Source organism: Phyllobates terribilis, unplaced genomic scaffold (genome assembly GCF_046119375.1).
Source record: "Phyllobates terribilis strain yellow unplaced genomic scaffold, ASM4611937v1 Scaffold_24__1_contigs__length_18792416, whole genome shotgun sequence".
In the NCBI taxonomy this organism is placed as follows: domain Eukaryota; kingdom Metazoa; phylum Chordata; class Amphibia; order Anura; family Dendrobatidae; genus Phyllobates; species Phyllobates terribilis.
This window is the reverse complement of record NW_027362784.1, coordinates 17,964,406-18,036,494: the sequence shown is the minus strand read 5'-3', so window position 1 is coordinate 18,036,494 and position 72,089 is coordinate 17,964,406.

The window sequence follows — 72,089 nt, the reverse complement described above, 5'->3', positions numbered from 1 at the left end:
ACTGTGCTCTCTTTTTAAATCTTAATGACAACCAAAAACATCCAAATGACCCTGATCAAAAGTTCACATAACCCAGTTCTTAATACCGTGTATTGCCCCCCCCTACCATCAATGACAGCTTGAAGTCTTTTGTGGTAGTTGTGGATGAGATTCTTTATGTTCTCACATGGTAAAGCTGCCCATTCTTCTTGGCAAAAAGCCTCCAGTTCCTGTAAATTCCTGGGTTATCTAGCATGAACTGTGCGTTTCAGATCTCCCCAGAGAGGCTTAATGATATTGAGGTCAGGAGACTGAGATGGCCACTCCAGAATCTTCACTTTGTTCTGCAGTAGCCAATGACAGGTCGACTTGGCCTTGTGTTTTGGATCATTGTCATGTTGGAACGTCCAAGTACCTCCCATGCGCAGCTTCCGGGCTGATGAGTGCAAATTTGCCTCTAGTATTTTATGATAAGGTGCTGCATTCAACTTTCCTTCAACTTTTACCAAGTTTCCTGTGCCTTTGTAGCTCTCACATCCCCAAAACATCAGCTAGCTACCTCCATGCGTTACAGTAGGAATGGTGTTCCTTTCATCATAGGCCTTGTTGACCTATCTCCAAATGTAACGTTTATGGTTGTGGTCAAAGAGTTCAATTTTGGTCTCATCACTTCAAATTACCTTGGTCCAGAAGTTTTGAGGTTTGTCTCTTTGCTGTTTGGCGTATTGTAGGCGAGATACTTTATGGCATTTGCGCAGTAATGGATTTCTTCTGGTGACTCAACCCGGCAGTCCACTTTTCTTCAAGTGCCTCCTTATTGTACATCTTGAAACAGCCAAACCGCTAGTTTTCAGAGAGTGCTGAATTTCAGCTATTATTTGTGGGTTTTTCTTTGCATCCCGAACAATTTTCCTAGCAGTTGTGGCCGAAATTTTTGTTGGTCTACCTGACCGTGGCTTGGTTTTTACAAAGCCCCTGATTATCCATTTGTTAATCACAGTTTGAATGCTGCTGACTGGCATTATCAATTCCCTGGATATCTCTTTGTGTTCCTTTCCTGTGTTATACAGTTAACTACCGTTTCCCATAGATGCATTGACAATTCTTTTGCTTTCCCCATAACTCACAATCCACAAACGTCAGTGGCTGAATGAAAGATGCAAGAGTCTGTCTGGATCCCAGAAACTCACTCAGCTTTTATGCACACATACTGATTACAAGCAAACAGGTCACAGGTGAGGATGTTACCTTTAGTAGCCATTCAAACCCATTTGTGACAAATTCTGTGCATGTTAAAAGACCAAAATCACCAGGGTATGTGAACTTTTGATCAGGGTCATTTGGATGTTTTTGGTTGTTATTAAGATTTAAAAAGAGAAAACACAGTAGTTTGACAATAAATGGCTTCACCCAAACAATAACCATGAGTGGAGAAAAAGTTTTTTTGTTATCATTCATATTGTCTGAAACAAGGCCAAGAAAGCAAAAATTCTGCCGAGGTATGTAAACTTTTGAGCACAACTGTACATGGTAATGCCGATGCCCTCTCGAGAATCCCTTGTCAAGTAGTAGAAGGTGCCAAGCCCCACTGAAATAGGCAGAGGGGGGGGTATGTAAGGTAGCTAATGAACACATAGTTGATGGGAGGTATGTATCAAAGAGATGTCTGTCCTCTGTGACATAACCCAGAATGTTGCTCTAGTGCACATAAGCACTAATAAGACTGTTTGGCCCGGGTTACGGGTAGTTGGAGAGATGGGCGGGTCTAGCTAGCCACATACCTCACCTCTGGGTGTGGTTAAGCTATAAAATGGAGACCGTTGTTTGGCACATGGTCTGTGTGTTTGGAGGGAGTAGGCCTCTTGTGTATTGTGGTCTCCTGACTGAGCCAGAGAACGGGATGCTATCCAGCCTGTGTGCCCACACGACTGGCTAAGCAGAAACTTTGCCTTAAGGACTCTTTACTTTGTTTTTGCCTGAACTAAAGGATGTTTGTATTCCTTTGCTTTTGCCTGGTTTATGAAGTAATAAACTGACACGAACATTTAAAGGAAAATGCTTCCTGTTTGCCTCCTGACACACCCAAGTGAGTAAAAACCCCACACTCTATTTATGCATGTACATAAAGTTCTGTGAAAAAAGAACCCCATTCTATTTTGCCATCAAAACCGCTGAAAAAACGTTACCTGCGTTTTTTCAGCATTTTTTTCCCCACCCATTACTTCCTATGGGTGGAAAAACGCTAAAAGAAGTGACATGCTCTATTTTCCAAAACCCAACCAAGGCCCAAATTACGCAAAAAAAAGATGTGTGAATAGAGAATTCTGGTTTCTTATAGACTTTGCTGGTACTGCAAAATGCAGCTGAAAATTTGCATAAAAATCTGCAGCAAAAAACACTGAAAAACCCAACATGTGTCAACCTAGCCATACAGTACAGAGAAAAAAAGTAATAGAACTGCTTTTTCACACCTAAAAATGCAGCAAAAAGCCATCAAAATGTTCTCTGCACTCTGAATTGATTTCAATAAATATTTCAACTTACAAAGCAAGAAACAGCCCTCACATTGCTCTATGAACAGAAGAATAAAAATATAACAGGTCTTCAAAAATGGCATCACAAACCAAATCTTCATTTTTTTTTTACAAAAAGTAAAAATCTATGATAGTTTGGTACTGCTGTAATTGCAATGACCTGCAGAATCATGTTCACATGTCACTTTTACCACACAATCAATATCTTAAAAGCAAAACTCCAAAAAAAACAATGATGGAATTGTGTCTATTCATTACAGGTTTATATTGAACTGCTGGGAGCAGTGACACTTGAATATTCACGTCTGGCAACAAAAAAGCTACAATCAGCCCTGCCCCCACAGACATTAGATAGTCAACCGATTCAAGACCAAATTATAGGTTTAGCCAACTTCTATATGAGAATTAGAATTAAGTGACAACATACTGATTGCTGGGGATCCAACTGCTGAGCCCCCAAGCAATCAAGTCACAATATGATGTTGCTTTTCAGTTACAGTATGGTGGTGCTAAAGTCATGTTAGAAAAGTATTATTTTATAATTTACTAGCTATATGGCAGTATTCGTTACAGTTACATATTTAGTAATGTTATGGTGGCATATAATGGTACTGTTCAGTCAATACAGTTAAAGGGGTTGTCCACTACTTTGGCATTGATATACTGTCTTGGGTTTGCTGTGGGGTATTTTTGCATTCTGCGATATTTTAATTATAATATGAATTGAGGATTGACCATGAGAGTATAATGTTGTGGTCTTGTACAGTGCATTTCTTGTGTTTTTAATTGTTGATGCCCTACGGATGGGGCATCAATGTGAAAGTAGAGGACGACTTCTTTAAGGATTTCTGTCCTTGAATAAAAATTAAAATGTTGATTTTTTGGAGCAAAACAATAACTAAGCAGTGACTTGACGGGACTCTGTGTAACAAATCATATACTACATAGTTACAAGTCATATTTATGTATGAGCTAGCCAAGATGACCGTCTATAAAATGATGGTAATAATAGAGGATAAGGCTGTGTTCAACCGATAATATTCTGGTGCTCAGGAAAAAGATGTCCAATATATAATATACTATCCTGGAAGACAAGGAGATAATATGCAAAAAGAAGATCCTTTTATTCATTTGATCCAAAAGAAAAAATCCGACGATGGTTTCAATCATAACATGATTTTCATCAGGGATGAGGATCTATACAGAAACAATGTCATATTTTATAACATATAAACACATCATTTCATGATACAACGAGTAAACAGTAGCTTTCCTGAACACAATATATCTGAGGTATACGTTGTATATTTTTTCACTTAAACTCTTCTTATATACTATTTTCTTTTGCTTTATAAAACATATACATGTATGACAGCACTACAGTGTCTTTTCCTAACTGATTACTCGTTGTATCATCTTTGATATAATGTCCTTAAAACAAGTCAAAATGAGGCTCAGTATTGTGTGTGGCCTCCACGTGCCTGTATGACCTCCCTACAACGCCTAGGCATGGTCCGGATGAGGTTGCGGATGGTCTCCTGTGGGATCTCCTCCCAGACCTGGACTACAGCATCTGCCAACTCCTGGACAGTCTGTGGTGCAACGTGACATTGGTGGATGGAGCGAGACATGATGTTCCAGATGTGCTCAATCAGATTCAGGTCTGGGGAATGGGCGGGCCAGTCCATAGCTTCAATGCCTTCATCTTGCAGGAACTGCTGACACACTCAAGCCACATGAGGTCTGGCATTGTCCTGCATTAGATGGAACCCAGGGCCAACTGAACTAGCATATGGTCTCACAAGGGGTCTGAGGATCTCATCTTGGTACCTAATGGCAGTCAGGCTACTTCTGGCGAGCACATGGAGGGCTGTGCGGCCCTCAAAAGAAATGCCACCCCACATCATTACTGACCCACAGCCAAACCAGTCATGCTGAAGGATGTTGCAGGCAACAGATCTCTCTCCATGGCGTCTCCAGAATCTGTCACGTCTGTCACATGTGCTCAGTGTGAACCTGCTTTCATCTGTGAAGAGCACAGAGTGCCAGTGGCGACTTTGCCAATCCTGGTGTTCTCTGGCAAATGCAAAGCGTCCTGCACGGTGTTGGGCTGTGAGCACAACCCCCATCTGTGGACGTCGGGCCCTCATACCACCCTCATGGAGTCGGTTTCTAACCGTTTGTGCAGACACATGGACATCTGTGAACTGCTGGAGGTCATTTTGCAGAGCTCCTCCTGTGCCTCCTTGCACAAAGGAGGAGGTAACGGTCCTGCTGCTGGGTTGTTGCAATCCTATGGCTCCCTCCACATCTCCTGGTATCTGCTCCATGCTCTGGACACTGTGCTGACACACACAGCTACCCTTCTTGCCACAGCTCGCATTGATGTGCCATCCTGGATGAACTGCACTACCTGAGCAACTTCTGTGGGTTGTACTGTAGATACCGCCTCATGCTACGGTACCTCTAGGGATGAGAGCAATGGCAAAATGAAAAAGTGACCAAAACAACAGCCAAAAAGGATGAGAACAGAGAAATGGTCTGTGGTCACCACCTGCAGAACCACTCTTTTATAGGGAGTATCTTGCTAATTGCCTATTTCTACCAGTTGTCTGTTCCATTTGCACAACAGCAGGAGAAATTGATTCACAATCAGATCAGTGTTGCTTCATTACTGGACAGGTAGATTTCACAGAAGATTTATTGATTTGGAGTTACATTGTGTTGTTTAAGTGTTCCCTTTATTTTTTTGAGCAGTGTATATATACACATACATGTGCATCTCACTAAATTAGAATATCAAAAAGTAAATTTATTTCAGTTCTTCAATCCAAAAAGTGAAACTCATATTATGTAGAGTCATTACAAACAGAGTGACTTATTTGTGTTTATTTCTGTTAATGTTGATTATTATGGGTTAAAGCCAATGAAAACACGTAAGTAATTATCTCAGTAAATTAAAAGAATTAACAAAAAACACCTGCAAAGGCTTCCTAAGCGTTTAGGTCCCTTAAGGCCCCGTCACACTAAGCGATATCGCTAGCGAGATCGCTGCTGTGTCACGGTTTTGGTGACTCACCAGCGACCTCACCAGCGATGTCGCTATGTGTGACACTTTGCAACGATCAGGCCCCTGCTGTGAGGTCGCTGATCGTTGCAAAGTGTCCTGGACCATTTTTTGGTCGTTGGCCTCCCGCTGGCCAGCACACATCGCTGTGTGTGACCAGCGGGACCAACGATCTGGCTGGTAACCATGGTAAATATCGGGTTACTAGGGGCACGCGCGCACTCAGTAACCCGCTGTTTACCATAGATACCACTCTGCTACGTTGAGCGGAGGCTCCAGCGCACCGTAGCACAGTGGTATCCATGGTAAACAGCGGGTTACTAGGGGCACACGCGCACTTAGTAACCCGATATTTACCATAGTTACCAGCCTGCTCCTGCTTAAGCAGCAGGCTGGTAACGGGAGCAGGACATCGTGGAACGATTCTTTCCACGATATCGCTGCTCCCCTCATCGCTGGTGAGCCTGCCTGTTTGACAGCTCACCAGCGATGTATTAGCGATGCAGCAACGATCCCTGACAGGTCGTATCGTTGTCGGGATCGCTGCTGCATCGCTTAGTGTGACGGGGCCTTTAGTCTGTTTAAGTAGGCTCCACAATCATAGGGAAGACTGCTGACTTGAACGCAGAAGGCAGTCATTGACACACAGCAGAGGGTCCCAGCGTTCCAATTTTCATTTGGAAATCAAGGTCCCAGAGTCTGGAAGAAAAGTGAAGAGGCACACAATCCAAGCTGCTTGAGGTCTAGTGTGAAGTTTCCACAATCAGTGATGGTTTGGGGAGCCATGTCATCTGCTGGTGTAGGTCTACTGTGTTTTATCCAGACTGAAGTCAGCACAGCCATCTACCAGGAAATTAAGAGCACTTCATGCTTCACTTTTCTAACAAAATTTGGTAGAAGGAAATTTCATTCTCCAGCAGGACTTGGCACCTGTCCACACTGCCAAAAGTACCAATACCTGGTTTAAAAACAACAGTATCACTGTGCTTGATTGGCCAGTAAACTCGTCAGACCTTGTCAAGAGGAAGATGAGAGACACCAGAACCAACAATGCAGACGAGCTGAAGGCTGCTATCAAAGCATAGTGGGCTTCCATAACACCTCAGCAGTGCCACAGGCTGATCGCCTCCATGCCACGCCACAGTGATGCAGTAATTGATGCAAAAGGAGCCCCGACCAAGTATTGAGTGCATTTAGTGAACACACATTTCAGTAGGGAAACATTTCAGATTTTAAAAACATTTATCAAGCTGTTGTTATAAAGTATTCTAATTTACTGAGATAATGACTTTTGTGCTTTCATTGGCTGTAAGCCATAATCATCAGCATTAACAGAAATAAACACTTGAAATAGATCACTCTGTTCGTAATGACTCCATATAATATAGGAGTTTCACTTTTTGTATTGAAAGACTGAAATAAATTAATATTTTGATAATATTCTTATTTAGTGAGATGCACCTGTATATGCAGTATGGACCAAAAATTTGGACACACCTTCTCATTTAAAGATTTTTCTGTATTTTCTTGACTATGGAAATTGTACATTCACACTGAAGGCATCAAAACTATGAATTAACACATGTGGAATTATATACTTAACAAAAAAGTGTGAAACTACTGAAAATATGTCTTATATTCTAGGTTCTTCAAAGTAGCCACCTTTTGCTTTGATGACTGCTTTGCACAATCTTGGCATTCTCTTGATGAGCTTCAAGAGGTAGTCACCGGAAATGGTCTTCCAACAATCTTGAAGGAGTTCCCAGAGATGCTTAGCACTTGTTGGCCCTTTTGCCTTCACTCTGCGGTCCAGCTCACCCCAAACAATCTCGATTGGGTTCAGGTCTGGAGACTGTGGAGGCCAGGTCATCTGGCGTAGCACCCCATCACTCTCCTTCTTGGTCAAATAGCCCTTACACAGCCTGGAGGTGTGTTTGGGGTCATTGTCCTGTTGAAAAATAAATGATGGTCCAACTAAACGCAAACCGGATGGAATGGCATGCCGCTGCAAGATGCTGTGGTAGCCATGCTGGTTCAGTATGCCTTCAATTTTGAATAAATCCCCAACATTGTCACCAGCAAAGCACCCCTACACCATCACACCTCCTCCTCCATGCTTCACGGTGGGAACCAGGCATGTAGAGTCCATCTGTTCATCTTTTCTGCGTCACACAAAGACATGGTGGTTGGAACCAAAGATCTCAAATTTGGACTCATCAGACCAAAGCACAGATTTCCACTGGTCTAATGTCCATTCCTTGTGTTCTTTAGCCCAAACAAGTCTCTTCTGCTTGTGGCCTGTCCTTAGCAGTGGTTCCCTAGCAGCTATTTTACCATGAAGGCCTGCTGCACAAAGTCTCCTCTTAACAGTTGTTGAAGAGATGTGTCTGCTGGTAGAACTCTGTGTGGCATTGACCTGGTCTCTAATCTGAGCTGCTGTTAACCTGCGATTTCTGAGGCTGGTGACTCGGATAAACTTATCCTCAGAAGCAGAGGTGACTCTTGGTCTTCCTTTCCTGGGGCGGTCCTCATGTGAGCCAGTTTCTTTGTACCGCTTGATGGTTTTTGCAATTGCACTTGGGGACACTTTCAAAGTTTTCCCAATTTTTCGGACTGACTGACTTTCAATTCTTAAAGTAATGATGGCCACTCGTTTTTCTTTACTTAGAATTTGTATTATGGCAAGAAAAAAGCAGCTAACAGTCTACTCAGTAGGACTATCAGCTGTGTATCCACCAGACTTCTGCACAACACAACTGATGGTGCCAACCCCATTTATAAAGCAAGAAATCTCACATATTTTCAGTTGTTTCACACTTTTTTGTTAAGTATATAATTCCACATGTGTTAACTCATAGTTTTGATGCCTTCAGTGTAAATGTACAATTTTCATAGTCAAGAAAATACAGAAAAATCTTTAAATGAGAAGGTGTGTCCAAACTTTTGGTCTGTACTGTATATATACATATATATTATACATCCTCTTCTCCTTTTCTTCCCAGGCGTATTCAGGCACGAATGTCTGGGAAAACATGTAGCACAAAACATTTACAGCTTGCTACAAATTTACTACAAGTGTCTCTGAACACCTCCAGTGTTCTGGGCATTCACAGTTCTAAAAAACAATTAGTTAACAGGTGGCACGGCAGATGACATCCATTAAGATCCATGTACCACTGACTTTTATCATGCTAAAAAAATGGACTGCAGTAAAAAAAGAAGACAATTTAAGACATTATTGTCCCCATTTAAATGACATAATTTTGCATTCCAAGTAAATGGCCAAAATACAGTTCTCTCAGTCCTTAAGTTCTCAACCTGGGATCAGTTGATAACTGAGCTCCAACACTCCACAAGCCATCCATCCATCATCTCTTCTGCCACAGCCATAGGTCCTATCTCTCCAGTGTCCTTCCATCAACTCTCCCACTAAAACATGTCTTTTTCTCTACATCTCTGGGGTCAGCCACCTCCCAGCACAGAAGTGATCACCCTCCCACTCAAGCATTCACTGTAAGCCAAAAGCAATGAAGAATATTCTAGAAGCCTTCATTTGAGAAAAGATGTAAGACCCCCTGTGATGACGGCTCCACTGTGTCTCAATCCACTAATGAGACCATTGGCTGTTGAAACAATGGACTCCTGTGATAAAGATGTCCTGAGATACAGATTAGTGGAATGCTGGACATTTTACAAGTGAATCTAGTGTACACACCGACAAGTTAGCAGAACTATATAAAACATGACAAGTAAATCACTAATAAAACACAATAATAATATTAACAAAAATGGTGGTCCGTTGCTGGAAAAGTATCATAGTCTTTAGAAAATGGGCAGCTCCTCACATTTATCATGCTAAAAAAATGGACTGCAGTAAAAAAAGAAGACAATTTAAGACATTCTCGTCCCTATTTAAATGACATAATTTTGCATTGAATATTTCCATTTTTATCATATCAAATGGATCCAAAAATGGAAATAACTACTGGACATGTGAACAGAGCCTTATACTACAATGTAACAATACCGGAATGATAGCCATATTTCTTGCTTACCTTGGCTGCACCTCCTCATCTTCATTATCTGTTACCGGCGTCTTCCAATGGACTGTTTTTTTTGCTTTTTCTTTTTGTTTATAGTTTCCTACAATTTATACAAAAACTGATTATAATTCTCATTCACCTTAAGATTTACACATGCAGAACCTATTACACACTATTGGGATAAAACAATTGGGACACATACACATTAATCCCAAAGGAGCTTTTATGATATTCCATTCTAAATGCATGGTCATTAATATGGAGTTGATCTCGTTTTGCAAATATTACAGCTCCCACGCATTTGGAAGGCATTTTAAAAAAACCTTTTTTTTTGTGTGTGCAATTTTTTATCTATTCATCCAGAAGAGAATTTATCAGGTTAGCGACTGATGTTGGACAAGAGGACCTGGCTTGTAATCTCTAGTTCAACCAAAATGTATCTGATAGAGTTGAGGTCAGTCAAGTTCTTCCACTCCAAACTCACCCAACCATGTCTGTTTTGGACTTTCATGAACTGACTTGTGACAACATGTTATTAGGGCTCACTTGCGAGAAAAACGGAAGAGTGCAATCCGATAAAAAATCGGATTGCACTCTGACCAATGTTAATCAATGGGTTACATCTAATTTGCGATTTTTTTTCTCAGCTGAAATCGAACTGAGAAAAAAAATCGCAGCATGCTGCATATTGCCGCGTATCTCGGACGAGACTCGCCAATGCAAGTCAATAGGTGCGAGAAAAAAAAACGGACGGCATGAGGACCATCTGTATGCCATCTGATTTTTACGGATACATTACCATTCTGTAGCACAGAACACTGTAAATGATCCTGTAAGTGATTGCAGAATAATAGCTGCAGAGAAAAAAAACGCATTGTATATAGATGCCATACGGATGCTAGGTGTGAAAAATCGCATAGCAGTCGCATGACACTCGCATGGCACTCGTCCGTTTCTTCGGTCTAGAATACGGACCTTTTTTTTCTCACATATGGGTATGAGGCCTTACAGAAACATGCTGAATTCAGGATGCTCTTTAAAATGAGTCAATCTTTCACAAATGTTTGAAGGGGCAGGCTGCATATTTAGGTGCTGGATTTTATATACCTGTGGCAATGGGACAAAAAGAAAAAACCCGAATTCAATGATTAAATTGTGAGTTTCAATCCTTGGCCTTAGGCCATAGCCCCACTATCCGTATTTGGCCACGGCCCCACTATCAGTATTTGGTCAGTATTCGGTCAGTATATTTTTTCAGGAGTGGGTGTCAAAACCAGGTGAAGAACAATCAAAGAAAAGGTATAATAGAAACAAAAGCACAAATTCTTCATTTATCACCCACTCCTGGTTTTGGCTCCAACTCCTGAGAAAAAATACTTATGATACCAAACACTACACTTCTGGGTATACTTCGGTGCACAAGTAGGACCTGGCACTGGCTTCTTCACATAGACTGAAATATTTTATTGTTCATAGAAATTCCAGATTCAAGACTTGTCGGTCATAAAGACCCTACCCTTCAGACAGGCAGAGTAGGGAGAGGTGCTGCTGAGCTAGGGAGAGAAATGATGGTTTATTTAGTTAGGAATTCCAAAGCAATATACGATGGAATCGTGGAGTCGGAGTTGGAGTGGGTGTCATGGAAATTGAGGAGTCGGAGTTGGAGTCGAAGGTTTGGTTTACCGACTCCACAGCCCTGCATTTTATACCGACTACAATTCCGACTCCACCAAAATGATCACCGACCTCGACTTTACAGCTCTGGACTTCCCCCTCTCTGATTCTAACCAGATTGGAGGCTCCCCTTGAATCCGACTTGGAGACTACCTTAGCTCCCACAACCTGGATGAACAAATCAGGAATCAGAGGAAGAGGGTATGGACCACGGATAGTAATTTGATTTAATGCCCGTAAATCTAAACAGGGATGTAGACAGTCATCTTTTTTCTTCACAAAGAAGAACCCTGCCGCCACGGACGAAGATGGGGGTCTGATATGTCCCTTCTCCAGACTTGCCGCAATGAAATCCTTCATGTTTGCCAAGTGAACAGACACAAGGTTTAACTAGCCTGGCAAAGTCAGCAACCACACTATGTGCTCTTGGTTATCCAACTTCAGACTACCAAGAGTTAATCGAGTCTCCTTTTGCTTAGGAATTGAAGGACAGGTCCCAACAAAATGTCCCTTTTTCCCACAAAAAAAATACGCCTTTTTTCTTGCAAATCTTCAGGGAGATGTATGATGCAGAGATACGCCCTAACTGCATGGGTTCCTCCACCTAGCCCAGTACTGGTACACCCCTAGACTGCTCCCCCTGCAGAGGTACACAACCCCGACCAGAAGGCCTCGGAGAAGGTGGTATCACTCGTCTATCCCAAAGGCATCTCTGAAGACGTATGGCCAACGGCATGGCAGCCTCCAAGGACTGAGGGGTTTCAGGTATCTTTCAACCTTTCAGAAAGCCCCTCACAAAATTGACTTCTAAGGGCTGAGTCATTCCATTTGGAATCCGTTGCCCATATACAGAATTCCGAATTGTACATTTACACTAACCGACTCAGCCAAGGCGACTCGGTCAGGGTCATCATAGATGAGGGACAGAGCCTCAAAAAAAACCTCCAAAGACTGGAGACAAACCAAGTCCTGGGGTAAAGAAAACGCCCACGACTGAGGATCTCCCTGCAGTAGAGAGATCACAATTCCAATCCGTTGCTCCTCATTTCAGGAGGAATAAGGACGAAGTTCAAAATACAATTTGCATGCCTCCTTGAATACAAAAAACTTGTCCCTACCTCCAGAATACCTGTCCGGGAGGGCAACCTTGGGTTCAGGCTGGGCAGGCCTACATGCAGAGACCCAACATTGGCAACCTGAAGCCACCTATGCTGCTGTTTAACATTACAGCGGAGGTCATTCACCTCCAGAAACAGAGAGCGTAACTGCTCTGCGAGCTCTGCAACTGAACCCAAACCAGGGGAGAAAGGAAAAAAAAAAGGCCCACGCCCAAAAACACACAGAGAAAAAAAGTGTCTTTTTTTTTTGTTTTTTTTTTCCTTTTCAAAATGTGCTTGGCCAGCGATAATGTCATGCAAAGTGTGGAAAGACTTAGTGCAACACAAAGGGAAGAGAAAAAGAGAGCCCAGACTCTAGGGAAAGGGGGGAGTGGAAACCTCCTAGTCTGGTCTAATGTCATCCCATCTCCCCTATCGACCCTATATTGGCTCTTCACCAATCGCCGCACGCGTACCTCGCTCTGTCCTTCCCTGGCGTTAGACTCAGGCTAGGGAAGGGAGGAGATGAGCAGTAGTCGATCCCCACAGAACACTAAAGGCAACAAGGGATGACAAACAGGGGAAATTGTTTAGCTTTAGACAACTCCAGACAAATGCGCACACGTACTCAGGCACCAGAGAGGAAGCAGTACTGCTCTTGCAAAAGCCTTCACAAGAAGTAAATGAATATTGCCAGTACCTCCCTATGATACACAGCAGGTATTTATACACCCAGAGCAGGGAGTTATTTAACAAGAGGAAGTTAGCCGCTAGGTCCTAGAGAGGCTGGGTGCCCACGTAGTGTTTTTCAAGCGTTTATGCTGCGGAATTTCCGCAGCATAAACGCTTGTTAAACGCTAGGTAATCCGCACCCCATGGTCCCCAATGGGATTCCGCATGTTCTATGCACATGATGCGGATTTTTCCGCAGCGTTTATGCTGCGTACAAAAATCCGCAGCATGTCATTTAATTTTGCGGAAGCGCAGCGGAACTCCCGCCATTGACTTGCATTGAGATGCATAGAAACCGCGACTGTACATTTGTACAAGCGGCTTCTATGCGTCTCTATGTGCGGATGGTACCCAGTTCTGGAGGAGAGAAGACTCTCCTCCAGACCTGGGTACCATTTTACCTGTAAAAAAAAGAATAAAATAACAAATAAAGTTATGTTCACCTGTCCGGCGTCTTCTCTCTGAATGCCGGCATCGCTTGAGGACCTGCGGTGACGTCACAGTCATGTGACCGCAGGCCCTTCACCGCTCTGTCTCGCGATATGCCGGCAGCCGGGAACCAGACATGAACGAGCGCTGCAGCCACGCCGGGGCCTCGGGGGTGAGTATAGCTTTATTTGTTTTAATTTTTACGGTTCACACTGTATAAATCCATGCTGGTTGCAAGGATTTATACAGTGTGACCTAGTTGTCAAGCACTTTCCAAGTGATGCTATCGCCTGGAAAGCGCTTGTCAATCTGCATGCGGAAACGCATGTGAATCCGCATGTATTCTGCAGGAAAAACGCATGCACAATCTGCATGCGTTTTTTCTGCCAGGGAGATGCAGAAATGCTGCAGAAATTTTCTGCTTCATTTCTGCATCGTGGGCACATAGCCAGACAGTCTGTAAGATGTCTGTAATGCCAAAAGTAGAGATCTCCTGCAGCCAACTGCAGGGCGACTGTCTGCCACTTCTGACACACCCGTGACAATAAGAGACCCACTCCTTAATAATGGGAACAACAAAGCATAGCCGGCTGACGGCTGTCTAACAATAGTAAGGGCAAAGTGAAGGCCTTGTAAAAATAGGCTTTGCGACTTTCAGAGTACCTCCTTCATAAATGAAACAGGATTTGTCTTATCATGTCTTAAACACCATATGGCCAGATAAGGTAGTAAAATGTTAAAATCACATTTACTGATGTATGTATTTTTCATTGTTGAAAGCAATGCAAAAGTGCAAAAATGCATTAAAAACGCTATGTGTGAACATAGGCCAACGTTTGGTGGAGCATTTGTGTTTTTGCTTTACATACAAGTCATTACCCTGGAAAGAATGTTCCTTACCATTTTTTCAAGGAAAGTCCATTTTGGCTTAGTTTTTGTATGTTTTATTCTCAGTCAGTAAAAGTGGAGTAAAAATGTTAACAGCAGTGACCAGGGAGTCAATGCTTCCAGAGGTCTTCCCCATGCTGTTTCCATAACAATTCAGCACTGTTTCCACCGATTTGGCCAATTTTTCGGCCCCCTTCAGAACTCCGGGGGAACCGCCGGAAAAATGCTCGAGTTTCCCACTGAATAACATTGGGCTGCTTGTGTTGACCATCCGAGCATTACGATTTGCCTGACCTTAGCAACGAGCACCTGAGCATTTTAGTGTTCTCTCATCACTGATTAACGCCGTTCACTTAATGGTAATCTGTTGGTGATATGTTGACTCTGCTCTACAGGCCAGTTTACTTATGAGATTCCAAATTTACATAGATTTTTCATTTACTACTTAAAAATAAAACAAAAAACTTTACAATAACCCTTCAGAAACCTGTGGTTGTACTACATGGAGGGCCGATGGTCAACAGAACTGAGGACCACTATGTAGTAGTCAGTTAAATGTCACTGTCACACTTGACATTGGCACTAAAGAAGTTCAAACTAATGTGATCAACTGTGAAGCTAGGTATACACAGCATTTGTGTTCACTGGTAGGTGCATGCCCTCAAGAGGTATATGTCTGACATTGGCCACGGTCAGGATGAGTGTCAAGGCATCTATCCGCTATAGAAGCTGACTAAGGAAAACCTATATTACATAGTAAACCCTCCTTTGCTGTGGCATTCTGTGTAGGAAGGCACATCCCACTGCGCTTCCTTTACAATAAACAAATGGTATGCAGAAACTTTCTCCTCCATAATGAGCCTGAAAGAAGCCTTTTTTAGTCTCTTTCTTTTGAATAGGGGACTCTGGGAATGTTACAGCATGTCACGGAATGCAACAAGCCAAGTGAACAGACACAAGGTTTAACTAGCCTGGCAAAGTCAGCAACCACACTATGTGCTCTGCTAATGGTTCAAAGTAGGCCATCGCTGTCGAGATGTCCATCTGTTCTCAAAGCTAAAGGTTCCTCAGCATGAGGAAAAACTGAAAGTCAGAAAAATTGTTTTCCGTTCCATAAGGTTGATCCAGAGTCGGTATTCTGACCGAGACCAGAAACCATAAATGGTGTAAAAGCTGAACACCACATCCAGTTGTCAAAACCTGCCAGGACGGTTTGAAAGGATCACTGGCAATGTAAGTAGGGGGGAGATATGCATCACGCAGATTGCTATCTCCCGTAATGTGAAAACCATTTGACTCCAGCATGTTATTTGCTCAGAGGGGTTAATCGGCCATGACAGGGATGGATCTTTTTTGTGAGTGGCTGTTAGGCTATGTGCCCATGATGCAGAAATGCTCCGGATTTTTCCTGAGCGTTTCTGCATCTACCTGGCAGAAAAAAAAACATGCGGGTTTACATGCGTTTTTTCAGTCATGGACAAGCGTTTGTGAAGGGTTTTGATCATGCGATTTCGCATGCGGGTTGTCAAGAGCTTTCCAAGCGATTTTAGCATCACTTGGAAAGTGCTTGACAACTTTGTCACACTATATAAATCCAAGCAAACGGCATGGATTTTATAAAGAGTGACCAAGTTTGTTAAAATAAAGAATAAAAATGGTAAAAAAAAACAACAAAAAAACATATACTCACCTTCCGATGGTCCGGTCTCTACGGTGTCTCGTGGTGGTGTAAAAGGACCTTCCATGACGTAATTTAGTTATGCGACGGGTCACGCGACCACCGACGTCAGCGGTTATGTGACCCGTCACATGAATAAATGACGTCATGGAAGGTCCTTTTAGACCAACGTGAGCTGCCGGGGAGCCAGGACGCTATGGAGACCGGGGACAAATCAAAAGGTAAGTATAATGTATTTTTTTATTTTAAATTCTTTTTTTTTTTTTACAGGTACTATTGTACCCGAGTCTGGTGGAGAGTCTCCTCTTCGCCAGACCTGGGTGCCATCCGCACATTGAATCGTTTAATATCCACATGTGCACATGTAGTCATGCGGATATTAAGCGATTCAACGCAAGTCAATGGTGGTGAAATCGCCGCGATTCCGCAAAATAATTGGTAGTGCTGCGGACTTTTCCGCAATGATAACCGCAGCGGAAATTTCCGCAGCATGTGCACAGCACATGCGGATTATCATTTGGGAACATAGCAGATCTCCTACCAGGACCGGCTCCAGGTTTTTGTGGGCCCCGGGCGAAACAGTCTCAGTAGACGCCTTTAGCACATACCACGATTCATGAAGCACAGATACGGCGGAGAAATATAGGTACACAACACAGGTCCCAGGCTGCCCCCTCATCCTTAACAAATGGAAACATGCATGCACACACACAGTACGCAGACATGCACGCACACACACACAGTACGCAGACACGCACACACACAGTATGCAGACACGCACACATAGTACGCAGACACTCACGCACACACATAGTACGCAGACATGCAGGCACACACACAGTATGTAGACACGCACACAGACACACAGTACGCAGACATGCACGCACACACAGTACGCAGACATGCACGCACACACAGTACGCAGACACGCACACACAGTACGCAGACACGCACACACACACAGTACGCAGACACGCAGGCCCACACACAGTACGCAGACACGCACACACACAGTATGCAGACACGCACACATAGTACGCAGACACGCACACATAGTACGCAGACACGCACACACACACAGTACGCAGACACGCACACACACACAGTACGCAGACATGCACACACACAGTACGCAGACACGCACACACACACAGTACGCAAACACACACAGTACGCAGACACGCACACACACACAGTATGCAGACACGCACACACACAGTACACAGACACGCACTCACACACACAGTATGCAGACACGCACACACACAGTATGCAGACACGCACACATAGTACGCAGACACTTACGCACACACATAGTACGTAGACACGCACACAGTACGCAGACATGCACGCACACACAGTACGCAGACATGCACGCACACACAGTACGCAGACATGCACGCACACACAGTACGCAGACACGCACACACACACAGTACGCAGACACGCAGGCCCACACACAGTACGCAGACACGCAGGCCCACACACAGTACGCAGACACGCACACACACAGTATGCAGACACGCACACATAGTACGCAGACATGCACACATAGTACGCAGACACGCACACACACACAGTACGCAGACACGCACACACACACAGTACGCAGACATGCACACACACAGTACGCAGACACGCACACACACACAGTACGCAAACACACACAGTACGCAGACACGCACACACACACAGTATGCAGACACGCACACACACAGTACACAGACACGCACACACACAGTACGCAGACATGCACACACACACAATACGCAGACACGCACACACACAATACGCAGACACGCACACACACAATACGCAGACACGCACACACACACAATACGCAGAGACGCACACACACACAATACGCAGACACGCACACACACAATACGCAGACACGCACACACACAATACGCAGACACGCACACACACAGTACGCAGACATGCACACACACAAAAAGCAGACACGCACACACACACAATACGCAGACATGCACACAATACGCAGACATGCACACACAGTACACAGACATGCGCATGCACACGGTACACAGGCATGCACACACATACACACATGAACATGTAACAGATATACACACACAATATACAGACACGCACAGATACACACACATACATATTTGAACACATTCTTAAAGACACATATAAAACAGACATAAATATATATACACAGTCATACACACTGACATACACAGACATTCACATCATACATGCGCACACACATTAAAAATATTTTTTATATGGGGATTGGGGAAGCTCGCTTACCTGCCCCCTGGCCTGTGTCCCGTCCAGCTCCTCAGTCATGTGGCAGTGCAGGGCCTCAGGCATGTCACATGGCCCTGGGCCATCAGGGGGGCCCACTCGTTATCGGGGCCCGGGCTGCTTCCCCGGCATCTGTGCAGGGCCGCTTCCCCGGCATCTGTGCTGTTCAAGCCCTGCTCTGTTACATGCAGCAGCGTCTACTCACCACATCTCCACCCCAAGGGTTTGGTTCAGGAAATTTAATGCCCAGCCACTGATGTTTTTTTTCTCTCTCTGTGTGTGTAGAGGCCAGAGACCTCCAGGGAAGAGGTTATGTGCAACTGTGCAGGACTGTTGATTGTACCCTGAGGGGACAGATCCCAACAGGTATATGGACAGTGCTATAAGTTATGTTTTGTTTTCTCATATTGCCAGAAAGGCCACGTTTATGTTGATCTCTGCACTGGTTTATGTCGTGTTTGAATAAACCTGCAGAAGAAATGCTCCTTGGAGGGATGAAATTACAATAAATTGCAGGAAGGCCGAAGACCATTGCAATAATCTATCTGTAGCAGGACATAAAACTTGGTTTTTGTTTAAGTAATAGTAAAATGAAAGTGATAGTAAAATGTGGTGAGAATATAATTATGATAGAGAGGGTCCGTAGTGAACACATCACACCATAGATATTTTTCTTTGACTCTGTACTACAATATGTTTACCCACATGCTCACCTTCAAGTTACAAGTATGTCTTCAAGTTACAAGTACAAGTGCATCTCACTAAATTAGAATATCATCAAAAAGTTAATTCATTTCAGTTCTTCAATACAAAAAGTGAAACTGATATATTATATAGAGTCATTAAAAACAGAGTGATCTACTTCAAGTGTTTATTTCTGTTAATGTTGATGATTATGGCTTACAGCCAATGAAAACACAAAACTAATTTTCTCAGTAAAGTAAAATAATTAACAAAAAACACCTGCAAAGGCTTCCTAAGCGTTTAAAAAGATCAATTAATCTTTTTCAGTAGGCTCCACAATCATGGGAAAGACTGCTGACTTGACAGATGTCCAGAAGGCAGTCATTGACACAGTTCAGAAGGTTTTCATTTGGAAATCAAGGTTCCATAGTATGCTTCAATAGCCTGCAAATCAGGCCGCACTCCAAATATTTCTGGATCTACTGTATTTTTCAGACTATAAGACGCAATTTTTTCCTCCAAAATATTGGAGCAAAGTGGGGGTATGTCTTATAGTCCGATATACATAAATACTGTGGCTGTGGGTGGTGGGGGAAGCGACAGTGGCGGAATAGCGGTGCATAGGAGGCAGCAGCCACCTGCTGCAGCCTACACTGTGCCCACTACTAAAGAAAATGAATATTCACTGCTCCCCACGTCCATGGGCGTGGGGAGTAGTGAATATTAATTTTCCTTAATAACTGGCACACTGTGCCTGCAGCCCGGCTCCTGGTAAGTATGGCACCCTGTATGTATTGCCCCCCTCATCCCTGTATCTATGGCCCCTTTCATCCCTGTATTTATGTCCCCCTCATTCAGGTATGCTTGGCACCCCCTAATACCCGTCACGCTGCACAGAAAAAAAAAATAAACACTCATACTCACTTCCTCTCTCCTCCAGCGCTGTGTCACACTCTGTAATGGAATAGTCACTGCTCACCATGCCGGGACTGCGTGTATGGGGAGCAGTGACCATTCATTCTCCCTAATAGCGCACACACTTTAGCTGCTGCGCGGCTACCAGGATGAGGGGGCCATGCATACAAGGATGAGGGGGGCCATACATAGCGGGATGAGGGGAGCCATACATACAGGGATGAGGCATGAGAGGGGCCATACATACAGGGATGAGGCATGAGGGGGGCCATACATACAAGGATGAAGGGAGCCATACATACAGGGATGAAGGGGCCATACATACATGGATGTAGGGAGCCATACAAACCAGGATGAGGGGGGCTATACATACCAGGATGAGGGGGGACATACATATAGGGATGAAGAGTGCCATACAGATCAGGAAGAGGATGAAGGTGCCATACAATCCAGGATGGGTGTGAGGGGGGCCATACATAACAGGATGAAGAGTGCCATACTGTACATACCAGGAAGAGGGATGTGGGAGCCTTGCATACCAGGATGGGGGATTGGGGTGCCATACATATCAGGATGGGGATGAGGGCCACGTATAATAGGAGAGAGAAGGCCATATATACCAGGATGGGGGATATTAACAGAATTAGGGGACATTACACCTATAACAGTGTCAGAAGCAGACCCCCTCCCCCTTAACAGGGCATCATGACCACATTTTTTGCTTATATTTTTTTTCTCTTTTCCTCCTCTAAAAGCTAGGTGCATTTTATGATCCGGTGCGTCTTATAGTCCGAAAAATACGGTAATTTTAGTCTATGGTTCCATAGGTGTAGCTCAGCTACAGCTAAGGGAGTTAGCATTGCAATACCCCAAATTTTGCCCTTCACGTCAAAAGATCACTTAATTGATGCAGAAGGCAGATAAGTTTTTGTTAAGGGATATGTTACTAATACCACTGTCACACTCTGTAACCTTGAAGTACCAAACAAGGGCCAATCAGCATGGCTCATCAGAACATTAGAGACCCTGAATTCCTTCAAAGAGGGCATTCTCATACTAGGTATAGATCTTAACACCACTTTAAATCCACTCTTTGACTTTTCCACTGGTCTCTCCACTTCGTCATAAAGAGTCCTCAAAAGAATCCATTTATCTTTAAATTCCTTACAACTTATTGACATCTGGAGCCTCCTCAACCTCTATGAAAGATTATACTTTTTTCTCTAATCCACACTCCACATATCATAGACTCGACTACATCTTTCTTCAAAGCTTGTGTTTGTCCCTGATTAAATCTACCTCAATTGGTTTTATAACGCTATCTCATCATGAACCTGTATTCTTGGAATTGGCCATATCTTCACTTTACATGGAGGTTAAACAAATCTATGCTGGGTAATGAGGAAATTTTTACCAAAATATCCAAGGTTTTAGATTTCTACTTCCTTGAAAACTCAGGATCTGGCACCCCTCCCCCAGTGGTTTGGGAAGCAAATAAAGCTGTTATTCGAGGTTAATTGCTCGCGCTAAGTTCCCACCTAAAAAAGGTTAGAGAAAAAGAAGTTTCCTCCTTGCTCTATCAAAAAAAAACGCACCAAAGGAGCAGGTTTGGTTGATAATACAAAAGACATAAATTATTTTAACCCCTTTCTGACATTATACGTAATAATACGTCCGTGTGCTCTGGGCTTTATGGACCAGAGACGCATTATTACATCTTGGCAATCGCGTGGGCACAGAGGCTATGCGGGCGTGATCGCTGCCGGGTGTCAGCTGATTCTGACAAATGACAGCCAGCACTCAGTGCCAGTGTTGTCATGTCGACATTCGGGTCACCAGGCACTATCAAGATAGCTTGATCATGCACAGTACAGTCTGCAGCACTGACAGGTCATAAGGAATAGCAGTGATCCTGTACTGCTATACCTTATAACCAGGCCCAGCGTCAGCACCCAGGCAAGCACCGGGGCCCTGAGCAGACGGGGGGCCCACTCACCGTCGGGTATCCCGGCGTGCAGTCACAGCGCAGAGAGCAGGAAGAAGGCGACGCTGAGGAGTCCGGAGCAGAGCAGAGTAGCCGCAGCGAGGAGAGGTATTTGATTATTTTATTTTTTTATGTATGGAGGCATGGAGCATTATATGGGGCCCATACAAGGTGGGGCATTATATGGAACCCATACAGGATGGGGCATTATATGGGGGCCATACAACATGGGACATTATATGGAGCCCATACAGGATGAAGCATTATATGGGGCCCAGCCTGCGAGGAGCATTATATGGGGCCCTGACTGCGTGGGGCATTATGTGGGGCATTGTATGGCACCCAGCCTGCAAGGAGCATCCTATGGGACCCAGGGTGCATGGAGCATTATATGGGGCCCAGCCTGCATGGAGCATTATTTGGGGCCCAGCCTGCATGGAGCATTATATGGGGCTCAGCCTGCATGGTGCATTATTTGGGGCCCAGCCTGCATGGAGCACTATATGGGGGCCAGTATTCTGTATGGAGCGTTATATGGGGCCAGAATCCTGTATGGAGCATCATATGGGGCCAGTATTCTGAACGGAGCATTATATGGGGCCAGCATTCTGGATGGAGCATTATATTGGGGCCAGTATTCTGCATGGAGCATTATATTGGGGGCAGTATTCTGGATGGAGCATTATATTGGGGCCAGTATTCTGGATGGAGCATTATATTGGGGCCAGTATTCTGGATGGAGCATTGTATGGGGACAAGCCTGCATGGAGCATTAGCACTGTTGCTTTGCAGCACTGGGGTCCTGTGTTCAAATCCCACCAAGGACAACATCTGCAAGGAGTTTGTATGTTTTCCCCGTGTTTGCATTGATTTCTTCCCACACTCCAAAAACATACTGATAGGGAATATAGATTGTGAGCCCCAATGGGGATAGACTGGGAAACCGAAAGCTGTAGATCTCAGAAAGGAAACAGGTTTCTGTCAATTATCAAAGACAATTATTTGTCACAACTTGTGCAGGAACCAACTAGAGGGACGGCCCTTTTAGACTTAATATTAACTAACAGGCCAGACAGAATAACTGAGGTGCAGGTTGGGGGGCACCTGGGAAATAGTGACCACAACATTATACAATTCCACATGTGCTTCAGTAGGGTGCCCAGCAAGGGAGTCACAAAAACACTGAACTTCAGGAGGGCAAAGTTTGATCAGCTAAGAGATGCCCTTCACCTTATAGACTGGGATAGTATCTTCAGTAATAGGAGCACGGATAGAAAATGGGAAATTTTCAAAACAGTCCTACATAGTCACTGTAGAAGGTACATACCTTATGGGAATAAAAGGGCTAGGAATAGGAGGAAGCCAATGTGGCTAAATAAGGAAGTCAAGAGGGCAATGAAAAACAAAAAAAGGGCTTTCGGTAAACTTAAACAAGAAGGCAGCGAGGAAGCGCTAATAACTTATAGGGAAAAAAACAAAATCTGTAAGAAACAAATAAGAATAGCAAAAGAGGAGACAGAGAGACTAATTGCCAAAGAAAGTAAAACGAATCCCAAACTGTTCTTTAACTATATAAACAGTAAAAGGATTAAAACTGATGGAGTTGGCCCATTGAAAAATAACCTGGGTAAAATCATAGAGGGCAATGAGGGTAAAGCAAACCTACTCAATAGCTTCTTCTCCACTGTTTTCACAAAAGAAAACAATTTATCGGAGGAAATGCAAAGTAATAAAGTAAACCCTCCGCTAAATATCACCCACCTAACCCAGGAGGAAGTTCAGAAACGCCTAAATAATATCAAAATAGACAAGTCACCAGGCCCAGATGGCATACACCCCCGGGTACTAAAAGAATTAAGTAATGTGATAGACAGACCGCTGTATCTTATATTCAAGCACTCTTTATGGACAGGGACTGCCCCACTAGACTGGCGCCAAGCAAATGTGGTACCAATATTCAAAAAGGGGTCTAAAAGTGACCCAGGGAACTATAGACCAGTCAGCTTAACGTCTGTTGTGGGTAAATTGTTTGAAGGATTTCTTAGAGATGCTATTGTAGAATATCTTAATGATAATAACTGTCTAACTCCATATCAACATGGATTCATGAGAGATTGCTCCTGCCAAACAAACCTGATTGCCTTCTACGAGGAGGTGAGCTCACAGCTGGACCGGGGAGAGTCAGTGGATGTTGTATACCTTGACTTCTCCAAAGCGTTTGATACCGTGCCACACAAAAGGTTGGTATATAAAATGAGAATGCTTGGTCTGGGGGATAATGTGTGTAAGTGGGTAAATAGCTGGCTGAGTGATAGAAAGCAGAGGGTGGTTATCAATGGAGTAAGCTCAGGGTGTGTCAGGGTTACTAGTGGGGTGCCTCAAGGGTCTGTCTTGGGCCCTATATTATTTAATATATTTATTAATGATCTAGTGGAAGGGTTGCATAGTAAAATAGCAATATTTGCAGATGATACTAAACTTTGTAAAGTAGTTAACACAGATGAGGATAGGGCACAGCTACAGGAGGATTTAGATAAATTGGGGAGTTGGGCCAAAAAATGGCAAATGGGGTTCAATGCCGATAAATGTAAAGTCATGCACATGGGAAAGAAAAACAGCAGTCACCCATACATATTAAATGGGAAACCGTTGGGGAAATCTGACATGGAGAAGGACCTGGGCGTCTTGGTTAATAGCAAATTAAATTGGAGTGCCCAGTGTCAGGCAGCAGCTGCGAAGGCAAATAGAGTCATGGCATGCATCAGAAGAGGAATAGGGGCTTATGATGAGAACATTGTTCTTCCTCTGTATAAAGCGCTGGTAAGGCCGCACTTAGAATATTGTGCACAGTTCTGGGCTCCGGTGCTCAGGAAAGACATATTGGAGCTAGAGAGGGTACAAAGGAGGGCGACTAAGGTAATAAAGGGAATGGAGGGACTAGAATACCCAGAGAGGTTGTCAAAATTAGGCCTATTTACGTTGGAAAAGAGAAGGCTTAGGGGAGACCTCATAAACATGTATAAATACATCAGGGGGCAGTACAGAGATCTCTCCCATGACCTGTTTATACCAAGGATGGTGACAAAGACGAGGGGGCACACTATGCGTCTGGAGGAAAGGAGGTTCCTGCACCAGCATAGAAGGGGATTCTTTACGGTCAGAGCCGTGAGACTCTGGAACTCTCTGGGAGAGGAAGTGGTGATGTCCAACTCACTTAATGAGTTCAAGAGAGGCCTGGACGCCTTTCTTGAGAACAATAAAATTACATCTTATGCTTAGTGATAGTTAATTAATCCAGATTGGTGTCGGGAAGTGAATTTTTTCCTCAATGATGTCAATTGGCCTATACCGCATGTTTTTTTTTTTTTTGTTTTGTTTTGTTTTTTTTTTTGCGTTCCCCTGGATCAACGCTGCGGAATAGCTGCAGTGCACAAGAAATAGGCTGAACTGGATGGACGCTTGTCTTTTTTCGGCCTTATAAACTATGTAACTATGTAACAGTGCCGATAATGTATGTAAAGCGCTGTGGAATTAATGGCACTATATAAGTGAGTAAAATAAATAAATAAAAATATGGGGCCCATCCTGCATGGAGCATTATATGGAGGCCAGAATCCTGTATGGAGCATTACATGGGGTCCATTATTCAGTATGGAGCAATATATTGAAAGTGCATTGAGCTGAAGGTTGGATTGCTACAAAAGAGGAAAAAAAAAAAAAACTTTTTAAATCTTCTTACTTAGCGACTGTGAACAGGCTGAGTGTGACCGGAGCGTAAGTGCAAACGGAAGAAAGTGTGTGACTTGTGATTCAGTGAAAAGGTATTTGGGAATCCTGCAGAAAATATCACTGTGAATTGCTGTGAGTTGCTGAATTGTGAACTGCTGAGTGATTTTCTACCGTTTAATTTTATTGGGCTTTTTAAAACCTATTTGCTCTCTACAGTTCTACAGTTTCTTATTTTACTACATGTGTGTTTAAGGGTTAACTACATTGCACTTAAATCCTGAGGTGTAGCTATACTCACAAGGGGTTCATTAAGGGTGAGGGGGTCATAATTATTGGTTTATAAAGGGCAGCTGGTTGGGGCATCCAGTCCTTTGGAAGTGCATTGAGCTGTAGGTTGGATTGCTGCTAAAGGGGGAAAAAAACTCTTTAAATCTTCTTCCTTAGCAAGTGTGAACGAGCTGAGTGTGACTGGAGCGCAAGTTCGAAAGGAAGTAAGTGTGTGACTTCTGATTCAGTGACTTTGGATTCACGGAGTTTGGAAGGGAGGAATTTAGACTGAATTGCTGTCTGTATTTTATTAATTCTTTACATTTCTTTTTACTTAACATTTCTGTCTAGTGCAATCCCCATTAGGAAATGAGCTCCATTATTGACAATGGTATCCAGTGTACATCTTGCCACATGTATGCAATCCTTGAACAGCCGGTCATGGGTGCATACTGCTGTGCGAGATGTGTGCATGCTGTGCGTTTGGAAGCCCAGGTACTAGATCTAAATGAGCAGCTGGCAACACTCCATTGACAATATGGAAAGGAGTCTGCTGCTCACTGAGCAGCTGCTCACTGGGGTAGATGTGGGGGAGGGTGGTAGTAGGTAGCTGCAGGACAGTGAGGCAGCTAGCTGGGTGGCAGTTAGAAGGGGGGGTAGAGGGAAGAATGCAAGGGAGGCTAGTCCTGATCTGGCACACTCCAATAAGTTTGCAAAGTTGGGAGATGAGGGGAGTGTCAGTACAGGGGTAGCACTGCAGCAGCAAGGCATGTCCTCAGAAAGTCGGAGGAGTGTCAGCTCCTGTAAGGGGGGAAATAGGAGAGCATGGCAGGCCAGGCAGGTGCTGGTAGTGGGGGACTCAATTATTAGGGGAAAAGATATGGCAATCTGTCACAAAGACAAGGATCGTCGAACAGTGCGCTGACTACCTAGCGCTCGAGTCCGGCACATCGCTGATCGGGTTGACAGATTGCTGGGAGGGGCTGGTGAGGACCCAGCGGTTATGGTGCACATTGGCACAAATGACAAAGTTAGAGGTAGGTGGAAGGGCCTTAAAGATGATTTCAGGGATTTAGGCTGCAAGCTTCAAGTAAGGACCTCCAAGCTGGTATTCTCTGAAATACTGCCTGTACCATGTGCCACGCCAGAGAGGCTATGGGAAATTAGGGACATAAATAAGTGGCTCAGGAATTGGTGTAGGAAGGAGGGGTTTGGGTTCCTAGAGAACTGGGCCAACTTCTCAGTTGGTTACAGGTTCCACGCTAGGGATGGGCTGCACCTTAATGGGGAGGGTGTAGCTGTGCTGGGGGAGAAAATGGCTAGAAGGTTGGAGGAGTGTTTAAACTAGGGATTGGGGGTGGTGGGGGGTATTCATTTTATAGGTGGGGAAGATAGTGCAGATAGTGACCTGGGCAGAAATAAAGAAACTGGAGGTGGGGTTAGAAAAGTCAATATAGTAAGAAGGAATAGAGGTATAGAGAGATACATAAAATGCATGTACACTAATGCAAGAAGCCTCACCAACAAAATGGAGGAATTAGAATACATTTTGTTGGAAAATAATTATGACATGGTGGGGATATCTGAGACATGGCTGGATGAGAGCCATGACTGGGCAGTTAATTTACAGGGTTATAGTCTGTTCAGAAATGACCGTACAAACAAGCGAGGGGGGGGGGGGGGTGTTTATATGTAAAATCATCCTTAAAACCCATCTTGCGTGACAATATATATGAATCTAATGAAAATGTAGAGTCCCTGTGGGTGGAGATAAGGGGAGGGGGAAAAATAGTAAATTACTGATAGGGGTTTGTTATAAGTCTCCAAAAATAATGGAAGCAACAGAGAATATCCTCATAAAGCAAATAGATGAAGCAGCGACTCAAGGAGAAGTCATTATTATGGGGGACTTTAACTACCCGGAAATACATTGGGAAACACAAACCTGCAGTTCAAGCAAAGGTAATAGGTTTCTGACAACTATGAGAGACAATTACCTTTCATAACTGGTTCAGGACTCAACAAGAAGGGGGGCACTGCTAGACCTAATATTAACCAACAGGCCAGACCGCATATTAAATATACGAGCTGGGGGTCACTTGGGTAATAGTGTTAACAAAATAATAAGTTTTCATGTATCCTTTAATAAAATGTGTAGTAGAAGGGTTACAAGGACAGTAAACTTCAGGAAGGCAAATTTCCAAAGGTTGAGAGAGGTTCTTAGTGCAATAAACTGGGACGATATCCTGAGACATAAAACTACACAAAGCAAATAGGAGACATTTATTAGCATCCTGAATAGGACCTGTGCACAATATATACCCTATGGGAATAAACATGCAAGAAATAGGAGGAAACCACTATGGCTAAATAGAGCTGTAAGGGGCACAATAAGTGACAAAAGAAAGCATTTAGAGAACTAAAGCAAGTAGGTAGTGATGAGGCATTAAATAAATACAGAAAATAAAATAAATTCTGTAAAAACCAAATCAAGGCACTAAAGTTTGAGACAAAGAGACTCATTGCCAGAGAAAGTAAAAATAATCCCAAAATATTCTTTAACTACATAAATAGTAAGAAACTAAAACATGATAGTGTTGGCCCCCTTAAAAATACTATAGGTGAAATGTTGGATGAGGAAAAAGCCAATATGCTAAACGATTTTTTTTCAACAGTATTTACACAAGAAAATCACATGACAGAAAACATGATTAGTGATAACAAAAATTCTTCATTAAATGTCACTTGTTTAACCCAGCAGGAAGTATGGCGGCATCTAAAAATCACTAAAGTTGACAAATCCCCGGGCCTGGATGGGATACACCCGTGAGTACTGCAGGAATTAAGTAAAGTCATAGATGAACATTATTTTTAATATTTAAAGATTCCATAATAACAGGGTCTGTAGCACAGGACTGGCGTATAGCAAATGTGGTGCCAATATTCAAAAAGGGGACAAAAACCGAACTTGGAAATTATAGCTCAGTAAGCTTAACCTCTACTGTGGGTAAAATCCTGGAGAGTTTTCTAAGAGATGCTATACTAGAGTATCTGAAGAAGAATAACCTCATGACCCAATATCAACATGGGTTTACGAGGGACCGTTCCTGTCAAGCTAATTTGATCAGCTTTTATGAGGAGGCAAGTTCTGGACTGGACCAAGGAAATGCAGTGGATGTTGTGTATATGGACTTTTCAAAAGCTTTTGATACAGTTCCACACAAAAGGTTGATACATAAAATGAGAACAATGGAGATAGCGGAAAATATATGTAAGTGGGTTCAGAACTGGCTCAGTGATAGGAAACAAAGGGTGGTTATTGATGGAACACACTCAGACTGGGTCACAGTTAACACTGGGGTACAACAGGGGTCAGTATTGGGCCCGCTTCTTTTTAACATATTTATTAATGACCTTGTAGGGGTATACAGAGTAGTATTTCAATATTTGCAGACATTGGAGCTCCCCCACAAATGACCCCATTTTGGAAACTAGACCCCCCAAGGCACCTATCTAGATGCATAGTGAGCACTTGAAACCCCCAGGTGCTTCACAAATTGATTCGTAAAAATGAAAAAGTGAAAAAAAAACACTTTTTCATTTTTATGAATCAATTTGTGAAGCACCTAGGGGTTCCAAGTGCTCACTATGCATCTAGATAGGTGCCTTGGGGGGTCTAGTTTCCAAAATGGGGTCACTTGTGGGGGAGCTCCAATGTTTGGGCACACAGGGACTCTCTAAATGCAACATGGTATCCGCTAACAAATTGAATGGAAAATCGGCTCAAATTGTTAGCGGACACCACATTGCGTTTGGAGAGCCCCTCTGTGCCCAAACTTTGGAGTTCCCCCACAAGTGACCCCATTTTGGAAACTAGACCCCCCAAGGCACCTATCTAGATTCATAGTGAGCACTTGGAACCCCAGGTGCTTCACAAATTGATTCATAAAAATGAAAAAGTGTTTTTTTTTTTCACTTTTTCATTATTACGAATCAATTTGTGAAGCACCTGGGGGTTCCAAGTGCTCACTATGCATCTAGAAAGGTGCCTTGGGGGGTCTAGTTTCCAAAATGGGGTCACTTGTGGGGGAGCTCCAAAGTTTGGGCACAGAGGGGCTCTCCAAACGCAATGTGGTGTCCGCTAACAATTTGAGCCGATTTTCCATTCAATTTGTTAGCGGATACCATGTTACATTTAGAGAGTCCCTGCGTGCCCAAACATTGGAGCTCCCCCACAAGTGACCCCATTTTGGAAACTAGACCCCTCAAGGCACCTATCTAGATTCATAGTGAGCACTTGGAACCCCAGGTGCTTCACAAATTGATTCATAAAAATGAAAAAGTGTTTTTTTTTTTCACTTTTTCATTTTTACGAATCAATTTGTGAAGCACCTGGGGGTTTCAAGTGCTCACTATGCATCTAGATAGGTGCCTTGGGGGGTCTAGTTTCCAAAATGGGGTCATTTGTGGGGGAGCTCCAATGTTTGGGCACACAGGGGCTCTCCAAACGCAACATGGCGTCCGCTAACAATTTGAGCCGATTTTCCATTCAATTTGTTAGTGGACACCATGTCGCGTTTGGAGAGCCCGTGATGTGCCTAAACAGTAGAGCTCCCCCACAAGTGTCCCCATTTTGGAAACTATACCCCTCAAGGATTTTATTAAGGTGTATAGTGAACATTTTGAACCCAGAGGTACGGCACAGAATTTGTTTACATTAGGTCATCATATTGAATAAGTTGTCATTATTCTTGAGCGCAAGTGCTCGCTACTTGAGTTTGCATCGGGTACTCAGGTATGCACCATGTACAGCGTGTGCTCGAGTGACATGCTCGAGTCCCTGCTCCGCATGTTTCACGGTTATTAGACACCCAAAAAAAAAACATGCGGGGATCGCTCGTGCATGGCAGGCAATCCCCGTAAAGCTTTTTGGCCGCGAAGCATATGGGGCAGAGACTCGAGCATGTCACTCAAATACCCACGATACTCAATGCATACCAGAGCACCCGATGCAAACTCAAGTAGCGAGCACTTGCTCTCAACACTAGTCGCCATATCGTCATCTTTTTTTCTTACTTTTGAAAAAAATCCCAACCCCAGCCCTAACCCTAGCACAACCCTAGCCCCAGCACAACCCTAGCCCCAGCACAACCCTAGCCCCAGCACAACCCTAGCCCCAAACCCAGCCCTAACCCTAGCCCAATCCTAACCCAAGAGTTTATTTTTGACGCCGTTCCTTGTGCGGTATAAGTGATTAGGCGACTTTATTCTTCGGGTCGGTGTGATTACAGCAATGCCAGAATCATATGGGGTTTTTATGACTGACAGCTGTCACACACTAAAAGATGCATTTTTTGTAAAATCTAGTTTTTGCATCGCCATATTTTGAGAGCTATAATTTTTCCAGATTTTGGCAGACAGTCATGTGACGGCTCGTTTTTTGCGGGATGACTTGACGTTGTTATTGGTGCCATTTTCAGGCACGTGACATTTTTTGATCGCTTTCTATTCCGATTTTTGGGAGGCAGAATAAACAAAAACCAACAATTCAGGAATTGTTTTTTTTTTTTTTTTTATTCTGTTCCGCGTGTGGTAAAATTGATGAGGTAGCTTTATTCTTCGGGTCAGTACGTTTACAGCGGTACCACATTTGTATCATTTTTCTATGTTTTGGCGCTTATACACAATAAAAGCTATTTTATAGAAAAAAATATTTTTTAGTATCGCTTTATTCTGAGAGCTATAACTTTTTTATTTTTCGGCTGATGGAGATGTATGGTGGCTTGTTTTTTGCGGGACGAGATGACGTTTTCTGCGGTATCATTTTTATTTATATGCGTCTTTTTGATCGCGTGTTATTCCATTTTTTGTTTGGCGGTATGGTGATAAAGCATTGTTTTTTGCTTCGTTTTTTCTTTTTTTTTTTTACCGTGTTCACTGAAGGGGTTAACTAGTGGAACAGTTTTATAGGTCAGGTTGTTCCGGACGCGGCGATACCAAATATGTGTACTTTTATTGTTTTTTTTTATAATAATATTTATTGATGGGTACATTATATTTTTATTTTTGGTGTATTATTTTTTTTATTTTTTTATAATATTTTTGCACATTTTTATTTTATTTTTTTTCCACTTTCACACAGTTTATACACTTTATTACTTTGTCCCACTCTGGGACTTTCACTTTTTTTTTTCTGATCGCCTGCATGGCACAGGAATGGAGCACCATCCCTATGCCATGAAGGCTGTCAGAAGTGCACAGTGTGAAGATTGCTTGGAGATGCACTGCGCATGTCCAAGCAATCTTCCTGCTCTCTGGTGACCCGGATGTTGTCATGACGACATCGGGTCGTCATGGCAACACCCGGGAAGCCGCTGCAGACTGCGCTGGAAGCCGGAAGAGGAGGTGAGTATCGCCGATCACCTCCCCTTGCCCCCGCAATGCCGCGATCGACTTCGATCGCAGCATCGCGGGGGTTAATGTGCTGGGAGCGGTGCAGGACCGCTCCCTGCACATAGTACCGGGTGTCAGCTGTGACAATCAGCTGACACCAGGCGGCGATCGCGCCCGCACAGCCTGTGTGTGCGCGCGATCGCGATGACGTACTAATACGGGTCTGGCTCTTAAGTCCCAGGGCACAGACGCGTATTAGTACGTCAGATGTTATTAAGGGGTTAATATATTTAGCTTCTAATAATTTGCACTCTTCGCCAAGCCTCTGCTCCCCAATAGAAGATTCCCTTTTAATGTATGAAATCGTTGATTTAACGCATCCCCTAATATATGCTTTAAGTGTGTCCCATACTATCAATCTGTCAGGGAAGTCCCCATGACCTGCTATAAATACTTCCCCTTGATCTGGTATCCTATCATGTTCTCAAATAAGAGACAACCAAAACGGATGTATGCGAAACCTCTTGGGTCTGTTAGGACCCCCCAAATGAAAAGATGCTATCAGTGGAGCATGGTCCGACACCGTTCTAGGGGAATATTCAATTTTACTTAAATCCGAAAATGCAGTACTGTTTCCAAATATATGATCCATTCTAGATAAACATCGAACAGCAGGTGTGTAGCAGGAAAATTCTCTCTTGAGTGGGTGCTGCTGCCTCTACAAATCAATCCAACCCACCTCCTTTATGAAAGTATGTAAAGTAGCGGTGTCTTGACTATCAGACCTAGTGTTGGCAGGGCTCATTTTATCCAAGTGTGTATTAAGAATCATATTGAAGTCTCCCATACATAACATTTTAGCATCTGGGTACTGTGATACAAAAATCACTGCCTGTTGGAGTACATCCATTTTGGCTGGTGGTGGGTTGTATATGTTGAGTCTCTTTTGACAGTTTGAACTGACTATCCCACTGACTTATGCACAATGGTAACTACACCTCTAGAATAAGAAGTATGTGTAGCGTGTTTGTCCCACTTTATCCAGGGTTTGTTTATTCTGGACACAGTGTCCGGGGTTAAATGGGTTTCCTGAAGGCATATTATTTGCGCTTGAGATTTACGTATCTGGGAGAATACAATATTCCCTTTCTTGGCATTCCCTAATCCACTAATGTTCCATGAGAGAATTTTAAGTGACGCCATAAAGGTTCCATTTAAAACATTTTTTTTAAACATTCTATATTTAAGTAAATAGAACAGAAACAAATGACATCAGTGCAACATATGGAATTATAGACTAGGAAATTGAGATATCATAACAATATCAATAAAAAGACAATAGTATCTCAATGGAACAAATCAAGGCACGTGAAACAATATATAACAAGACAAATACAAAACTAAAGCTAGTATACCTAGACAACAAGAGACCTAAGCTAGGAAAATGAATAATATCTGAATAAAGTATCAGAAAAGAATTAATACAAGGGAGCATAATGTATGAGAGACATCACATACCAAAACAAAGTTATGTGTGTTGCGGCGCGTTGGCAAGATTAATAAACAACCTGAATGAGGTAGGAGATAAACAGTAATGGGAAGGAGAAGGAGGTGCTCAAGATATGACAGAATAAGTAGTTGTTATTTTTAACCCACAAAACCGCTAAACCGGCCAGGTAGGTTTCCAGGGAAAGCAAACCTCACGAAAATAGGAATGCTGGGAAGTCTCCCAACTAGTGAGCTCCTCCAACCGCCTAATCATGTCAACCTTATTCAACCACTCAACGTAAATGGGGGGTGTAACCTGCAATCAGTGCAGAGGGATCAGGTATTTCGCCGCCCCGAACAGTAGAGGGAGCAGATCATGTCTTGTAGGTTTAAAATTTTGAGACGGGAAGGATAGTAAGACTTCTTTCGGAGACAAGGGACCCCTTATCATACCTAGGTCTTTCAACGTCTCCTCTATTTTAACCCAAAAAGGTCTAATATTAGGGCAGTACCAAAATATATGGGACATGTTTCCCACCCCTGCTTTACATCTCCAGCAAAGGTTAGAGTCAGACGATCCATAATGGCATAATAGTTCTGGCGTTCTATACCACCGTATTAATATTTTGTATGAATTCTCTTGCAAAGAAATGCACCTGGAGAATCCGTGAGAATTAGTAAGAATGGATTCGACTTCTTCATCCGCCAAAGAGATGTTAAGTTCCTTTTCCCAAGAGTATATAAAGGAAGGTTTTTGGAAGGACTGAGGCAGGATCATATGGTTATATATCTTCGATATTCCTTTAGGAAAAGGGAACGAGAGTTTACATAGCATGTCCACCCATGAACCTCCTCCCGCACCAGGGAATTTAGATTTAAACATCGAAAGAATGTGGGTGACATGTTTATGCTGTAAGAAATTAATGGGGCGCGTGGAGGAATTAACCGGCCATGAATCCAGCAATGGGATTTTATTGGTCAGGAACTCTTTGATTGAACAGTTCGGCAAATCCAACCAAAGATTATAGGGATCTGAATAATTTGGGTCTAGAAAGTACGGAATGGTAGAAATAGGGGCCTGAGCTGAGGGAAGTATGCTCTTTTTTAGATCTTTATCTAAGTCGCGTTTAATCTTAAGGGAAGTGGTAATAGTAATATCACTTATGGCCTCGGAAGTGCGGACAATATTTGCCCATATGTATTTGTGTGGATTATTACCCAGGAGTAGAAGATCAATGTCTGAGGCTTCCACTCTCTTGGATGCACTGGCTAATTTGAGCCATCTATTTAAGTGGATTGCTTAATAATAGTTTAGGACACTAGGAATGCCAATACCCCCTTTATGATTAGGTAGGGTTAGGATTTTATGAGGAAGTCTAGGTTTTTTATACTTCCAAATGTATTGGGATAGGATCTGTTTTATTGAGGAAAAGAAGGCTAAAGGAAAATTTATAGCTGATGTATGAAAAAGAAAGTAAGAAAAGATGAAAGATATCTAAAGATAGGCCATGCGTACGGGGGGCCATCCATAGGAAGTTATCTCATCAATCATGTGCCAGCTGTAAGGTGCTTTGATGGCGCATTTCGCGCGTGTATACTACACCTGTTTGCAAAAGGGACTTCCGGGTGGTGCGCAATGGAACGCATGTGTGGAACGCATGCAGACCATATGGAGCGCAACCTCAAAAAGGTCCATCCCCACTTCCTAAACCATGAACCTGGAGGACATGGCATACATATCAAGGAATGACAAGGGAGAATGGGAGGGGAATGGGGAAGGAAGGAGGGAAGAAGAAAAGAAAAGAATAAACCAAATGTAAAGACAGAAAATAGATGCTGTAGGAGCATCGATTACCATAAAGTGAAATGTGAAAGTGTGTGTATGTGTGTGTGTGTGTGTGTGTGGGGGGTGGGGGGGGTGAAAACGAAAGTAAAAGTGTAAACTAAAAAAGAAAAATCATATATGAATGAAAATATGTATTTGTTGAATGTGAAGTGTATAAATAACGAAAATAATGTATGTATAGTGAAAAAGCAAAGAATAAGTGAAAATTAATAAAACAAATATATGTAAACTAGATGGTGGCCCGATTCTAACGCATCGGATATTCTAGAATATGTATGCGGCCGACCGGGCGCAATTAGCAGAGCGGTGTTTAAATTTGGCGCCAAAATCGCTGATTGGTCGCGTTTGGCAACCGCGACCAATCAGCAAAGCGGTGTTTAAATTTGGCGGCAATATCGGAGATTGGTCGCGGGCGGCGGCCGCGACCAATCGGCGAACCGTGTTAGTGAGAACTGGAGAGCGTGTTTAAATTTGGCACGAAAATCGCTGATTACTCGCGACCAATCAGCAGAGCGGTTTTTAAATTTGGCTCCAATACTGCTGATTGGTCGCGGCCGCCGACTGCGACCAATCAGCAGAGCGATGCAGAGCGTTGTTTAAAGTTGGCGCCAAAATCGCTGATTGGTCGTGGATGGCGGCCGCGACCAATCAGCAGAGCGGTGTTTAAATTTGGCACCAATCTCGCTGATTGGTCGTGGCTGGCGGCCGCAACCAATCAGCAAAGCGGTGTTTAAATTTTGGGCCAAAATCGCTGATTGGTCGCGGGCGGCGGTCGCGACCAATCGGCGAACCGTGTTAGTGAGGACTGGAGAGCGTGTTTAAATTTGGCACCAAAATCGCTGATTAGTCGCGACCGCGACCAATCAGCAAAGAGGTGTTTAAATTTGGCGACAATACTGCTGATTGGTCGCGGCCGGCGACCGCGACCAATCAGCAGAGCGGGGTTTAAATTTGGCCCCAATACTGCTAATTGGTCGCGGCAAGCGACCGCGACCAATCAGCAGAGCGTTGTTTAAATTTTGCACAAAAAACGAAGATTGGTCGCGGCCGGTGGTTGCGACCAATCAGCAGAGTGAGGTTTAAATTTGGCGCCAATACTGCTGACTGGTCAAGGCCGACAACCGCGACCAATCAGCAGAGCGGTGTTTAAATTTTGCGCCAATACTGCTGATTGATCTCGGCCAGCGACCGCGATCAACCAGCAGAGCGTTGATTAAATTTGTCGCCAATCTCTTTGATTGGTCGCGGCCGGTGGTTGCGACCAATCAGCAGAGTGAGGTTTAAATTTGGCGCCAATACTGCTGACTGGTCAAGGCCGACAACCGCGACCAATCAGCAGAGCGGTGTTTAAATTTTGCGCCAATACTGCTGATTGATCTCGGCCAGCGACCGCGACCAATCAGCAGAGCGTTGTTTAAATTTAGCGCCAATCTTGCTGATTGGACGCGTCCGGCATCTGCGACCAATCAGCAGAGCGATGTTTAAATTTGGCGACAAAATCGCTGATTAGTCGCGGCTGACGGCCGCGACCAATCAGCAGAGCGGTGTTTAACTTTAGCGCCAAGATCACTGATTGGTCGCGCTCTCCGCACGCGACCAATCAGCGAATCGTATTGGTGAGGAGCGGGGAGCGGAATTGTATTAGTGAGGACCGGGGAGCGCCGCTGCCTGTGCGGGTACATCCGCTAGGAGAACCCGGGACATGAACGGGCGCTCGGAGCAGAAGTATCCCGACCCGCAGCGCCGCTCCCTGGTCCTCCCTTCACACCCTAGCCGCTGATGTCCCCACAGTATCTGCATGGTGTTACAAAGGTCCGGACATTTGTGTAAAAAATCGCTGATTGGTCGCTGGCGCTGCCCGCGACCAATCACCGATTTGGGCGCCAAATTTAAACATCGGCCGCGACCAATCACCGATCTTGGCTCCACATTTAAACACCGCTGTGCTGATTGGTCGCCGACGTAGGGCGCGACCAATCACCGATTTTGGCGCCACATTTAAATAGCGTCCGCGACCAATCAGCACAGCGGTGTTTAAATGTGGAGCCAAGATCGGTGATTGGTCGCGGCCGATATTTGAATGTGGCGCCCAAATCGGTGATTGGTCGCGGGCAGCGTCCGCGACCAATCAGCACCGTAGTGTTTAACTTTTGCGGCAAGATCCGTGATTGGTCGTGGGCCAAGACCGCGACCAATCACCGATTTGTGCGGCACTTTTAAATAGCGGCAGCGACCAATTGGATGTCAGCGCCGCTCCCCGATCCTCCCTTCACACCCTAGCCGCATGGATGTCAGCGGCGCTGCCTGTGCGGATACTTCCGCTGCGAGAACCCGGGACATGAGCGGGCGCTCGGAGCAGAAGTATCCCGACCCGCAGCGCCGCTCCCCGGTCCTCCCTTCACACCCTAGCCGCTGATGTTCCCACAGTATCCGCATGGTGTTACAAATGTCCGGACATTTGTATTAAAAATCGGTGATTGGTCGCCCACGACCAATCACCGATTTGGGCGCCAAATTTAAATATCGGCCGCGACCAATCACCGATCTTGGCTCCACATATAAACACCGCTGTTCTGATTGGTCGCGGCCGATATTTAAATTTGGCGCCCAAATCGGTGATTGGTCGCGGGCAGCGCCCGCGACCAATCAGCGATTTTTAACACAAATGTCCGGACCTTTGTAACACCATTCGGATACTGTGGGGAGATCAGCGGCTAGGGTGTGAAGGGAGGACAGGGGAGCGGCGCTGCGGGTCCGGATATTTCTGCTGCGAGCGCCCGCTCATGTCCCGGGTTCTCGGAGCGGAAGTACCCGCACAGGCAGCGCCGCTGACATCCAATTGGTCGCGGCCGCTATTTAAATCTGCCGCACAAATCGGTGATTGGTCGCTGTCTTGGCCCGCGACCAATCACTGATTTTGTCGCCAAAGTTAAACACTATTGTGCTGATTGGTCGCGGACGCTGACAGCGACCAATCACCGATTTGGGCGGCAAATTTAAATATCGGCCCCGACCAATCACCGATCGTGGCTCCACATTTAAACACCGCTGTGCTGATTGGTCGCGGCCGATATTTAAATTTGGCGCCCAAATCGGTGATTGGTCGCGGGCAGGGCCGGCGACCAATCAGCACAGCGGTGTTTAAGTTTTGCGCTAAGATCAGTGATTGGTCGGGTCCGAAGACTGCGACCAATCATCGAATCGTCTTGGTGAGGACCGGGGAGCGCCGCTGCCTGTGCGGCTACTTACGCTGCGAGAACCCGGGACATAGTGGGCGCTGGCAGCAGAAGTATCCCGACCTGCAGCGCCGCTCGTCGGTCCTCCCTTCCGCATGGAGGTCAGAGGCGCCAGCGGTCCTTCCGCTGCTACCGGCCGGGAGATGAGCGCCTCGCGCCGCTCATCTCCCGGCTGCATCTCCGTCCCGCAGATGGGTCCGGCGGTCGGGTTCGTTCTGCTAGTACCGGCCGGGAGATGAGCGCCTCACGCCGGTCATCTCCCGGCTGCATCGCCGCTGAGCTCCGTCCCGCAAATGAGCCGCTAACGGCCGCCATCTTTTTTCAGAAATCCCGCGGCGCTGATTGGCCGCTGGCGGACCAATGAGAGAAGCGGGATTTCCTGGACAGACAGACACACAGACAGACGGGATAAGACGATTATATATATAGATAAGTGTTAATATGTCTATAGTCAAAGAGAGGCTAAGTGTAACAATTAGAAACATTTAATTGTGCTAGTATTTTATGCCACGCAATCACGGAGAATAAGGGGAGAAGCCTACCCTTCTATCAGTGTCAACCATCATATACAAAAAACATGTTCTTGCCAAATGGGGACCCCGCAACTCACTCCTGAGATCAAATAATGACATGTTAGATATATATCACTTGTTAAAAAGACAGCACCGTCCAATTTTATAGTCCATATTCATCATTGATGGATAATTCCAATCCAAATATTTCTTACTTAATTTGTCCATTGCCATAAATTTCCGTGGACAATGCCACGAATTTCAAAAATATTCAATATGTTTCAGGTTCACTTGTTAAAGGGACACAGCGCCATCTACAATTATAGTCCATGCATACAAATATATGTAAATAAGTGTTAAGATGTCTATGGTAATGGATGGTAATCGATGCTCCTACAGCATCTATTTTCTGTCTTTACATTTGGTTTATTCTTTTCTTCTTCCCTCCTTCCTTCCCCATTCCCCTCCCATTTTCCCTTGTCATTCCTTGATATGTATGCCATGTCCTACAGGTTCATGGTTTAGGAAGTGGGGATGGACCTTTATGAGGTTGCGCTCCATGTGGTCCACATGCGTTCCACTGCTCTGCACAGCTAGGCTTTACTCCACGGGTCCGGTTCCTATATAGTGGCGTGCGGCCCATGGGAGCTGTGAACACGCGCATGTGACATCACCTACTGACTTCCAGGGATGCGCTACATGTGGACCGCGTGAGTTCCACACATGCGTTCCACTGCGCACCACCCGGAAGTCCCTTTTGCAAACTGGTGTAGTATACACGTGCACGATGCGCCATCAAGGCACCTTACAACTTGCACATGATTGATGGGATAACTTCCTATGGACGGCCCCCCGGACGCCTGGCCTATCATTAGATATCTTTTATCTTTTCTTACTTTCTTTTTCATACATCAGTCAATGCAATTGGCTACATGGCTCTATATATACTCAAGCCGCTCAGTGGATAGACACACCCCTGGAAGAAGCTTAACAGCGAAACGGCGTAGGGGTTCTGAGAGGTAAATGCTGTCAATATGGTCAGTTTGTAGCAATTTTTAATAGGTATATTGACTACTCCATGGCACTTTGCATAGTTGTAAGCAGTTGTTTACTCTCCAACTAATGGAATGAGATAATGCAGACAATTTTTTCTAAATATAAGCACTTAGCACTTTATGATCATAGATGTAAATGTCTGCCTCCCTACCATTTAATTTAATTAGGGTATTGCATAATTTGCACTTTGTCAAATCTGTTTACATCTGTCTATAATACCGGTTCAAATATACATCAAGTGAATAAGGTGGTTTAGTTTTCTGCTATACAATCATGATGAATGTGACATGACCAAGCTATATATTGCATCTCTCTTTTCTGGATGTCCCCTGTCATTTTTAAAAAAGTGTTTTGTTTTTCTGTTTTTTTAATATGGATAATGAATAAAAAATATTGATTTTTAATTGAAATTAGAGTCTGTGTTATCCTGGTGGGTTTGAAACAAATAACCACATAGGATTAAGTGTATAGTAATATTTTCCCAGTGTCTAGTGTTGCTTAGAATTTCTTGGACTATGTGAATAATTATGTTTGCTGTTTTCAAACAGATTGGTCCATTCAAAATACTTAAAATGGATTTAAAAGCCAGAATGAATGCCTGGCAAACTAAGGCTTCAGATCTATTCAAACAGGGAACATCCAGTGTATGGTGGAATAAAACATCCTTAGAGAATTATTATACCAAAAGAATCATCCCACGTGGCTTACGTATACAAGTGTACCCATCTTTTGATCTAAAAGACGAGACTTTGAGCAATAAATGGATTAAGGCCGCAACTTTATGCTCGCTGGATTTCATCCAGATCATCATTGAAACAAATACTAAAACCCTTGGTGACTTGGATGATGAGTTGGAGGCATTGGAGAAAACTATTCACAAGGAGATTACAGGGGAAAATTTTGAAAAACTTATGACTGATATAAATAAATGGGAAGGAGATATCAGTCAGATAAAATGTAAGAAATACCAACGAGATCTAACTGATTTTGAGAACAATAAAGTATTTCGCTGGCAGATTAAAAAACATAAAAACGTCACTAAAGTCTTCAATCAAGGTCAGTCTTATGAAAGTCCTTATCAGTCACAGACGGATGAATTTTTCATCCTCTAGTGATATTGATAGCACCAGTAGTAGGGGCTTTCATATGGACAAGGGCAAAAGACAGGAACGAAGATTTCAGGATATGTTTGCTAAGGCTGCTGGAACCAAAAAGGGAGAGAACCGCTTACGGGTAATTAACTTGTCTTCACATGTTCTATCTGAAATTCAACTCAGAGTTCTTGAAAGAGGTTTGACGTTTTCTCCTCTTCGTATTTAGACACATTCTCGGTGGTGAGAGATGTACATCTCCTTGCTATAAAGCTAGTTTTTAAAAAATTGCATAACAAGGCCGACCATCAGAGTATGTTTTCCACCGTGGAAGAAAGGGAAGCACTTCAGATTTTGGAATCATTGGATGATGAAAATAAACTTACAAAGGTTGGTAACATTCCTTCGAACCTTTTTCACAAATACAAAAAGTTCCCCCCTCTAAGTACATGCCCAGCGGTCGATGTTTTCACCAAACTAGTTACTAATGACATTCAATCTCTTCCAAGCTGTCCCCCTGTAAGTCAAACATTAATAAACAGGAGAGAGCAGCGGTAAAAGAATTACAATCCCTCCCCTACGTGGTATATAAACCAGCAGATAAGGGGGGAAATCTGGTGGTGCGGCCCACCTGTTTATACGAAAAACAAGCCCACCATCTTGCTATAAAAAAACTGGTATATAATCCGACCCCTACCTTCCACAATGAATTAATTTTCATCATGGAGAAGGCTTTGGAGAAGGGTATTATTACCAAAAAAATGTTAGATACAATTAATAACTTTCATCCAAAACTTCCCACATTGTATCTCATTCCAAAGGTCCACAAAAAGCACACTGACCCCCCCCCCCGGTAGACCCATTGTTTCAGGCAATGGGGGATTATGTGAGGTAATTTCCGACGTCATTGATTATTTTTTGAAACCTATCGTATCCACCCTACCATCATTCATCCAGGACACCAATGTGGCTCTCCAAAGATTAAACCACCTTTATATTCCAGACCAAGCCATCATGGTAACGGCAGATGTGGAAGCCTTGTATACTTGTATAAAACATGAAGATGGCTTGAGAGCGGCATCTTGGTATCTGAGATCTACCGATTTGGATTCAGAGCTAGTTGACTTAATATTGATCCTCCTGGAATATGTCCTCAAGCATAATGTATTTATTTTTCATAAAAAATTTTTATTTACAACTACAGGGCACAGCGATGGGGGTCTCTTGTGCCCCATCCTAAGCCAATTTGTTTTTAGGAGCTTGGGAGAGGGACATATTCCAGGGGGAATCAATTCCTGGCATTGATTTGGTGCAAGGGTGGATGCGATATATCGATGACTTATGGTTTATGTGGGAGGGGTCAGTGGGGGATTTGGATATTCTGATGAAAGCTCTCAATAATAATAATAATTTTAACATTAAATTGACATATCATTATGGTAGAGAGCTAGACTTCTTGGATCTCAAAATCCACATTTCTAGTGAAGGACGTGTCATTACGGATATATATCGCAAGTCTACGGCCACTAACTCACTGCTACATGCAGAATTGTCTCATTTGCCCTCCACCATTAGGGGAATCCCTATTGGTCAGTTGAACAACAAGCCACTAATCTCGCTCAACGCTTTTAAACTGTACCACAATTGGTCCCCTAAAGGCCTTAAGGCATTTGCCATAGGTCAGATAGTCCTAGGTCTAAGGGGTGGAGATCTTGGAAAAGCCTTAGGTTAGTTAGAAAGTCGTTGGATTTTTCAATTGGGGACCTTGAATCCACAGGGTTTAAATGAAGCTACGGGTTTTAGTTTTTTCTTGTAATTTATTCTTATTTCTTCCCCCATTTTTTCGAGTTGGTAGGTTTCATGTTTTTTCTGGGTGGCTATTTTTTATGTTTTTATCTTATGGTATTTTAATACCTTTTTAACCCCTTAACAACATTTGCCGTACTAATACGCGTCTGTGCCCTGGGACTTAAGAGCCAGACCCGTATTAGTACGTCATGGCGATTACGCACGCACACAGGCTGTGCGGGCGCGATCGCCGCCGGGTGTCAGCTGATTGTCACAGCTGACACCCGGTACTATGTGCAGGGAGCGGTCCTGCACCGCTCCCAGCACATTAACCCCCGCGATGCTGCGATCGAAGTCGATCGAAGTCGATCGCGGCATTGCGGGGGCAAGGGGAGGTGATCGCCGATACTCACCTCCTCTTCCGGCTTCCAGCGCAGTCTGCAAAGGCTTCCCGGGTGTTGCCATGACGACCCGATGTCGTCATGACAACATCCGGGTCACCAGACAGCAGGAAGATTGCTTGGACATGCGCAGTGCATCTCCAAGCAATCTTCACACTGTGCATTTCTGACAGCTTGCATGGCATAGGGATGGTGCTGCATTCCTGTGCCATGCAGGCGATCAGAGAAAAAAAAGTGAAAGTCCCAGAGTGGGACAAAGTAATAAAGTGTATAAACTGTGTGAAAGTGGAAAAAAAAAAAATTGCAAAAATATAAAAAAAAAATAAAAAAAAATAATCCACCAAAAATAAAAATATAATGTACCCATCAATAAATATTATTATAAAAAACAAAAACAAAAACAATAAAAGTACACATATTTGGTATCGCCGCGTCCGGAACAACCTGACCTATAAAACTGTCACACTAGTTAACCCCTTCAGTGAACACGGTAAAAAAAAAAAAACGAAGCAAAAAACAATGCTTTATCACCATACCGCCAAACAAAAAGTGGAATAACACGCGATCAAAAAGACGCATATAAATAAAAATGATACCGCTGAAAACGTCATCTCGTCCCGCAAAAAACAAGCCGCCATACAGCTCCATCAGCCGAAAAATAAAAAAGTTATAGCTCTCAGAATAAAGAGATGCTAAAAAATATTTTTTTCTATAAAATAGCTTTTATTGTGTATAAGCGCCAAAACATAGAAAATGATACAAATGTGGTACCGCTGTAAACGTACTGACCCAAAGAATAAAGCTACCTCATCAATTTTACCACACGCGGAACAGAATTTAAAAAAAAAAAAAAAATCCCTGAATTGTTGGTTTTTGTTTATTCTGCCTCCCAAAAATCGGAATAGAAAGCGATCAAAAAATGTCACGTGCCTGAAAATGGCACCAATAACAACGTCAAGTCATCCCGCAAAAAACGAGCCGTCACATGACTGTCTGCCAAAATCTGGAAAAATGATAGCTCTCAAAATATGGCGATGCAAAAACTAGATTTTACAAAAAATGCGTCTTTTAGTGTGTGACAGCTGTCAGTCGTAAAAACCCCATATGATTCTGGCATTGCTGTAATCACACCGACCCGAAGAATAAAGTCGTCTAATCACTTATACCGCACAAGGAACAGCGTCAAAAATAAACTCTTGGGTTAGGATTGGGCTAGGGTTAGGTTTGGGGCTAGGGCTGTGCTGGGGCTAGGGTTGTGCTGGGGCTAGGGTTGTGCTGGGGCTAGGGTTGTGCTGGGGCTAGGGTTGTGCTGGGGCTAGGGTTGTGCTGGGGCTAGGGTTGTGCTAGGGCTAGGGTTGTGCTAGGGTTAGGGCTGGGGTTGGGATTTTTTTCAAAAGTAAGAAAAAAAGATGACGATATGGCGACTAGTGTTGAGAGCAAGTGCTCGCTATTTGAGTTTGCATCGGGTGCTCTGGTATGCATTGAGTATCGTGGGTATTTGAGTGACATGCTCGAGTCTCTGCCCCATATGCTTCGCGGCCAAAAAACTTTACGGGGATTGCCTGCCATGCACGAGCGATCCCCGCATGCTTTTTTTGGGGTGTCTAATAACCGTGAAACATGCGGAGCAGGGACTCGAGCATGTCACTCGAGCACACGCTGCACATGGTGCATACCTGAGTACCCGATGCAAACTCAAGTAGCGAGCACTTGCGCTCAAGAATAATGACAACTTATTCAATATGATGACCTAATGTAAACAAATTTTGTGCCATACCTCTAGGTTCAAAATGTTCACTATACACCTTAATAAAATCCTTGAGGGGTATAGTTTCCAAAATGGGGCACTTGTGGGGGAGCTCCACTGTTTAGGCACATCACGGGCTCTCCAAACGCGACATGGTGTCCGCTAACAAATTGAATGGAAAATCGGCTCAAATTGTTAGCGGACGCCATGTTGCGTTTGGAGAGCCCCTGTGTGCCCAAACATTGGAGCTCCCCCACAAGTGACCCCATTTTGGAAACTAGACCCCCCAAGGCACCTATCTAGGTGCATAGTGAGCACTTGGAACCTCCAGGTGCTTCACAAATTGATTCGTAAAAATGAAAAAGTGAAAAAAAAAACACTTTTTCATTTTTATGAATCAATTTGTGAAGCACCTGGGGTTCCAAGTGCTCACTATGAATCTAGGTAGGTGCCTTGGGGGGTCTAGTTTCCAAAATGGGGTCACTTGTGGGGGAGCTCCAATGTTTGGGCACACAAGGACTCTCCAAATGCAACATGATATCCGCTAACAGATTGTGGGCTCAAATTGTTAGCGGACACCATGTTGCGTTTGGAAAGCCCCTGTGTGCCCAAACTTTGGAGCTCCCCCACAATTGACCCCATTTTGGAAACTAGACCCCCCAAGGCACCTATCTAGATGCATAGTGAGCACTTGGAACCCCCAGGTGCTTCACAAATTGATTCGTAAAAATGAAAAAGTGAAAAAAAAACACTTTTTCATTTTTATGAATCAATTTGGGAAACACCTGGGGTTCCAAGTGCTCACTATGAATCTAGATAGGTGCCTTGGGGGGTCTAGTTTCCAAAATGGGGTCACTTGTGGGGGAGCTCCAATGTTTGGGCACACAGGGACTCTCCAAATGCAACATGATATCCGCTAACAAATTGTCGGCTCAATTTGTTAGCGGATATCATGTTGCATTTGGAGAGTCCCTGTGTGCCCAAACATTGGAGCTCCCCCACAAGTGACCCCATTTTGGAAACTACACCCCCCAAGGCACCTATCTAGATTCATAGTGAGCACTTGGAACCCCAGGTGCTTCTCAAATTGATTCATAAAAATGAAAAAGTGTTTTTTTTTTTCACTTTTTCATTTTTACAAATCAATTTGTGAAGCACCTGGGGGTTCCAAGTGCTCACTATGCATCTAGAAAGGTGCCTTGGGGGGTATAATTTCCAAAATGGGGTCACTTGTGGGGGAGCTCCAAAGTTTGGGCACAGAGGGGCTCTCCAAACGCACCGTGGTGTCCGCTAACAATTTGAGCCGATTTTCCATTCAATTTGTTAGCGGATATCATGTTGCATTTGGAGAGTCCCTGTGTGCCCAAACATTGGAGCTCCCCCACAAGTGACCCCATTTTGGAAACTAGACCCCCCAAGGCACCTATCTAGATGCATAGTGAGCACTTGGAACCCCAGGTGCTTCACAAATTGATTCATAAAATTGAAAAAGTGTTTTTTTTTTCACTTTTTCATTTTTACGAATCAATTTGTGAAGCACCTGGGGGTTCCAAGTGCTCACTATGCATCTAGAAAGGTGCCTTGGGGGGTCTAGTTTCCAAAATGGGGTCACTTGTGGGGGAGCACCAAAGTTTGGGCACAGAGGGGCTCTCCAAACGCAATGTGGTGTCCGCTAACAATTTGAGCCGATTTTGCATTCAATTTGTTAGCGGATACCATGTTGCATTTAGAGAGTCCCTGTGTGCCCAAACATTGGAGCTCCCCCACAAGTGACCCCATTTTGGAAACTAGACCCCCCAAGGCACCTATCTAGATGCATAGTGAGCACTTGGAACCCCTAGGTGCTTCACAAATTGATTCGTAAAAATGAAAAAGTGTTTTTTTTTTCACTTTTTCATTTATACGAATCAATTTGTGAAGCACCTGGGGGTTCCAAGTGCTCACTATGCATCTATAAAGGTGCCTTGGGGGGTCTAGTTTCCAAAATGGGGTCACTTGTGGGGGAGCTCCAAAGTTTGGGCACACAGGGGCTCTCCAAACACAACATGGCGTCCGCTAATTATTCAAGCAAATTTTACAATCAAAAAGTCAAATGGCGCTCCTTCCCTTCCGAGCCCTGCCGTGCGCCCAAACAGTGTTTTTTCCCCAAATATTGGGTATCTGAGTGCCCAGGGGAAATTGCACAACACATTTTGGCGTCCATTTTTTCTTGCTACCCCTGTGAAAATAAAAAAAATTGGGTCTAAAGTAACATTTTTGTGAAAAAAGTTAAATGTTCATTTTTTTCTTCCACATTCAAAAAATTCCTGTGAAGCACCTGAAGGGTTAATAAAGTTCTTGAATGTGGCTTTGAGCACCTTGAGGGGTGCAGTTTTTAGAATGGTGTCACTTTTGGGTATTTTCTGTCATAAAGACCTCTCCAAGTGACTTCAAATGTGATGTGGTCCCTAAAAAAATGGTTTTGTAAATTTTGTTGGAAAAATGAGAAATCGCTGGTCAACTTTTTACCCTTATAGCTCCCTAACAAAAAAAAATTTTGGTTCCAAAATTGTGCTGATGTAAAGTAGACATGTGGGAAATGTTATTTATTAACTCTTTTGTGTGACATATCGCTCTGATTTCAGGGCTTAAAAATTCAAATTTTGAAAATTGCAAAATTTTCAAAATTTTCGCCAAATTTCCGTTTTTTTCACAAATAAACGCAAGTGATATCGAAGTAATTTTTCCACAATCATGAAGTACAATATGTCACGAAAAAACAGTCTCAGAATCAGGGGGATCCGTTGAAGCGTTCCAGAGTAATTACCTCATAAAGTGACAGTGGTCAGAATTGTAAAAATTGGCCCGGTCATTAACGTGCAAACCACCCGCGGGGCTTAAGGGGTTAACTTTTCCCTTTTTTTCATTCTGACCATTTTTCCTGGCGTCTGCGAGGCCGTTTATAGGGTAGCCGAGAATTATGCTGTAATCAGCTTTTAAATAGATCTTAGGTCCAATTTCCCTTCCCTTGTTCCCTTTTTTCCCTCCCCCCCCCCTTCTCATTTTTCATTTTTGTGTATCATGGGTACTGTGAAGGATGAGTAGTCCTCTTTACAAACCATTATGTACTTCTAATTGATTGATTTGTGTTTTTTATCCCAGATCAAAGACTTACTTATATCCACTACTTACCTGCTGCCTTGGCTACTTGGGGTGGAGTCTGATGACCTGGTTGACTCCTCCTTCCGAAGGGGATCGTGTTCCTAGAGCCTTCTGTGGAGATCCATGATAATGGACAATTAGAATCAAGAAACATTAGTTTGGAACCATCTACCAATGATATGCATGGACTATAATTATAGATGGCGCTGTGTCCCTTTAACAAGTGAATCTGAAACATATTGAATATTTTTGAAATTCGTGGCATTGTCCACGGAAATTTATGGCAATGGACAAATTAAGTAAGAAATATTTGGATTTTAATTATCCATCAATGATGAACATGGACTATAAAATTGGACGGTGCTGTCTTTTTAACAAGTGATATATATCCAACATGTCAATATATGATCTCAGGAGTGAGTTGGGGGGTCCCCAATTGGGAAGAACATGTTTTTTGTATATGACGGTTGACACTGATAGAAGGGTAGGCTTCTCCCCTTATTCTCCGTGATTGCGTGGCATAAAATCCTAGCACAATTAAATGTTTCTAATTGTTACACTTAGCCTCTCTTTGACTATAGACATATTAACACTTATTTACATATATTTGTTTTATTAATTTTCACTTATTCTTTGCTTTTTCACTATACATACATTATTTTCGTTATTTATACACTTTACATTCAACAAATACATATTTTCATTCATACATGATTTTTCTTTTTTAATTTACACTTTTACTTTCTTTTTCAACCCCCCCCCCATCCCCCTTCACATTTCACTTTATGGTAATCGATGCTCCTACAGCATCTATTTTCTGTCTTTACATTTGGTTTATTCTTTTCTTTTCTTCTTCCCTCCTTCCTTCCCCATTCCCCTCCCATTTTCCCTTGTCATTCCTTGATATGTATGCCATGTCCTACAGGTTCATGGTTTAGGAAGTGGGGATGGACCATTTTGAGGTTGCGCTCCATGTGGTCCGCATGCGTTTCACACATGCGTTCCACTGCTCTGCACAGCTAGGCTTTACTCCACGGGTCCGGTTCCTGTATAGTGGCGTGCGGCCCATGGGAGCTGTGCGCACACGCGTGTGACATCACCTATTGACTTCCGGGGATGCGCTACATGTGGACCGCGTGCGTTCCACACATGCGTTCCACTGCGTACCACCCGGAAGTCCCTTTTGCAAACAGGTGTAGTATACACATGTGCGATGAGCCATCAAAGCACCTTACAGCTGGCACATGATTGATGGGATAACTCCCTATGGACGGCTCCCCCGGACGCCTGGCCTATCATTAGATATCTTTGATCTTTTCTTACTTTCTTACCAATTTTTAATAGGTATATTGACTACTCCATGGCACTTTGCATAGTTGTAAGCAGTTGTTTACGGTCCAACTAATGCAATGAAATAATGCAGACTATTTTTTCTAAATATAAGCACTTAGCACTTTATGATCATAGATGTAAATGTCTGACTCCCTACCATTTAATTTAATTAGGGTATTGCATAATTTGCACTTTGTCAAATCTGTTTACATCTGTCTATAATACCGGTTCAAATATGCATCAAGTGAATAAGGTGGTTTAGTTTTCTGCTATACAATCATGATGAATGTGATATGACCAAGCTATATATTGCATCTCTCTTTTCTGGATGTCCCCTGTCATTTTTTTTTTAAAAAAAATTGTTTTTCTGATTTTTTATATGGATAATGAATAAAAAATATTGATTTTTAATTAGAATTTCTTGGACTAGGTGAATAAATATCAGCTAATATCTACGGATTTTAACCAAGATTATAACATTATAAACACTTGAATTACAATTCATACTAAATTCGATTACAATATGGGTCAATTTGGGTCTATGCCTTGGATTTCATCTGGATTGTAATACAATTTTCCATCTTGGACTATTACCATAGAATTACAATCCATCTTCAAGAACCAGATTATAAAAAGATCATAATCCTTTTTTTTTTCATCTTCCAATTGAAACAATCTTCAATATTTGCATTAGGTCAGCGAACTTCTATTCATACTTCACTCTGACTGAATGGAAACTTAAATCAAACTCCTTCCCCCCAGGTCGATGGAGAACATCTTGATCCCCGGCAAGTGTCCACATATATCATTAAGCTACTTTTAATGTACTATATGTGTCTTACTAATTTTTCTCTCTTTCTTTTTTCAGCAATTAATTCATAAGGAATAAGCTATAATTTTAACAAGTGTAAGTTACATGTAAAATTGAAAGACAGCTTTTTGTACACTTGCCTCTCTTTTCCATATTTTCAAAAGGAATTACCTTTTACTTCCCCTTCCTTCCCCCTAGCTTTCCTACCTCCCCTACTCTCCGCCAACCTTTAGGCTTATATTGTGTGTGCATTTCTCCCTTTAAAATGTTTTAAAATACCAATAAACATAATTGAACAAGAAAAAAGCCTTTACTTACAAAAATTGTAAGGTATTTTGAGTTTCCCAAAAGACATGTGGGAGTCTCCTCAAATGTGTGGAGGAAGGCGATGTGGTCAGATGAGGCCAAAATTGAACTTTCTTGCCACCAAAGTAAACGCTATGTCTGGTGCCAAACCAACACAACTCATCACCCCAAGAACACTATCCCCACAGTGAAACATGGTGGTGTTAGCATCATACTATGGGGATGTTTTTCGACAGCAGGGATAGGGGAAATTGTTCAAGTCCAGGAAAAGATGGATCCAGCGAAATACATGGATATTTTCTGAGCAAAACCTGTTTCAGTCTGTCAGTGATTTGAGACTGGGACAGTGGTTCACCTTCCAAAAAGACAATGATCCAAAGCATACTGCTAAAGCAACACTCGAGTGATTTAAGGGAAAAAGTGTAAGGCTGTGTGCCCACGATGCGTTTTTTTTAAGCGTTTCCGCAGCGGCAAAAACGCTGCAGAAACGCATGGTAGAAGGCCAGCCATGGTCCCCAATGATAATTCGCATGTGCTCTGCACATGCTGTGGAAATTTCCGCTGCGGGTTATCATTGCGGAAAAAAACGCAGCACTACCAATTATTTTTTTTGCCGCCGTTGACTTGCATTGAAACGCACGGATTACGCATCACTGCATCTGTACATGCGGAATCCAAGCGTTTCAATGTGCGGATGGTACCCGGGTGTGGAGGACAGGAGACTCTCCTCCGGACCAGGGTACCATAGAACCTGTAAAAAAAAAGACTAAAATAAAAAATAAATATTATATTTACCTTCTGACGGCCCCCGCTGCGCTCATCCTCCCATGCCGGCAGTTCGCTATGGACTGAAGAACCTGCGCTGACGTCATAGTCATGTGATGGCAGGTCCTTCAGTGCAGTGTACCGCGAGCTGCCGGCAAGGGAGAACGGAGCGAAGCAAGACTTCGGGGGCCATCGGAAGGTAAGTATAGATTAATTTTTTTATTTTTAAACATTCTTTAAGGTCACACTATATAACACACATGGATTTATATAGTGTGACCAAGTTGTCAATCACTTTCCAAGTGATGCTAAAATCGCTTGAAAAGAACTTGTCAATCCGCATGCAGAAATGCATGTGAAGAACGCTTCACATCCGCATGTCCCTGGCAGGAAAAACGCATGTACAATCCGCATGAGTTTTTTCTGCCAGGGAGATGCAGAAACGCTCAGGAAAAATCCGGAGCATTTCTGCAACATGGGCACATAGCCTAAATGTTTTCTAGTGATAAAGCCCAGACTGTAATCCAATTGAGAATCTGTAGTCAGACTTGAAGATTGCTGTTCACCAGAGGAAATCATCTAACTTGAAGGAGATGGAGCAGTTTGGCCTTGAAGAATGGCCAAAAATCCCAGTGGCAAGAGGTAGAAAGCTCATAGAGACTTACCCAAAATTACCTTCAGCTGTAATTGCTGCGAAAGGAGCTTCTACTAAGTACTGACTTTAGACGGGTGAATAGTTATGCGCATTGAAGTTTTCAGGTATTTTGTCCTATTTGTTGTTTGCTTCACAACAAAAATAAAACCAAATGTTCAGAGCTGTAGGCATGTTCTTTACATGATCTCATGCAAAGCCTTTAAAAAACAATTAAATTCCAGGTTGTAAGGTAGAAAAACACAAAAACTGCGAAGGGGGTGAACACTTTTGCAAGCCACTGTATATCGGATTTTTATGGTTGGCTGCTGTCACACACTAAAAAAGTGTTCCCCAACTCCAATTTTTGCAAATTTATTAAAAAAGAAAAACTGAAATATCACATGGTCATAAGTGTTCAGACCCTTTGCTCAGACACTCTTATTTAAGTCACATGCTGTCCATTTCCTTGTGATCCTCCTTGAGATGGTTCTACTCCTTCATTGGATTCCAGCTGTGTTTAATTAAACTGATAGGACTTGATTTGGAAAGGTACACACAAGATCTTACAGCTCAAAGTACATGTCAGACCAAATGAGAATCCTGAGCTCAAAGAAACTGCCCAAGGAGCTCAGAGACAGAATTGAGGCAAGCATAGATCTGGCCAAGATTACAAAAGAATGTCTGCATTACTCAAGGTTCCTAAGAGCACAGTGGCCTCCATAATCCTTAAATGGAAGAAGTTTGAGACCACCAGAAGTCTTCCTAGACCTGGCCATCCAGCCAAACTGAGCAATCGTGGGAGAAGAGCCTTGGTGAGAGAGATAAAGAGGAACCCCAAGATCACTGTGGCTGAGCTTCAGAGATGCAGTAGGGAGATGGGAGAAAGTTCCACAAAGTCAACTATCATTGCAGCCCTCCACCAGTCACGCCTTTATGGCAGAATGGCCCGACGGAAACCTCTGCTCAGTGCAAGACATATTAAAGCCCGCATAAAGTTTGCTCAAAAACACATGAAGGACTCCTAGACTATGAGAAATAAGATTCTCTGGTCTGATGAGACAAAGATAGAACTTTTTGGTGGTAATTCTAAGTGGTATGTGTGCAGAAAACCAGGCACTACTCATCACCTGCCCAATACAATCCCAACTGTGAAACATGGTGGTGGCAGCATCATGCTATGGGGGTGTTTTTCAGCTGCAGGGACAGGATGATTGGTTGCAATTGAAGGAAACATGAATGCGGCCAAGTACAGAGATATTGTGGATGAAAACCTCTTCCAGAATGCTCTGTACCTAAGACTTGGCTGAAGGTTCACCTTCCAACAACACAATGGCCCTAAGCACACAGCTAAAATAACAAATGAGAGGCTTCAGAACAAATCTGTGACCATTCTTGACTGGCCGAGCCAGAGCCCTGACCTAAACCCAATTGAGCATCTCTGGAGAGACCTGAAAATGGCTGTCCACTAACGTTCACCATCCAACCTGACGGAACTGGAGAGGATCTGCAAGGAAGAATGGCAGAGGATCCCCAAATCCAGGTGTGAAAAACTTGTTGCATCATTCCCAAGAAGACTCATGGCTGTACCAGCTCAAAAGGGTCTTTCTACTCAATACTGAGCAAAGGGTCTGAATACTTATGACCATGTGATATTTCAGTTTTTCTTTTTTAATAAATTTGCAAACATTTCTGCATTTCTGTTTATGTTCAGTCAAGATGGGGTGCAGAGTGTACTTTAATGAGAAAAAAATGAACTTTTTAGAATTTACCAAATGGCTACAATGAAACAAAGAGTGAAAAATTTAAAGGGGTCTGAATACTTTCTGTACCCACTGTACCTTTAATAAAACCTATAAAAATTTTGGAATAAAATATAAAGTCACATATTTCATTATACCATCTGAATTTTCGTAAAATGTCTTACCTCTATAATAGGTGCGGTCAGAAGGTCCGCTTGCACTGCAGATTTAAAAAAAAAAAAAACACATTACTACATGCTTGTAAGAAATAATAACTACAATAAAAAAGCTTCTTTCCTTGAAGGGAATTTGTCATGTGAAAAAACGAAATTAGCCTGCACATATGGGGATAATCTCTATGTTAATACTATTCTGAACCCGCCCACACTTAATCCCCTGCTGTTGGGAGGAAATGAACTTTATTTCTCCCAGCATCCATTGGGTTTCCATCTCGGGAGTGGCACAGGTGTAGGTTCAGTCACCACTCTGTGTATAGTGAGCCGTGGCGGTAACCACATCACTGGCACTGACTGAAAGCAGCTCAGCATTACTCAGTGCCGGGGATGCGGTTACAGCTGCCCTCTCTATACACAGAGCGGTGACTGAACCACGCCGGCACCATCCCGGTGACTGAACCCAGAACACTACCGGGAGGAATAAAGTTCATTTCCTCCTGAGAGCGGGGGTCTAAGTGCAGTGCAGGTTCAGGATGCTATTACTCTGCAGATTAACCCCATATCTGCAGATAAATAGCTTTTTTTCACGTCACAGGTTCCCTTTAAGGAGCAAAAAAAATATATTACATCAGGGGAGAACCTAGAAACACCAAGGTGCATTCTGATCATAGGGAAAACAACCACAAACCAATGTTCAAGAAGAAGCAAATAGAGGACAATATATCCGCATGCATTTAGCCGTGTGAGATGCCACCAGTAGCAGTGCAGGAAGGATTGTCAAATTTGGTGACAGATCCACTTTAACCATTCACATGCACAGACATGAACTAAGGAAATTTTACATGTAGAACTTTACGATATATGAAAAAAAGAGGATAGTCCCTTGCGTAATAAGTTACAAAGTGAAGAAAAAGTAACAGCATCGAAGGGGTTCCCTATAAAGGGATGCTCATGTACAGTACCAATAAAAAGTTTAACAACAACAGTTCACGCAATAATTTTCATTCATTTTATTGGAATGTGCTAATAGGTCCCTTCATAGGTCCCTCACGAACGATGACGTTACTCAGTTACTGATGTCATCGCTCGTGAGACATGACCAGGAGTGATCTGTGAAGTGTCGTTCTCAGAATGACGCACCAAAGGTTGCTGTACAGAATCGCGAGACGTCGTGGGAACCCCAATGGTTTACATCACAGCAGCAGGAATTATTATTAATAATAAATTGGTGAATGAGGGAATGTTTCTTGTTTTCATTTAGTTAACTCTCTTTTTATGTCTTTCAGGTTCCCATTTTTGGACTACTTCTAATTGGCTGGATTACGTCGGATCTTCATGTTGATGTTTTTGCTTTTTAATAAATTGGCGAGCAAGGTGTGTGGGAGTGTTTTTTAAAATAAACGATTTTTTACTGTGGTTTTTTTTATGACTACTGGATTGGTAATGGGGGTGTCTGATAGACAACTCTCCATTAATAACCCTTAGGCTTGTTGCTCACTGACATTACAAAGCTGACATCCACCCCATAAACTATTACCCCAATTGCCACCGCACCAGGGCAATCGAGAAGAGTCGGCAAAGTGCCCAAATTGGCGCATCTCATGGATGCGTCAATTCTGGGGCGGCTGAGAGCTTTAATTTTTGGGCTGGGAAAGGGCCAATATCCATGGATCTTCCAAGCTTGATAATGTAAGCCCTGTCTCCTTTACCTAGGCTGGGTATCAAAAGTAGGGGGGACCCCGCGTCATTTTTTAAAATTATTTATGACATACATGTGTTTTTGGGTGCGTTGGCGAGGAGTAAATGCACTTTAACCCCTTTCTGACATTGTCAGTAATAGTACGTCCCTGCGCCCTGGTACTTATGGACCAGGTACCTACGATTACGCACAATGTGATCGCGCCCGCACAGAGGCTGTGCATTTCCGGGGCAAGCAGAGTTAAGAGCGCCCCTCTAACCTTGAATACCATGACAACATCTGGGTCACCAGGCATCAGGAAGATGGATAGAGCGTGTGCAATGCACGATTTATCTAACTTGTGCCAGTGCAGGGCTGACAGACTTCATAGCACAAGGATGCTACTGCATCCCTATGCTTTAAAGGCAATCAGGCTGCAAAAAATGAAAGTCCCCTAGTGCGACAAAGTGTAAAAGTGAAAAACAGTATCAGAAAGTGAAAAAAAATAGTAAAAATATAAAAAAAAAAAAGAATAAATCCAAAAAAAATTAAAATATTCTGTACCCATAAATAAATATTATTATGAAAAAAAAACAACTATTAGAAGAACACATATTTGGCATTGCGGTGCCCGGAAAGACCTGTCCTATAAAACTAAAAAACTAAAAATAAAATATAAAAAACTAATCAAAAAACTATGCTTTATCATCATACCGCCAAACAAAAAAAAGTGATTAAAAAGACGAATGTGGGGGCGTGGCCTGGCTATGGAGGAGTGAAGTTGCAGGGTTGTTTGCTCCCGTCCCTGGCCCAGCTTCGGGGCATGCCTACCACATCAAATCGAGCCAAAATACTGCCAATGCCGGCAAAAAAGAAACGGAACATAACACAGACCAGTGTGAGTACCCAGCGGGCATCTCCAACGAACATTACACGCTATCTGAGAAGCACTGCACCTGCTTCCCCTGCACAAGCGGGATCTAAGATGGCGTCGGCGGGCCCTGCACAGCGCTCCTCGGCTCCTGCATCGGAGGCTCTGAGCCCACGTGGTAAACGCTCCCCATCAAGATCAACAGACCGGACGATACCTCTCAGGCGTGGGAGAACACAGGAGGCCTCACCGTCGCAGCTACGGAGGACCCCCCCCAGTCCAAGATGGCGGACCCTGGTTTCGCGCCTCCGGGATTCAGGTGCGTGGTGGGGGATAGCTCCGTGCTCCAACCCTCGGACACTTCAGACTCGGCAGAGCTTACCTCTGCTGCGGGTCCGGACTTACAGAGACCCCAATGGTCCACTGATGACCAGAGATCCCCTGAGAGAGGCTCCTTTCCCACATTATTACGCTCTCCCTCTCCTGGCTGCTCAGAGGAGAGCCAACAGGATGATTTATCTCAGCATGAGGCAGTGTGGAGAGATCTCAAAGCTCGAATACGAGCTATCCCAACCAGGGAGGACATGGAGTCCTATTTGTCCAGACTGGAGTCCTCCTACAGAGCTGAAACTGCTGCCATTAGAGGGGACATGCAAGAGTTAACAGAAAAAGTGTCTGCTGCTGAGTCACACACAGCATCCATCGCCCAACAAGTTAAATCCCATGAACAAACTTTGTCCTCCCACTCATACCAACTGGAATATCTAACAGATTTGATAGACGATATTGAGAACAGAGAAAGGAGCAATAATATTAGGATTAGAGGACTTCCAGAGACAATTGAGCACAATAAATTGGATGAGACACTGCGCCATTTGTTCAACTCTATTCTGGGTCGGCCCTTAGAGAGTGAGTTGGAGTTAGACAGGGCCCATAGATCCCTGGGTCCCAGACCCTCTGACATGTCAAAACATCGAGATGTGATTTGCCGGGTTCATAAATACAAAATCAAAGAAAGCATCTTAATAAAGGCCAGAAAAATAGATTCTATTCTATATCAAGATCATCCTGTACAACTCATGTCTGATTTATCACGTCACTCACTTCAGAAGAGGAGGACATTAAGACCTCTATTAGAGGTTTTAAGACAGCAGAACATATTATATTCTTGGGGTTTCCCTTTCCGCCTACAAGTCCGCCATTCTGGGGTTTTACATGTGGTACGCTGCCCTGGAGACATCCCGGCTTTTGTTAAGGGCTTGGGGATCCCCCTCGTATCTATATCATCAGAGGACTGGCCAAGTCTCCCGGGAGGCCCCAAGTCGGATCTCAATCCACAATCACAAAAAGTGACAAGAAACAAAGCCAGAGAAGAATCTAGAAGAGAGATCAATAGGAAACACGTTTCGCATCCCCCAGATTGAAACATCTCTCACAAAAAGGACCTGTGGTCAATTCTCTAGCCCTCAGTGCTAGTCAAGCTGGTGAAAGACATTAGAATGTTATGTTCCTCTAAAATGTTGGTGAAAGACATTAGAATGTTATATTCCTCTAAAATGTTCTCAACGTAGAATATAGTTGATATTTTGAATACCTCACATATGTGACTGGATATCAGTGACAAAACTAATTGTACTGTGTCAATGGTATTCAGTTCTTGGGAGGTACAGATATTATCTCATAAGGTTATGTGATATATTGATTTGAGATTTAATATAGTGATAAGCAGATGTTAATCTATGTCAGTTTTTGGCTGCCTTTATATCAAAGTTTTAGTACAAAAGGTTTGGCCTGTTGTTTGGGCTTGGGGGGGACGGCTCCTCGGTAGAAAGCCCATTCTCTCAAGGGGTTTACACACTGCTGGCAGGTGTAAAATAGACTCATCTCCCCTCATCAGATTGTTTTCTTTATTCTAATTTTATTTTTGTTCCCCTTTCCTCTTTCTCGTCCCTTTCTTTATATTTCCGTCTTCCATCTTACCCCACCCCCTTCCTCACCCTTGGTAATCATGTCATCTATTAAAGTAGGTTCATTGAATGTAAGAGGCTTTAATGTCCCACAGAAACGTTCTGAAATTTTATACTCTATGCACAAACAAAAAGTTCAGGTTCTTATGTTACAAGAGACGCATTTTAAAATGGGGCATGTGCCTGTTCTTGGTGATAGGTATTATTCTCGATGGTTTCACAGCACTAATCCGGATTCACGCTCTAAGGGTGTATCCATAGCCATACACAAATCGTTGGCTTACACTTTCATGGATTCCCTCATTGATGATAAAGGCAGATATGTGTTTTTAAAACTTAAAATAGCGGAATCAATATATACAATAGCAAATTGGTACCTCCCTAACAAAGATCAGATCCCCACGTGTAGGTCCTTTCTAACATCCCTCTCTGAATTTGCAGAAGGTATTCTGATTGCAGGTGGAGACTTTAACTTCACATGGAATCCCGCGCTAGATTCATCCTCAGGAAGGGGTGTTGTCCCTTCGAGAAGGCTCCGATCACTGAAGCGGGCCATCCACGCCCTCAGATTGACAGACGTTTGGCGAATCTTGAATCCTCAGGGTAAGGATTACACATATTTTTCTCCTGCGCATGGTTCATATAGTCGCATTGATTTCTTCCTGTTGAGTCATCACGCTCTTTCTTTAAACCCATCTGCCACAATAGGCGACATGTTGTGGTCTGATCATGCTCCAATTTTTCTATCCCTATCTATTCCTTCCTCTGTCCGACGCTCGTGGACATGGAAAATGAATGATCACCTTCTCAAGGATAGTATCTGTATGACAGAATTAAAAGATTCTGTTGATTCTTTTATGCAAATTCACAAAACAGATCAGACCTCAACTCCTCTGCAATGGGAAACTCTAAAATGTGTCATGAGAGGCGTGTTGATTAAACATGGTTCAAGACTCAAAAAAGAAAGAACACAGAGGGTGAATGACCTGTTGAGACAGATACACATATTGGAGACATCGCACAAACATACATTGTCACCTAATACACTTGCAGAACTATCAAAAAAAAGGAATGATCTTAAGATCTTGCTTGAGCAAAAGTATCTAAGACACAGGGAGCAAACTAAAAGTTTTTTTTATGAATCGTCGGATAAATGTGGACGGGCACTCTCAAGATTGCTTCATCCTCGTTCTGTGGCAACATACGTTCCATATATCAAGAAACAGAATGGGGAGGATGCCCATAACCCTACAGAAATTATCGAGATATTTCGCTCATACTATGAGAAGTTATAGAATATTAAAGGGCAATATTCTGATCTCTCTCCCAGTGACTTAACTGCCCGAATTAAAGAGTATATACAGGATACTTCTTTACCATCTTTAGATAGCCAGGTCTCTGGGGAACTGGAAAAAGACATCACGGAGGAGGAGGTCAATCTTGCTATTCAATCTACACCATCTGGTAAAAGTCCTGGCCCAGACGGATTTACCCCAGCATTCTATAAGTCCCTTAAAACTCAATTATCCCCTATTATGCATAAAACATTTAACTCACTAAATGATAAGACGTGCTTCGTCCCCCAATCATTGGAAGCCCATATTAGTATCCTTCCTAAACAGGGTAAAGATCTTACAAACACGGCTAATTATAGACCCATATCATTAATAAACGTAGACATTAAAATACTCTCCAAAATTCTAGCAGAAAGACTGGCCCCATTGTTACCCTCCCTTATAAACACAGATCAAGTAGGATTTATTCAGGGCCGAGAGGCAAGAGATAACACCATTAAGACTATGTTGCTAATCTCCAAAGCTAAAAGCAATTCCTACCTATGGGCCTTTTATCTGTTGATGCAGAGAAGGCCTTTGAAAGGGTTCATTGGCAATTTATGAAGGAAGCACAAAGCCAAATAGGCATTGGATCACAATTTTTACAGTTGATTTTCTCCTTGTATTCAGGTCCTACTGCCAGAGTTAGGGTTAATGGAACCCTGTCCTCACCCTTTAAGATACAAAATGGGACTAGACAGGGGTGCCCTCTGTCCCCCCTTCTGTACGTGATAGTGATGGAACACCTGGCCAACGCTATAAGGAAAAATAGTAGTATTCAAGGGGTTAAAATAGGTACAAGGACTTATAAGACAGCATTATATGCAGATGATCTCCTCCTCTATGTATCTCAACCTCAGACATCTCTTCCTTCATTAATGAAGGAGTTTGACAGATTTGGGTTCCTGAGTAATTTCAAAGTTAATTACTCAAAATCGGAGGCATTAAACGTGTCATTGCCACAGAGAGAGGTTAGACAGGTGATGGACAACTTCCCTTTTAAGTGGAAATCGGAGGCGATAAAATACCTGGGAGTGCTCGTTTCTTCTGATTCATCAAAAATGTATGCGCTAAACTACCAGTCTCTCTTGGACCGTACATGTAAAGATTTACTAAATTACAGTAAACTGAGAATGTCCTGGTTTGGCAAAATGAATGCCGTAAAAATGGATATACTTCCCCGTTTTTTATAGATTTTTCAAACTGTCCCTATCTCTCCCCCATGCAGCTTTTTCAGCAGATTACGTACAGTATTAACTAGGTTTGTGTGGGGTAAAGGTAGACCTAGGATAAGTATGCAGACTTTAAACCGCCCTAAAGCAGCTGGTGGAGCTGGATTTCCGAATTTTAAAACATACTTTCAAGCCTCTGCTTTGGGTCGCCTTCTAGACTGGCACTATAATTCTTTGACAAAGCAATGGGTCACTGTTGAGCAGGAGGGAGTAGTTGTTCCTTTGAAGCACCTTCCTTGGCTCTTCGCCTCAGATGTTTCCTCAATTGGAGGTTTATCTGAATTGACTAGGGGTACAAAAAAAATTTGGCATGCAATTATGAAAAAACACTTTTCCTCTAGTACAATCAGCCCTCTTATGCCATTATTCTCCAATCCCTCCTGGATATTTGAGGGATTCTTTCATGGGATGGAGAGCTAGGGAGGATGTTCGCCTTCTGCAGATATTCGAAAATGGTAGATTTCCGTCATTCAATACAATACAAGACAGGTATCCGTCTAGAAAACTCCAGTGGTTGGAATATCTACAGTTACAATCGTTTTTATCGTCTAGGGGGACAGTGCCCCTGTTCCAGTGTACACCATCTTCCTTTGAGAGACTGTTTTTGCAGGAATCTCCTCCCAATCATGTAATATCCATGCTTTATAATTGTCTGATAGGGGTAAATATCTCAGGAAAGCTTAATTTTCAACATAAGTGGGAACAGGAATTGGGACATATCATACCCTCGTCAGACTGGGAAAAAAGTTTCTTGTTTACACACAAAATGTCAGGTGCAAATTATGCGCAGGAGAAAAATTTCAAAATTATGGCAAGATGGTACCGGTATCCTGTGAAACTCCACTCCATGTTTCCGGCAACTTCAGACATGTGTTGGCGATGTGGAGTGGAAAAGGGATCTATGCTCCACATCTGGTGGGAATGTAGTCGGATCAAACCTCTGTGGGATAAAATATTCTCCAACTATAACCTAATTACTGGAAATAGGGTTGAGAACTGCCCTGAGATAGCCCTACTTTCCATTCTGCCTTCATCGATTAGATCCCAAAAAAAAGATATTTTAAGATTTTGTTTAACAGCAGCTCGTGCGGTGATTCCACGTTATTGGAGGTCACCTCAAATCCCCCCAATCTCAGAGTGGTACAATGAAATGGCTAATATCTGCAGAATGGAGGAGCTTTCTGCTGATTTCAATGATTGTGCGGATAAATTCATGAAGATCTGGAGCGTTTGGATCTTGTTTCAAGACTCGTCGGAGTTCCACGGGCTATTTGGGTAAAAACTGATGAATAGGCGAATTGGATCCGGATTGGTGCTGGAGATGATTAGTGAAATTAAAATGGAACCTTAGCTCAGACTCCCCTGCCCCGTTCCCATTCCTTAAACCCTTCTCTCCTTTCCTATCTTCACTTTCTTATTACTTCTTCTCCTGCTCCCCCCCCTCCCCCTTTTTTTTTTTTTCTTTTCTCCCGTTTTGGTAGTGTTGATATTTGATATATGTTCTTGGTTCCATTGTTGGAACAGATAAAAGTAAGCTTATACTGCTGGATAAAGGTGCTTCAGTCTTATAAGAAAAATAGTACATATGTGAATATACAATGTTCTGACCGTCGAGACTGAGCACTGGCTTCTACTGATGTTGATTTTGTATGTTTATGTCTTTTCTTATTTCAATAAAAAGAGATTATAATAAAAAGACGAATGTAAATAAAAATAGTACCACTGAAAATGTCATCTTGTCCTGCAAAAAAATAAGCTGCCATACAGCTCCATCAGCCAAAAAATCTCGGGTATACAAAGAGAATTGCAGATGCTCGAGTGACATGCTCGAGTTTCCACCCCATATGTTTTGCGGCTGTTATACAGACAAAAAAAACTTGCAGGGATTGCCTGCCATGCACGAGCGATCCCCGCATGTTTTTCTTTTGGGTGTCTAACAACCGTGAAACATGAGGGGCGGGGGACTCGAGCATGTCACTCGTGCACCCGCAATACATGGTGCTTACCCGATGCAAACTCAAGTAGCAAGCACATGCGCTCAATACTAATGACAACTTATTCAATATGATGACCTAATGGGTATCAAATTCTGTGTCGTACCTCTGGGTTCAAAATGTTCACTATAACCCTTGATAAAATCCTTGAGGGGTCTAGTTTCTAAAATAGGGTCATTTGTGGGGGGTTTCCACTGTTTAGGCGCATCAGCGGCTCTCCAAACGTGACATGGCATACGCTCTCGATTCCAGCCAATTTTGCGTTCAAAAAGTCACACCGTGCTCCTTCCCTTCTGAACCCTACCGTGCGCTTAAACAGTGTATTTTCCCCATATATGGGGTATCGCTGTACTCAGGAGAAATTGCCCAACAGTTTTTGGGGTCCATTTTCTCCTCTTACCCTTGTGAAAATAAAAACATTTGGGGCTAAAACATCATTTTTGTGGAAAAAGTGATTTTTTCATTTTCCTAAAAAGTGATTTCTTTATTTTTAAGAGTGCTCATCACGCATCAAGAGAAGTTCCTTGAGGGGTCTAGTTTCCAAAATGGGGTCACTTGTGGGGGGTTTCCACTGTTTAGGCACATCAGTGACTCTCCAAACCCGACATGGCATCCCCAAATTATTCAAGCAAATTTTACATTCAAAAAGTCAAATGGCGCTCCTTCCCTTCTGAGCCCTGCCGTGTGCCCAAACAGTGGTTTCCCCCCACATATGGGGTAACGGCTTCTTCAGGAGAAATGCACAACAAATGTAGTGGTTCATTTTTTCCTGTTGAAAACCCTTGTGAATGAAAATAAGAAAATTTGAGTCTAATATAACATTTTTGTGAAAAAAGAAAGGTAAAAATGTTCATTGTTTTCTTCCACATTCCAAAAAATCCTGTGAAGCACCTGGAAGGTTAATAAACTACTTGAATGTGGTTTTGAGCACCTTGAAGGTTGCAGTTTTTAGAATGGTGTCACTTTTGGGTATTTTCTGTCATTAAGGGCCCTCAAAGTCGCTGGTCAATTTTTAACCCATTTTAACCCATTTTTAAAAAATGTTGGTTCCAAAATTGTGCTGATGTAAAGTAGACATGTGGGAAATGTTATTTAGTGGGTGTGTCCAGATGAGGAGCTGAGCGGCCGCACATAGACCCAGCTCCGAGCTTCCACCGTCGAATAGCGGCTCACAGCGCAAAAAAAAGTAGAGGACTACCTTAATATCGTGCAGCACAAGCTCCGGTACACTTTGGGCGGCGATGGGGCGCACCACAAAGAGCAGAGATGTGGCACAGGGCAGGATCTCAGTCTTTGTGCCGACACCCTGTAAAATCCAAGATGGCTGCCGTAGAACTCATCATGCAGCCAGAGTCGGTGCAGAACGCTCCATGAGGTCTGATCCTCTGCTATCGGGTCAGACCTCACCTAATAAAGAGCGGTTATAGTCCGAGACCAGCACAGGAACATCACCCCCTGACAGAGGACCCATGTGGATCGCCATCCTGCAGCCCAGAGACCTCCAGACACCAAACAGCAAGTATCAAATGCACCTGACACATGGCACAGCTCTGCCCCCATTACAGAGACCACACTGAAGTCCCTTTTAGGGGATCTTAAACAGGGCATACACAGTGATATTACCTCCACCTTCACTGCATTACAGAAAGACATTGTGCACATTGGAGATAGAAAAGCACATATTAAGGAGAAGTTGGAGGAGTTCACTACTGCTCACAATAATCTGGTCGATGCTAATAATGAGGCAGATGAGGAGATTAATGCACGGAGATTAAAGTTGGTGGATATGGAGAACCGCTTCAGACGCAACAATCTACATTTTAGAGGGATACCGGAGAGTATTGCTGCAGACGCACTGAAGGAGTTCCTAACGGACTTTTTTACTGAATTAATCCTTGAAAAGTATCAGCGGAACCTTCTAATAGACAGGGCGCACAGGATCCCCAAACCCAAAAGTGCCCCCACCTCTGCACCCAGAGATGTAATTGCCCGGCTTCACTTTTTCCACTTTAAAGAAGCCATAACCAAAGACGCGGCGGGAAATCCAGAGCTTCCGGACAGGTTCAGGAGCATCATGATGTTCACTGATCTGTCTGCTGCCACCCTGAACAGGAGGTGCGAGTTTTCTACAGCGACCAAAATCCTGCAAGACAACGAGATCGTGTACAAGTGGGGCTACCCTGGAAGCTGATCATGACTAAGAAAGGAGTCACACATGTCCTGACATCTCCTCGGCAGGGAATGACTCTGATGCAGAAGTGGTCGCTGGCGACTGTGGCAGAAGGGACAAGTTCTCTAATAAAGAAGACGAAACCGCCGATGTTGAGGAAGGAGTGGATCTGAACAAGCAGCAAGCTTACTTTCCTAACCGTTGTACCCTCAATTTAGTTGCTCTGCCTAGATCTTTTATTATTTTTTTTTGAGCAGATCATACAACTATTTTTTCCAATACTCTGCGGTAGCACGAGAAAAATATTTTTTCATTCTCACTTCCCCTTGTTGTATACTGGATAGCACGGCATGTCCAGTAGGTTCACTTAGAACCGGACTCTATTCTTGGAACTGTTATAGTTATTTATATCTTTTGAGATTTGTATTTTGTTATTTCCCCATTCTTCCCTAACTGTCTAGTGGTGACATATAGATTTTCTCCGTATTTTGTATATGGTACTTCACATTTCCAATATCAATGTGAAAGGGTTAAATAGTCTGTTTAACCCCTTAATGACCTTGCGATTTTCCGTTTTAATTTTTTGCTCCCCTTCTTCCAAGAGCCATAACTTTTATATTTTTCGCTCAATATGGTCATGTGAGGGCTTATTTTTTGCGGGACAAGTTGTACTTTTGAACGACATCACTAGTTCTTACCATATCATGTACTAGAAAACGGGAAAAAAATTCCAAGTGCGGTGAAATAGCAAAACAAAATGTTTTTTTTTTTTACCACATTCACTGAATACTAAAACTGACCTGCTATTATTATTCTCTGTGTTATTACGAGTTCGTAGATACCACACTTGTATAGGTTCTTTTTATTTAAGTGGTGAAAAAAAAATCCAAAGTTTCCTTATAGAAAAAAGCCACGCCATTTCCGAGACCCTGGGCATCTCCATTTTTCGGAATCTAGGGCCAGGTGATGGCTTATTTTTTGCGCGTCGAGCTGACGTTTTTATTGATACTATTTTGGGTTAGATCGGCTTTGCTGCATACAGGAGATGAGCAGATCGCCTATATGCAGCAGAATTGTTCACTTGCTATGAGCATCAACCACTGGCCGGCGGCGCTCATAGCAATCAGGACATGACAACCACTGGGGTCTGCTGCAGACCGCGGGTTGTCATGCCAACCCATCGGTGACCCGCGATCATGTGATGGGAACACCGATGGGCGGGGCTAATGCCAAGATTGACAGCGACATTTAACTGGTTAACAGCTGGGGGTGGATCGCGATTCCACCCGCGGCTGTTGCGAGCACATGTCAGTTGTATAAATCACTGGTTCAGTGCAGGCTGAGCGCCGGGGCCCGTGCTGAACCGGGTATGATGACCTGGGGCGAACTAGTATGCCCCAGGTCATAAAGGGGTTAAAAGATCTCTACTATGGAGAGAGGCCCGACTGTGTGTTCAAGAAACTCACTTAAACAGTGTTGACGTACACAGGTTGCAGAACAGAAACTTCCCAATGTGTTTCACTCTCACGCAATTGGTAAAAAAGGGGAGTAGTAATAGTGATAAAAAACACCATCGCCTTCCAATTGATCAACAGCATTGTAGACAATGAAGGCAGATACATCATCTTAGTATGCAGAAAAAATAACAAAATTTACACGATCGCCTCCAAATATGCCCCTAATTCCAAGCAGATTTCATTTGTTAAGGAAACTTTAGCGGTAATAACAGATGCAAAAAAAAGAGCCCTGCTGGTGCGCAGGGATTTTAATATCACCCCATGCCAGGCATAGACAAATCTGTACATCCTCAAAAAAAGAAAAAGCTCGTTCTCTTTCTCAGACTCTCTTGGCGTAAGAACTCTACGATGTTTGGCGAGTTTTGCACACCTCCGTACGTGATTACACGTTCTATTCACATTCACACAAGGGCTACTCAAGAATCGACCTAATTCTTACAGATAAATGGTTATTACATGACATCCAAAAGCCACAATAGGTAACATCACATGGTCAGACCATGCCCATCTCGTAACACATTAAAGAGGGATACAACTACACGACATACTCCCCATGGAGAGTAAATAATTACCTAATCGCAACACATAAAATTAGGCCCTAACTGCAGGAGACCTTGAAAGAATATTTTATAATTAATAATACACTCAACGTGTCCGCATCAACAGTATGGTATGCTCATGAGGCTTATATTAGAGGAAAACTAATTCAAATAGCATCCCAAAACAAAAAAGAAAGAATATGCCAAATAGAGGAAATCAACCAAAACAAAGCCTCACTAGAAGAAATGCATAAAAACAGCCCCGTAAACACAACTCTCCAAAAATTACAAAAATTAAGATACGATTTATATCAATTGCTCCAACATAAATACGGGCATAACCTACGGAAAAGCAAAGCTAAATACTATTGGCAGGGAAACAGAGCAGGTAAAATACAAGCGACTAAAGTCAAAGCTAAAATGACCAAACAAAGAGATTGCCAATACCTTCGCAAATTATTACTCAACCCTCTACAATTTACAAAAAAAACAATACAATACCACAACCTAATGCCCAACTGATCAATCAATTTTTAGAAAGTATAAAGCTACCCAAAATATCAGAAGATAAAATATATTAAACCAACCAATATCCCAATTAGAAATAAAATGTTATGATCTGCAACATGTACTAAGGAAAGATAGGGGAAAGCTGTCCCTACATTAAGACTAAGCTGAATCCCTATGATGTAGCAGGCTGCCTGTTCCTAGCGAACAGACCCGCCTTAGTACTCGGCTAGTCTGAACGAAGACCTATAGCATTAAGGTCCCTAAAAGAACTAAGGACTAGGACAAAAAATGGGACACCTCCTAAACAGAGAAGTTGCTGCAGAACACAAAAAGACAAACTGACAAAAGGTACAAGAGGTACCAGAAGGACCAAGTGAACTGACAGAGAAGGGCACCAAAGCACCAGGCTAGAGAAACAGTCAAACACTGAAGTCCAGCACAGCCAGAAGGGCGGAGCTGGAATATAAAGGCAAATGGTCACGTGACCGCAAAACACAAGATGGAAAAAACAAACAGGAGGGTTCTAACAGTACCCCCTCTTTTATGAGGATCCTCCGGATCCTCCAGATTCTCCAGGCCCAGGCCTATCCGGAAACCTCCTGTGGAAAAGCTTTAACAAGCCTAAGAGCAGAGACATCATCCGTCCTTACCCACGAGTTATCTTCGGGACCAAAACCCTTCCAGGAGACAAGATACTGTAATCTCCCTCTATGCCATCTAGAATTCAAGATACGAGAAATTTCATATTCGCCGTCTTCCACCAAAGGAGGAACTGTGACAGTGACGGCCCTATCAGATACATCAGCCTTTTTCAAACATCATTTTTATTTGTTTTTTTCAACAGAACAAATCATAGAAAGACATATAAAACAAATAAATCAAAGCCAGGGTGCACATAATAAGGAACCTGTACACAGATCATCCACAATGAATAATCAATAAGTTCCGGTTAGCTGGCTTAACAAATAGACATCTAAACTAAGTATTAGCAAGTTACAGTCATCTACAGTCAATGGAATTAATTAAATAATGATAAATTGTGATGATTATCTCCCCTGTGTTAAATAATTAATAGTGGATATTCATTTTATTCTCAAATTTTGAGTTTTATACACTGCACAAGGATTGCATCAGCCATCGTGTCTAGTTGACATGCGCTATTTGTGTGTGTATTTTTAGTTCACTACCATATGTAGAACAGGTGTGCCATACGACTGGCTATAAAAGCCCATGGTACAGAAAGGGGGGCTCTCTTGCTCTTCCCACCCCACAAGACACAGAATCTTCATGCTGAGAAGTATCTGACATGTAGGCCTGGACACGTGCTGGACAAAGACATGATTTACCAGCCAGGATCCAAGGAAAGATGGGTGAATCTCAACAATTAAGCTAATTATGGACAAATGGACAATTACTTTATAACTAATTATTGTATGTACCTGCTGCAATCTGATTCTTTTTAATGGACAATCCAAGAATAAATAGATACATTTTTTTATAAGAATATCGTGATATTGATACTTTGAGAAGTCCTCAGTAGAGAAAATAATACAGAAAGAAGTATTATTTTACACCCTGCTTTAGTTAACACGTAAGAGTCCTAGGTTATTATTTAGATCCTCCAGAATATACCATTCTGTAGAAGTAAATGGTTTGACAATTTTATTCTTTTCAGACAGAGAACAGCATGTTATAATAAACTGCTTCCATTTTGATAGAAATTTGCCAGCTTGCTGTTCTTTGTTACAAAGGGTATCTAATTGCTCTACTCGCATAAAATGTTTCATTTGGATTATTAGCTCTGCTATAGGGGGAATGATAGGATCCAGCCAATGTTTAAGTAACTCTTTTTGCCAGGAAGAATAGAGCATGAAGTAGTTTTGGGGGGCCTTTTGATTTTTGGTCAGGATTTTCTGGGTTATTCCAATGATGTAGTATGGCTACATATGGAGAGAGAGTGTATCCTGGGCCCCATATAGTCTTTATCACATCTGAGACTTGATTCCAGTATACTGTTGAATCAGGGCTGGACCATAGGCCGTGCATAAGATCAGAGTATGGGTGATGACATTTAGGGCATGCAATCATCCTATTTGACAAAGGATCTTTTTTCGGTATATTAAAAGCGTAAATGGCCCCGTGTATTATTTTATTCTGAGTCTCTCTCCATGATTCGTTTATAATGTATTTTCTAAATATATTCCAGCCTAATCTGATCTTAGTAGGGATTTCAACGTCATCAAGTTGCTGCTTCCAATATTTAAAGAAAATGTCAGGGTGTAGAAGTGTATTACTGCAGTTAAATTAAAGGGGTAAGCATAGTCTGATTCCAAAGAGTAATCAGAGTATGTATGTCTTTTGTGGAGCCAGTGAATTATGTAGCAAAAAAGGCAAGCAAGGTTGTAATTCCTGATACTTGGAAAATTGATGCCTCCATCATCCTTGGATGACATAAGTTTGTCAAGGCTAATCCTAGAACGTTTTCCTCTCCATATAAAATGACGGAAGGCCCTATTAAGTGTGATTACGTCAGAGTGTTTCAGCAGTAATGGCAGAGTTTGGAGTTGATATATAATTTTAGAAGTACTTATCATCTTAACGAGATGCGCCCTACCTAAAAAAGACAAGGGCAAATCCTGCCACGATTTCAATTGATCAGTAATTTTTTTGATGGGGGGGGGTAATTTAATGTATATAAAGAAGATGGCAACCGGCCTATTTTTATGCCCAAATACACTGTGTTCCAAATTATTATGCAAATAATATTTTCTCAGATTTTCCAAAATTACCTATATGAATTGCAGTCATTGTAATTTTCCAGTCAAATAACTATTAGAGTACAATTGAAAGGTTTTTGTACAAACTGCCTATGATAACAGTATATTTTTTAAAAAATAAAACACTCAAACTGCACTCAAAATGCATGTTCCAAATTATTATGCACAGCAGAGTTTTCAACCTTTTCATTTTAATAAAGAACAAAAAAATGGTCATTTTTGAAATTATAAGCATTAGCAGGTTATTACAAACTGAAATCAAACCGTTTTCAACTCAAAACTTTATTCTAGGTGATGTTACATTTGCACATAGGACCCTTTGTCCGAAAGGAGCTTCTGAACTCTCTCGTCCATTGAATTTGTCAGGTTTTGGATGGTTTCTGGGAAAAAACTTATGGTGTGGCCCCCATGCTCCCCTGACCTCAACCCCATTGAGAACCTCATCATCAAAAGGAGTGTCTATGATGGCGGGAGGCAGTTCACATCTAAGCAACAGCTCTGGGAGGGTATTCTGTCCTCATGCAAAACAATTGAAGCAGAAACCATCCAAAACCTGACAAATTCAATGGACGAGAGAGTTCAGAAGCTCCTTTCGAACAAAGGGTCCTATGTGCAAATGTAACATCACCTAGAATAAAGTTTTGAGGTGAAAACGGTTTGATTTCAGTTTGTAATAACCTGCTAATGCTTATAATTGCAAAAATGACCATTTTTTGTTCTTTATTAAAATGAAAAGGTTGAAAACTCTGCTGTGCATAATAATTTGGAACATGCATTTTGAGTGCAGTTTGAGTTTTTTATTTTTTTAAAAATATACTGTTATCATAGGCAGTTTATACAAAAACCTTTCAATTGTACTCTAATAGTTATTTGACTGGAAAATTACAATGACTGCAATTCATATAGGTAATTTGGGAAAATCTGAGAAAATAATATTTGCATAATAATTTGGAACACAGTGTAGGTGATATGGGATGTAGCTATATTAATATCATAGAAAGATTTTTTTGGGTAGAGTTTCATACCCTTTTCAGTTAATGGTAGCAATTCACATTTTTTAG